A 72089-nucleotide genomic window follows, 5' to 3' on the forward strand; every position below is an offset into this window, starting at 1 on the left:
TGTTCCCAGCAGAATCCATTATACACAAAGTGGAGCTAAATTGTGTCAGAAATAGAAAGATGTTTTGTGGCAGCTATTTCATCAAGATAAACAATAGCAGCAGTGCAAATATTATATTATAAGTATTTTCCGACCCATTTAGAGGAGAATGTTTTTACTCATAAAACTGACATGGAATTTGGTAAATAATAGTCTTTTCACTGTCCAAAAGCTAAGTGGACAACAAGGTCGGTCTCTTATGCCTCAAAACATCAAATCACTTGAGCACCTTGACTAAAAACATGGAAAAGTTTTGTAAAATATCTGTCAACACCCACATGTTCACAGGTTTTGCAAATCCTGCAGTCGACTGAAATCTGCATGTTGAAATCCATGTAGTTCGTTACGCAATTTTTATTGGACTTTGCATAGACTCGTTAGTCCAGCCTAAATGTAACTCCGGAATACCAGCCTAGTTCGGCAAGGGTGGGAGCTGGACTTTTATAGTCAGTTAACTCTCTTGCCTCGGGAAGATGAGGAAAGAGGGAAGAGGAGTTTGATCAATATACATGTAGTTGGAAGGGTTCCTTCCATTGTCAGTATTTAGGTTTGTTGTTACAATATTAGTATTTAAATCTATGAACTAAAAAATTTCAAGGGGGCACAGGTGGCCCAGTCTAAGGTGCCGCGATTCGCTGTGCAGGGTTGCGTCCCTTAGGCACAACAGAAACCTATGACTGTGGGTTCGAATCCTGGTTTGCCCCGATTATGTTTCTAGGTTTGTCAGCACCATACCCGTGCTCGTGGGTTTCACGGAAGTGGTCAACGTCTGAGACCTGCATCACTTTGGGCTTTCCTCCCACATTAAGCTGACACGCCGTGATATGACTGGAATACTATTAAAAGCGGCGTTAAACCCCAAGTCACTCACTCAAAAATGTCATGTTTGGCATAAAGGTTGTGAGTGAAAGTCGTCTTTCATCCTTATTTCGAAACACTTTACATATTTTAAAGGTAATCAGAATGAATGAATGTGATACTGAGGTAAAGCTATCAATAAAAGGGGCACACTATTTTACAATAACATGTACCGTATTGAGCACCCTCCATCCGAATCTAAAATCCGGACGTTAATCTTTGTAGGGGTCATAACTGTGTTGTACAAGTGGCTGCAGTTGTGAGAACTTTCTTTGATCCATATCAGGCCAACATTACAATGTCGGAGATTTCGATAGGTTTGACACTGGTAAGTCTGTTACATTGTTATGGCTGTTATCTGTGAAGGCCATTATCGTGGATAACCTAGCTTCATTCTCGAGATTGTTTGCTTTTGATGGCACATTGATATGATGAATTTGTACACATGAATCATACAGTCCTTCCATGCTAGACTGGCTGAATGAAAGATTTGTTTCGTGCTAGAATCATGAAAGATTTGTATAGTGCTAGAATCATGAACCAACATGATGCATGCAGAAAATTGGAATAAATTATTTTTCAAACCATTAATGTTGCGTTTTTTACTGCAGCTTTTAAATTACCAGCAAGGTGCTGATCAGCGACATGGGATGAACATCCGGGACTGGAGAAGTCTCTTCATGTTCCCAGCAGAATCCATTATACACAAAGTGGAGCTAAATTGTGTCAGAAATAGAAAGATGTTTTGTGGCAGCTATTTCATCAAGATAAACAATAGCAGCAGTGCAAAAATTATATCAAAACTATTTTCCCGACCCATTTAGAAGAGAATGTTTTTACTCATAAAATTGACATGGAATTTGGTAAATAATAGTCTTTTCACTGTCCAAAAGCTAAGTGACAACAAGGTCGGTCTCTGAACATGTTTTATCTGAAATCACAGATTGTATCTATAATTTCCTCTCTGATCCTGTGACAATTTTGGATGAACTTGCTGCTTGTCAACATATGGTCAAAACTCTTGATTCATTCATTTACGTTTGCAAGACTTCATCCATCAGCATGTCGTCATAAAGTTTTCATCCAGTGGTTGTGTTTGTTAAAACAAGCATTTCCTTCCAATTTTCAAGACTAGTTTAAATGATTTGTCAAGCAGGCTCTTGGCATTTTAATACATCCTTTTCATCTGCTGACTGCCTTCTTGGTCCAGAGGTAGAATGTCTGCCCGGAGAGCCGAAGGTCGGGGGTTTGATCCCCGGTCGTGTCATCCCAAAAGATGTTAAAAGATTGTACTTGTTGTTACCCTGCCTGACACTCGGCATTAAGGGGCTAAAACAAGGACTGGTCGGCTCGGAGTCAGTATACTGTGTCTGAGTGGGGCATTGGTATCTCAGTGTGCATCACTCCGACCAGGGAGGCAAGCAAGCAGTGCGCACTTGGGAAAAGATATACGGTAACTCTTTGTCAATAAGCTTAGCTGAAGCTATCAGAAGAAATGAGCAATAGCAATAAACTTGCATCTGCAACTTCAGCCACTATTCTAAAAAAAGAATCTGGTTAAAGTTTGTTCGGTCTTGTAAGTTGAGCTAGTAATTGTCTAAATATAACACTAAAATCTACAGTAAATGATTCTTTTAGCCAGGTTCAGCAGGTTCAGGCTTGTTGATTGAACTTGTCTTTTCTAGAGTATGTAACAGAACAAAATAACACAAATTCAAGTCCAAAGTTTATTCTCTGAAGCTCCAGTCATACTAGGGGTAGCTTAAGTATTTCAACAACAAAACAAAATGACTCAGTCACACATTCTTAAATTACATTTTATCTGACAATTCAAGCTAACAACATGGAGCGTATGATATTCAAAAGCTTCCTGATGACATGTCCTCAAAGGCGATATGTGGTGACCATTCAGTCATAAGATTTATCACGCTCCTCTGCAAGGCTAATGGCATCCCTGATGTGTGCCTGATGTCAAAATATTGCCCTAACATTGACAGAGTTATCTTTTCTTGAGTGGAGGAGTGGAATGGAGGTACACTGCTCCAGACTGGTACAGCTGAAAATAAACAGAATGAAACAGAATGATACAGAATGATACAGAATGATACATACACATACAGATCACTCGGCCTTTCTTCAAGCATGCCTTGCATGAGAACATGGCAGGGTGAGTTGGATTTAACACCGCTTTGAACAGTATTTCAGGAGGCTATTTTGGGTATTTTCACTATGGTGATTGTATTGCATCAGTACTGTACACATTTTCCCCAGGCAAGGGTGTAACTGACCATAAAAGCTCATTTTCCACCCTAAACCAGGCTGGAATTTTGTGGCTCAATCGTAGCGCTGCCAGTGGCTTTTACAAGTTATGACCCTTCTATGTCTCTCCAACTGACTGATCCGATTCCATCACTCTAAACTCTTGCCCTAGCTTAAGAAAATATTGGTGGCACCCAGCCAAGACAATCTGATCATTAGTCAAGATCTATATATAATATGAAACATGTCTTGCCTCACAATGTGCATCAAATCACTTGAGCACATGAAACGATTTGGAAAGTATCTGTCGACGTCCAGTTGACAGTAAACATGCTTTGCAAATCCTTCAGTTGACCGAAAACTGCACATTGAAATCCATGTAGCTTATGAACCGAATGTCTAGTATGTTAAGTGATATTGATTGGACTATGCATGGATTGTTATGACTCCGGAATTCCAGCCTAGTTCAGCAAGGGTGAAAACTGGACTTCTATGGTCATTTAATTCCCTTGCCTCTGGTAGATGTACACTTTTGCAACAGTATTGCGATAGTTGTCAACTACTGCAATAGTACTGTGATGGTATTAAACCAACTTTAAGGCTTGATAAATATATTAATCAAGCTAATAGAAATGAGTAAAGTATTGCAAACAAAGTTACAGTTTGCCATTTTTCTACATGAGGCTACTCAAACCACGGACTTGTATAGGTCCTTGCTCAAACCAAAAGGAAGTAATTCTAATCTGGAGTTGTAATCCTTGATAATCAACACACAGCATGTATGAAATCTAACCGTAAAAATTGAGAGGCATACTTTTGGTTCACATATTATAACTAATTGCTACTATCAAAACTATTGATTTTTTGCATATTATGAACATATTACTGGTGTTTTCAAATTCCTATTGACACAGTACAATCATTGGGCAAACTATTGTATTTCATCAATATTTTGATAGATTGTTACACTCATACTTACTATGAAACCTGTGACAGCCAAGAAGAGAGAGGAAACAGCAATATACATGTTGTATTTGCTGTTTCTCTTGTTGTAGTTCTCTTGCCAGGAGCCTTCAGGAATGGGGTGGTCATTCATTGTAACACGGTTCTCTGTGACAACTTCAAGGTCACTCTTCCAGTGTGCAGGAGCTTGACCCCCCATACAGCGAACTGCCTGCAATCCTGAACAGAAAATAGGAAAAGATTATACAATGTGGATTCATGGCAACAATTAGCTCCCGAACAAAGTTACCGGTAAGCAAGAACCTTCTTAACTGTGGAAGACTTCAAAATAAGTTGAACAAATCAACTGCAGGAATTATAATTTAGCTTCATCCAGCGTTGTCAAGGGTATTTCTCACAACAGAAATGGGTTGGTTGGTTGGTTTGTTGTTTAACGCAGCATTCCGCAATATTCCAGCTATATGACGACAGTCTGTAAATAATCGAGTCTGGACCAGACAATCTAGTGATTAATATCATGAGCATTGATCCACACAATTGGGATCGATGACATCCATCAACCAAGTCAGCGAGCCTGACCACTCGATCCCATTAGTCGCCTTTTACGACAAGCATAGTCGCCTTTTACGGCAAGCATGGGTTGCTGAAGATCTATTCTACCCCGAATCTTCACGGGTCCAACAGAATAGGGAGAGATAAAATACACTAGATACCTGATGGTGGCCTATTACAGGGATAATGCTTATTTGGAGGAGAGGTGAGGTGAAATTGGTTTTAACATCACGTTCAATATATTATTGCACATAAACTGTGATGTACATGCATGTGTGTGTGTGTGTGTGTGAGTACTTGTATGTACTAGTCCAGGCTAATGCCAGTTTTAAAGAACTAGCCCACTGACATAACCTGTCGCATTTAACCGTTAACATTGATACCCTACTCAAACAGAAGACTGACTGCGAGGTGACCAGTTCTTGTATTATTGTTGTATTCCAGTGTAACAACAAGCACCATTTTTTGCAAAGCACCATGCAGGATAACATCAAGTATGACTTGACCAGAGATTGAACTCCCAAACTTCCACTCTGGGCAGACACTCTATATCCACTTGATTACAGAGACAATATCAGTTATATTTTATACTTAGGGCTACAATCAGTTCTACTAGTAGTACAACTGCTTTGTGTAATTGGATGTGCTCTCCCTTGGTACTATTTGTATTTGCTGTTTAACAACGTTCACAGCAATATTCTTGCTATATGACGGCAGGCTGCAAATAATAATAATAAATGCATTTGTATAGCGCAGCATTCACTGTGCATAAGGGCTGTGTGTGCATAACCAGAGAATCCAGTGGTTGACATCAAGAGCATCAATCTACGTAAATGCAGCGTAAGAAATTGGCACTAGTCCTGTAGTCCTTGCCAAACTGCCCAATAGTTAAGGACTAGTAGAATTTTTGTCCCTTTTTAAGGGTTTTGCTATATGTTATCATTATAAGGACTAGTGGTTCAAACCTGTTAGTTTCTACCGCTGCAAATTGGATACAATGACGTACATCAACCAAGCCAGCAAAGGCTGACCACCCAATCCTGTTAGTCGCCTGTTACGGCTACATGGTTACTGAAGACCTCTTCTGAACCTGGGTCCCCTTGATACTATAATACATACTTATAGTAGTTCCCAATTTGAGCCATGTCAAACATTTCAAATGTTGTTCTAGAAATGAACTGGAATGCCCAGCCATAAGGATCGTGAAACTGAGTGGCAGCGTGATTGTAAAGGGGTACCTAACACGGGCAGGGGTAGAAACTAACAGTTTTAGTCCACTAGTCCTTATAATGATAACAGAGAGCAAATCCCTTAAAAATGGCAAATTTCTACTAGTCCTTATGATACCTTAACTATTGGGCAGTTTAGCAAGGACTGTAGGACTAGTGCCAATTTCTAACCCTGACGAGGGTAGATCTATATGGAACTATCAAATTCCGTTCTGAAATGGTTCGATGGTCGGGACAGATAAATTTGTGATACAATAGTTTTCAGTCGACTTTTCTCTTCCTCCTAACATGCCTAATGGTGGTCTCGGTTGGTCTAGATCTACTTATTTCCAAAACACCGGCCATGCAGGCCCAGCTCAGTGAGCTTTATCATTGAAGGAGAGAAAAAGTCGACAACGTTCACAGTACCAAACCTTATCAAAACACATCGGAATTCCCATGAAAGGACGCTTAATATATAAACATACGGGCAACAGAGGATGTGGCAGATCTGGCCACTGGCAATATTCTTGACAGCATTTTGGTTTCAGTACGTGCGTGACCTCCAATAGTCCGTCCTTCTGTCAATGGCTGATGGAAGAACCGCACAAAATGATTTAATTTTAGTATTAAAGTTTATAACCGTTATCACGTACAGACGCAAACGGTTTTAAACAATAACTTAAATATATAAACAGCTTTGACACTCGCATTTAACTCATTTGTATGTGTCGGGGACTATTTTGACTAGGTTCGGTCTAATAACATGAATAAAGAGCAAAAAGAGCATCGACGCTGCAAATCAAGTTAAGCTGGTCCCCGGCTCCCAGTGCGCGTCTTAAACGTACGACATGAAAAGACGGAGCCAGGCTTACAAATACAACCATTTACTGCGGGATGTAGATGTAAAGCGCCCTCTAGATTTCCTGAAAAATAACAAAGTACTAGAAAACATCTTGAATACCCTGCTATTGAAAGATACATTTGACAAGAAGATGGATCGCTTGGAATGGAGCGACGGATCGCTAATTGGCGGAGAGACGCTAGTAGAGCAACAAACAGGAGTTTGTCTCTATGACGGGCATGATAAGGTAGGCTTTCGATTTTTAGGGCGATTTTATGTTTGCTTCAATGTTGTACTCATGAGTAGCCTCGATCAAATATGTCAAGCAGACCAGTAATATCTCATTGTTGATGTTGAGCAAAGTCAGTAGTGTAGTGAATGATTGCTTTGACATTTCTTTGGGTTCTTGAGAGTATATATATCCCGAAGGAACCGGACCGGAAGTTGGCCCCACGGTGCGATGTAAATAAGAGTTATCTATCTTACATTAACTTGCCAAACACTTTACGTCGAATTGTGCAATATCTATTCACTATTTTCTTGCGCAAGCCTGTGACAGTATGGTTACTAGGCTAGTCTATATTATTCTATTTGTCATTTATCCCACAACACTGGTATGAACAGTTGTATCATTCGGCCTCCAAAATGCATGCAAGGTGTAAGTCTATGGAGAGTGTTAAAGGGGTTGGCAGTATGTTGTCAGTGTGTGATAAAACTGTAATAACAGACAATACTAATGAACGATGTGAAGGAGAATTGTTTTGTGATGAAACGATGATCCTTGAAGCTGACGATGGCAGTCGGAATCTAGACGGACATGAGCTGATAGAGGACATGATGACTGCAATCGAGATGAAGGATGAGGCAAAGTTTCAATGTCAGCTACAGCGAATCTCTATGTGCAAGACAAATAAGAAATATTTCAAGCAAGAAAGTGGGTCTTTGATGGCTACAGCTGTTTTGTGTGACTCTGAGAATGCTGTTAAACATTTAATCAGAGCAGGTGCTCAAAGATCTAATTTGAATTCGTATGGAGATACCCACATCCTGATGGCAATTCGACACAACAAGATGTCAGTTTTGAAGACTTTGGCAGAGCTTAAACAAGACATCAATTCCAAGAACAAACTTGGTCATTTTCCCTTGTTTTTGGCAGCAGAGTTAAACCGTGCAGATGTTGTGAAGTTATTAATTAAAGCTGGAGCAAATGTCAACACGAAAATGGGAAGGGTGAAGATGATAAGTGAGGACTATCTAAAACCTCACAGAGTTTCAGCACCAGGTGACTCAGTTGCTCTCTTAATTGTTCGCAGAATGGTGTATGAAAAATCAAGAGCATACAGTGAAACAGATAAAGATATTTATGGAACATGCCGTGAAATGTTATTTGCCATTCTTGATGAAAAAAGCTTCAACTTTGCAAAGTATTCTCACTCAATACTGGATGAAATGATTCTGAAGAAGATAGACGATGAAGATATTTACAAAAGATTACTACGAGATGATTACAAGATAAAACAATCTGATCCTTACCATTACCTGTGTTTTATTAACACAAAAATCTGTGTCCTTCTACTTGAACACTTGAAGAAACATCAACCAAATGTTGATATTTTATGTAAACAGACTGATGGTTCTTTCACGGCTCTGGATGTTGCCTGTGGACAGCTTAATGTGGATGCAGTTGAATGGCTTTTGCTCAACGGCGCAGATCCAAACTCACAGACAATAAATAGTACTTACGGATTCAATTTGATCACGTTCTTAAACATTCGATTCATGTCTGAAGATCGGTACTCCACATTGCTAACACCAATGTACATTGCTGTGTCTCAAAGATGCTTTTCAAATGGTGTTGCAGACAAGTTATGCAAGATCATAAAGTTGTTGATAAGATATGGTGCTGATGTCAATGCAAGAACTTCAAAGGGTGTTACGGTTTTGAACAGTGCTGTGACTGCCATGGCTAGAGAACCAACTCCGTCAGCGGAAGCTTTTTCAGTAATACATCTGCTCTTACAGGCAGGGGCCAATCCAGATTTCTGCTTTGTGCATGAATCTTATCAGGCAAAAGTTAAGATAACATTGGAGTCCTGTACAGAAAAGGCGTCTAAAAGCATTGTCGAGATGATGATGGAGATGTCATTCTCTCTTGGCAGGGAAACAGGATTACCCATCTCTGAAATTGTGCATCGTTTTCGTCATCTTCGGCACATGATTTCAGACGAGATAATCGACCGCTGCTTCTGTCAGCCTCGCATGTTGGTGTCACATTGTCGGAAGGTGATACTGGCCAGATGTAAAGCCTGTCATTTGTTGGAGACTGAAAAAAACTTTTCTTTGTTACCTGTCAAAGTACAGGACTATTTGTCTTTGAAAGATTTGCTAGATTACACAAAATGAAATGTATTAGTATTACTATTAGAACACTCCTGATGTTTGTTCCATGTGTGTGTACACTAGGGGTGAAACAATACAGCAAGATCATGATACAAAGATTACGCTACGATACATATTGTGATATGCATGTTTATGTCAAATCGTGTGAAAACGTCGACTATAAATATTTTTTATTTGTGAACTTAATTACCACACATTTTGCAATTTTTGACTGACAATAAACGCTGGGGGTCACTAAAGAAATAGTCATATATTTTAGCAAGTATATCATCTTGTTTTGATACAGAGTAAATGTATCGTGTATCATATCAGCCCAAAAAATCTCACGGTGCACCACTGTATCGTTTCACCTCTAGTGTACTAGGAAGTTTGACCTGTCTAGAAGAAGAGTTTATGTGTCATAACTTTTGAGAATGCATTGCTCTCAGCATCAATATTATCTTAGTTAGGTCTGTGATGTGAACTGTTATGATCTGAGCAAACAAGACCAGGTAGGATTTTACCAGACTCAGGCTTCGAACTTATGGCTGAAGTCGCAGGAAGTTGATGCTGCAGGAACAAGATGAAACCGAGATTTAGTGGACTAAAATCTGTGATATAGAGTGAGGATCTGTAAATAATGAATCTAGACACAACAACCAGAATTGACAATACGGACGTTATACACCTTGTACCAGTATTGGCAATAAGCTAAATGCCTAATTTATTTACGTTAGGCATATTGATATATTTATGAACCATATTATTTGTGACAATGCTACACACAAAACATGTAGCAAGGTGAGCATGGCCTGTAACTGTGATAAAATGTAAGGCATGAAGTATTTTGTCACTGTATTCTGGTTTGTAACCATGGTAATCAGGTATCTCAACTTCATGACCATATCATTTGCTGAATGAAGGGTTTAGATCTGAATTTGTTTTCAAGTTTTCGTTCTCAGTTTGTTTGTTTATTTATCATCTTCATTAAATTTGTTGTGAATAAAGTTGAAATTTTTTAGTTTGTTCTAAAGTTTGTTTGTTTGATTGTTGTTTAACGCCGCAATATTCCAGCTATATGACGACAGTCTGTAAATAATCAAGTCCGGACCAGACAGTTCAGTGATTGACATCATGAGCATCGATTCATGCAATTGGGATACTATGACATGCATCAACCAAGTTAGCCGGCCTGACCACCCGATCCCGTTAGTCGCATAGTCGCTCCTTTCGGCAAGCATGGGTTGCTGAAAACATATTCTTCACGGGTCGTTTGAGGTTGTGCTTTGATTGAAACAGCGACTGTCCTCTGAGAGCGGAAAGTTGGGGGTTCAATCCCTGGTCGCTTCTTATCGAAAGACATGAAAAGATGCAGCTTGTTGTTACACTCCCTGGCACTTGGGAGTAATGGTATAAAACAATAATAGGTCACATTGGAGTAAACTGCGACATAGTATCTCTGTTGGCGAACACTAAAAAACTGGCAGTTGTCTGTACTCTCACATTTCTTAAATTTGCTCATTATGTTAACCACCGGTTTGTGTGGCTGCAGTGATATGACTAGAAAATTGTTGAACGCTGTGTAGAACAACAGACAAGCAATGCTTAATAGCTCACAGTGAGACACCATGTTTGCAGATGTACCCTCTTGTGAGGCTCGATAATTTCATAACTGGATCTACTGGAAACAGTTATCGTTAATCACTTTTAATTCCATGTTGATTCTACATGCTATAGTGAACATCGGGAGACATCACAATATTGATTGCAAGAATACAAGAAAAAAACAACTTTCCAAATACCCAATTGTTTTGATTGATCAAAAGTATTTTTGTTGGCACATTTCAGTTGCAAAGGACAGAACTGAATATCTTTATGAATATGAGGGGCAATTTGCATACTTGAAGACACATGCCCGGTAAATTTTGATCCCTTAATATGTATGGCTTAAGTGTAGAATAATGAGTGAGTTGGATTTGACAGCGCTTCTAGCAGTATTGCAGTTATATCACGGCATGTCAGCTTGATTCTCTGATGCGTTATATAAATTTTGATCCCTGAATAGTGCTGTCTTGATTCTCGGATGATTTATGTACATTTTGATCCCTTAACTTGATTCTCGAATGCATTTTATATGTCATATGATTTAATCATCTTGTCATTTTCACCCAAACACGGCCCCTATATTGGCAGAGTGTTTACAAGTATAAAAAATCTAGAATTATTTCCCTTGGTCACGTTGTGCAAGAGTGAATAGACATCCACTTTTATCACAGTGTGGGATCCTATCAATAGGCTTTTGAAGCACTTCCACTTTGTCAGGTAAAAATAGATATCAAGTTCATTATTTCCAAGAAATATGTATTGATGACAGCAAGAATGGAAGTGACAGACACTTTGAGGGAGGACGAAGAGGACTGTTTTAAGGGCTTCTTTCATGAAGGCAAATTCTTTACCAGAGAAAGATCATATGATGTTATCCGCTGCTGAGAATGACAGTGTTGGTGTTGCTAAGAGTGTTGTAATGAACTACACTCCGAGTGAGAACAAATTGCTAGAATGGTTGAAAACAGCAATACGGGCAAAAGCAGAATCTGTCTTCCTGTTTCTCTTGGAGACAATCCTTGAATTAGACAGGGAATATTTCCATGAGGAAAGTGCTTCACTGGTGACCATTGCCATCATGTATGACACAAGGAAAATCATAAGACATTTAATGTGTGCAGGATCTCAAAGGAGCAACTTGATTGCTGAAGGGGATTCTGATGTTAATCTGGCTGTTAAGTTCAAAAGGATTGAAATCTTGAAGATGCTCTGTGAAGATGGAGACTTTGTGAATGTTCCAAACAAGCTTGGACATTTTCCATTGTTATTAGCAGCAGCGATGGACCTTCCTGAAGCTGTGCAGATGTTGGTTGAGGCAGGCGCTGATGTAAACCAAAAGTTGCAGGGCGTGGAATTGGTCAATATGTTCCATCATTATCATCACAAAGTTTCTATGGAAGGAGATACGGTTGCTCATTTCATTATCAGGAGAATGGATTTGACAGACCCATCCATGCATAAGACTTCCGGTGAAATGCTTGAGACAATTGTAAATGACAAGTTTTGTAAATCTGCTTGCAATTGCCTTGGTCATTCATTGTTGGATGAACTGATTTTAAGTCGTGTCTCAGACAAGAATGTATTGAACAGATATTTGAATGGTGACTTTTCAGTCAACTTGGCTAATCCTTACCATTATGCCTGTCTCATGAAATCACAGGAACTGAGAGTTTTCCATTTTCTAAACAATAACAACATTGAGGTTGATGGTACATGTGAAGAAACGCCTTTCTCTGTTCTGTTCTTGGCTTGTGGTATCGGTAAATTGGAACTTATGGAGTGGTTAGTGCAACAAGGTGCAAACCTGAGAGTGACGGCTTCTTTTGAGGGCATGACTTAATGGGTTCCAAGTTTATATGGGCCTGTAGTTAGTTTTATACTTACACCATTTAAGATTAAGAACATTTCAATTATACAGACAGCAGTAAGTGCTATATTTAGCTATGACTTTAGGTTAGGGAATATTTTATCTATCCTCGATCTGCTGGTGAAATCTGGTGCTGATGTGAATGACCCAACTGTGGATGGTATACCAGCATTGCCCTTTCTCTTGCAACTTATCCAAGTAGGAGGGTCATATGTCTTTAGTTTCGGGGAGACATTTGAAAAGATGTTACCCGAGTTGCAGTGCCTGGTGCTGTTGCTGCTTCAAGCTGGAGCTAGGGTTGATGACTGTGTCCCAGTGGACAGACTGTGGAGTGATGCATCTTTTTACACTGCTCTTGATTCCTTGAACAACATTACTATGATGCTGATGGAGATGTCAACATCTGTAGCAAGCGTTGACGAGGTTCCACGTAGCTTTGGTGGACCGTCATTCCAGTGTACACCTTCCTTGTCAGCCCGACCTCGTAGTCTTATGGTGCTAAGTCGTAAGGTCATACTTGAGAAATGTCACGGGCGACATTTAGCTGATGTGGGAAAATGTCTTTCTATGCTGCCAATGAAGCTTCAAGACTATGTGTGTTTGAAAGAATTAATGGACATCGATTGGCATGGAAAGTAGTTAACAATGATTAAAGTTGCAGAGACAGACTTGGAAGAATGCACATGGAGTGTTATAAAAGTGCAGGATCAGCAGAAAGAAGTTGGAGGGTTCTTTTATTCTTATTCTTCTTGACATGGAAAAACCAGCATGAATATGAAATGTGCATGGTGTGATATAGATGGAATATTGCTCACTGTGGAACTCAGAAGACATGCACTCAAGCATCCAATTTCTAAATAACATGCCCCTCTAATGAGTGAATGTTAAATTGGGACACTCACTCACCACATCTTATGCTATTGTAATAGACAAGTTTAAATAAGTATGAGTGGGTGAGTTTGATTTTATGCCGCTTTTAGCAATATTCCAGCAATATCACGGCGGGGGACACCAGAAATGGGCTTCACACATTGTACCCATGTCGGGAATCAAACCCGGGTCTTCGGCGTGACGAGCGAACGCTTTAACCACTAGGCTACCGGACCGCCCTAAATAAGTATGAAACTTTGTTGATTCATAAAATTTGAGATGAATAAACATTGTTTTCATAATTATTGTTTGTATTTACTTTGAAATGGATTTGGTCTCAAATAGATCTTTATTGGTTTTTAGATGGTATGTGATGTCATGCATGATTCTACTTGATCCCAAAGTCACTCACAAACATACTTGCTTTGATATCCAAAATATGTTCACAAGATATTTATGTTTTGATTTACCTTCTTTGCTTCCAACTATCAACACTGTTCAAAGCAATGTTAACCCATTCTCACTCACTCCAACATTCAACAGAGTTGACACAAATTATACTTGTATATGCATACCAATATTGGACAAAATGAAGACCAAGAAGTATTTGTGGATGGATGACATCATTTGTAATTATTGATACAAAGTTATAATATATTCATAACATTAAAAATTAGGGACTGTTCCCTTACGTGCCCGTTTTGTGTATCAAAATAACTACGGTACTGAAATGTAAGCATTGTGTTACCTTGGCCCCACACATGTATATTCATGAAAATGATCTTACAAAAACTCCCCACCCAAACAGGGCCTCTTTATAAAGTGTTTAGAGTTACTTCCCTTTACATGTCCTACTTTCAAGATCCATGATGGTGGAACAAGGAAATGTTCACTTCTGATAGTCGTTGACACAAGTCATATGAAGGTTATTTTGTAAGGTTAAATGTGACAGTACTTTTAGATAAGCATGGCATATGATATTTTCCATTATGACATTTATGAAGGGGCCATTTGTGAGGACACGCTGTCCAAATCTATTCACACTGCCTTGGACAGTGATAACCCCAAGTTGTTGGATATTTTGATTGACAGTACGGCGGAAGCTATACCCGAACAGTTGCACTTCGTGTTACTAGAAGCTTGTACAAAAGGTGCATCAAACATTCTCCAGTTCATTCTGAAGGAACTTGGAGTGAACCAGACTCAAGATTTAAAGGAAAATAGAAGCTATATTCTCGGGGCAGCAATTATTAATGGCCATGGTGGAATAGTACAGCTATTATTAGATGCTGGAATTGACAGAACTGGTTTGTCTGGTCATGGTGATAGTGATGTTATACTGGCAATTCGCTATAAGAGACCAGAAATATTGAAACTTCTTCTGGAGGCAGGTGTAGAAAATGTGGACATATCAAACAGTTATGGAGTTTTTCCACTGTACATGGCTATCAAACAAAAACAATTGAGCTGTTTGAAACAGCTCATAGCTGCAGGGGCAAATGTGAATCAGAAGATTGAAAGAGAGAGTGTCAATCAGGATAATCCGGAACCATCGGATAACGATATACAGACGAAGGCAACTGTTGGAGACAGTATGATCCATGTTCTGCTACGGAAGTTAGGATTGAGAGTGTTTTACGAAAAAGTCTCCGAATATTTTATCTTTGATAATATGTTTGAGATATTTGTAAACCTTGATGTTGATTTGTCAGTTGTCAACAATTGTGGACACTCTCTTCTTGATGAGGCTGTAGTCAGTTTGTGTGATACAAAGTTTATGAGAACACTTGTTGATAAAGGATGTCACATACGTTTGGCCAATCCATATCATTATGCCTGTTTAGATGATTCTGTGGAAAGGTTAGAGGTGATTCAAAAACTTGGATTTGATGTCAACACTTTCACCCCAGAGACACCATTTTCACCCCTTTTCATAGCATGTTGGGGTCAGAATATGAAAATTGTTAAATGGTTGTTGGAAAACGGTGCCAAGCCTACTGTGTTTGTTGACTCGAAGATCTTATGTGCTTGGATAACAAGAGTGAACAAGTGTGTTGATGCTTTCTTCGCAGACCAAGATGGCTTCATCACAAATGTGTCCAAAATGACGCCTTTACATTTCATGTTGATGGGATCCCTGAGTGTGTTCATGTCGGCACAACCTGTAGTTGAAATGTTGTGTGCTCACGGTGCTGATGTTAACTCACAGACTTTGACTGGAGAAACGCCCCTGTTATACTTCACACGAGATCTCCTTGGGGAAGATAACTTTCCCATTATTCCAACTTCCTTTGCAGCTTTGGGTCCTGAGGAATCGTTGTTTGTGTCATTAATCCAAGCAGGGGCGAATCCAGAAGTGGGGTCAGGTCGGGGGGTTTATCCACTCACATACTGCATCCCTGAGATGCTGAGCAGGATTGCCCTCATGTTCCTAGAGGTTTCAGTCAACCTTTCTCACTATGTAGGGACGGACACAATTCAGGGGAAAACCTTTTGTTTATCAGACCTATCCTTCCTTCCACTGAACAAAGACTCGTTACAGTCACTTGTTCAGAATCCACGGAAACTCAAAGTGCTGTGTCGAAAAGTCATTCTTCAAGCAAGCAGTGGACGTCTTATAAACAACAAGAACAGCTTGCTGGACCTGCCCAAGGAGGTTCGAAATTATGTGATGTTGAAATATTTGAGGGACCCAGATTGGTATGAGAATCCATACACATTAATGTGAAGCAACTTTAAGTTTGTATTAAGGTACCAACAGCTGGACAGACAAACATTTGGAAATGGGTTAGGACAGGGAAGAAATATGTTTCTTTTTGTCCTATATCATGATATGAAAATACAGTTTTTATTCTATTTGATAAAATGATTTAAACAGACCTTGTTATTGTGTTGAAGGTCCAAGTTTATGTTTGTGTACCTACCAGCATCTGTTGATGAAGATGATAATGACGTGAGGCCATGTTTGGCTCATCTTCCCGAAGCAAGAACGTTAACTGACTTTTAAAGTCCAGTTTCCAGCCTTGCCGAACTAGGCTTTAATTTCTTGGTTCCATTGTAGTGCCACCTGTGGCTATTACGAGTTATGTCCCTTCCATGCCTCTCTTGAGGACCAATCAGATTCCACCTCTCATATCACTTACATTTCCTTCAAACATAATGGCGGCACCCAGTCAATCTGATCGAAAATCAAGATCTATATTATGATATAACTAGCCTTACATTGCGAAGTGCATCAAAATCATGTGAGCACCTTGATTGAAAACATGAAAAGATTTAAAAATATCTTTTGACAACGAGTTAACGATGCACATGCTTTGCAAATCCTGCAATCGACCAAAATCTGCATGACAGTTCACAAACCGGATTTCGATTTCGTTGCATGATTTTGATTGGACAATGCATAGACTCGTTAGTCCATCCGAAATGTAACTCCATAATACCAGGCTAGTTCGGCAAGGGTGGAAACTGGTCTTTTATATTCAGTTAACACCCTTGCCTCGGGAAGATGTGTTTGGCATGAAAATAAGGGAAACCACAGGTCACCCATGAGTAGAAAATAATTTGGTGTGTGAAAAGCTTGCAGTTCTCATTCTTCTGGTTTCCATTGAGAAAGAAATGGCAGATTCTCTTCAAAGACAATTAAATATCAGTATATTTCCTTAGTGATATGGTATTTGACATAAGGTCCTAAGTTTGTTGTTAAATCTCCAATTAAATACCAAGGATAAAATGGTTCCAAACTTAAGAACTGATTAACAATTTGTAGAAGGTTTTCTTCTTTTTTGTTGTTGACATGTTTGACACATGACAAGCATTGGCACAGAGAAATATGCAGGCAGGAGAGCACATGAATAGATTCAGGCACAGAGAAATATGCAGGTAGGAGAGCACATGAATAGATTCAGGCACAGAGAAATATGCAGGCAGGAGAGCACATGAATAGATTCAGGCACAGAGAAATATGCAGGTAGGAGAGCACATGAATAGATTCAGGCACAGAGAAATATGCAGGCAGGAGAGCACATGAATAGATTCAGGCACAGAGAAATATGCAGGCAGGAGAGCACATGAATAGAGAGAAAATGCAGCAATGATTTCATTTCTAAACTACACATCACTATATTGAGGTAATTGACAAATTAAAGCCATGTGACTGGTTAAAAATGATCAGGGATCTGTCAAGGATAATAAAAACTGGGAATTTTTGTTAGTTTAGTTTTGGGATATTTAAAAACATTATGTTTTTTTCTCTTAAATTCAGAGGTATTTTAACATTGTATTTTGAAATTGTGTTCAATGCAATAATATGAAACTAAGCATTAACATGATTAAGACCTCTTCCTATTTATTGGTTCTGTTATCAGTGAAATACAGCTGTCTCTACAGAACCATAAATTAGTTCTTATGAATTGGAAAATTTGTAATTTTCGTTACGAGGATGTTCCCCAACTTAAAACTATCCCTACACCCTATCCCAAAATATTCTGTTGTGGAGAATATTTGAAAAAAAACCAGAACTCTTTGTAGTCTGTATTTATACTGCGTGAGTCGCCCTTGCGTTGCACGAGGATCGCGTTCTCTGTCGCTGTTGCACGTGCACCAAGCTCCGTCATGAGCTGACATTTACAATGCATGGTACACGGCTCTTCATAATTTCGTTGGGTCCTAAACTAGTATTTATCAATCGTTTGCACATTGTCAATACATGCTGACGGTATGGCAAAGGTAAATTTTATGTATTTGATGCTTTTGTGCATATGTTTGGAATCCAAAAGGAGTATGGAGTTGAAAATGCAGTCAAACGATTTTGTAAGGCTAAGGAATACAATATTTTCAATTCTATATCTCCTCGACCAACCATGCCACTCAACATATCACATCTTCTAAACCAAAATATGGGTAGTAAAGAATTTTACAAGACTTTATCAGGACAGGAGTTTGTTAAATTCCATGGCATTGAAAAATGGGAAAGCATACTAAATAAGACATTTAGTGAAACAAATTGGCAAGAACATATATTGATGGCAAAAAGGTGCACTCAAAGTGAGGATATTAGATGGTTTCAGTTTAAGATTATTCACTACATTCTTACAACTAACAAATATTTATATAAAATTGGATATGTTGATTCTCCTATGTGTACTTTCTGTACAAATCAACCTGAAACTATAATCCATATGTTGTATGATTGTGAACATGAAAGAACGATTTGGGAGAGACTGTATATCTGGTTAAAATCTGTTGTGGAAGGAACCATTGATTTAAACAGAGAAAATGTTTTTTTGGATTTCAAGGCAACCACAACAACCCATTGAATATTGTACTTTTAAAAACAAAACAAGTAATATGCAGACAATGTAGGAAAGGATTAAGGCCACATTTTGAACACATACAGCAAGAGATAAAAGGTTATTACAATGCTACAAAGGTAATGTCATTCACAAATTATAACTATGCAAACTTTTTTGAGTTTTTGGTCTTCCTTCCACACTTTGTTTAAAAACTGAACAATGATACAGTACGTGGACTTTACAGGCAAGAATTTATTGTATGGAAAGATGTACATTTTTTGAAAACCATGTACCACAATTGTATTGACATGATATATATATATAAATGATGTACCTGCTGAGATGAATAAATGGGGGAAAATAAAAAATACAAAAATAAATTACATGCTGACGGGAATAATAGGAAATATAGAGCCCTGAACAAGGATATATATATAACCTGGTTTGTTTTTTCTCGTTTATCTGATTGCTATAAATATGAACATTGTTGTAGGTAACCTGTTCTAACACAAAATATATCCATATTATTTCGAGCTTTTAAGCATTATGCAAAATTATGAAATATTTCATAGTTCATTTCACACCATGCTGAGGTTGACAATTACATGTTCTCATATCTAACGATGTGGGTTCAAACCCTGCTGGCGACACATGTTTTCGGAAAAAAATGAAATTATTTTTTATTGTCAATCAATGTAAAAACTAGTTCCATCCATTCCAAGTACAAATTAATTCACATGTTGGTTCAAGATAATGTGTAGTTGACAAACAACTCTCCTTTCCTGAAAAATAATGGAGCGTTAAAACAATAGAATGACGTCACAGATGTGTTTTAAACACTGGTTCAGTTATTTTTGTTGTTTTCTGAACAATATATGTTCGAGCGTTTGCTGGAAATATGAACTGCAAAATTTGTTTTGTAAAATCAATACTTGAAATGACCGCCTGGATGGATGTGCGACATGTGCAACATGTATTTTCTTTCTCGGTGATGTGGTCATTGACTAAATGCAGGTCCGACATAGATTTAGGATTGCTGGCTGATGAAACAATTTCTAACGTAACTCGTTGTACATGTATTTTTTGTATGAAAACCTGATGTACGTTTTCTGAAAACATGGGGTAAGTGGATTTATGTTGAATAAAAATGTTATTTATGAAGTATTGTTATGTTTTCTATTACGTTTTGTTTTGTTTGTTTGTTTGCTTGTTTAATGCCGCACTCAGCAATATTCCAGCTATATGATGGCAGTCTGTAAATAATCAAGTCTGGACCAGACAATCCAGTGGTTGACATCATGAGCATTGATCCACGCAGTTGGGATATGTTGAAATGCATCAACCAAGTCGGCGAGTTGGACCACCCGATCCCTTTAGTCGCCTCTTAGGGAGTATACATGTTATCATGGTTATAGAGGGAAATAATGTTTCAATTCAATTCTCAATTCTTTATTCGCGTTTAGCTTTACAGCTATTCGGTGGTATACATTAAAGTGAAATTGTGCATTCAGGCATGTTAGTTGTTTAGGTACAATATTCAAAAGGAGAAAGTACTTTAATTGAATTTTCAATAATTCTTGTCTTATATTTTATTAGATGCTCTGAAAAGATATCATGGTTACAAAGCTCTTTAACAATTTTGACACTTAAAAGCTGGACATGTTGAAAAAATGATGGGTTATTCAGTTGTATGGCTAAATATACATTTTTCTCAACTTTTGCATAAAGAGGACATTTTAATATTTAAATATTTAATATTTTAAAATGGAATTCAGCCTCAAAATCTCTGTAACCATGGTAACAGGATGAACATATTCTTTCCTTTTCATTAACATTGTGATCCAACTACCCATGTTCTGTCTATATCAGCAACAAAACATTTTAAGAGTTAACTCAGTAACGTTAAATATACAACTCAAAATAAGTTAAGGAACACACGTTTCTTTCATATTACTATAGTTCATCGGTCATGGTGTGAAAAGAATATGAAAGAATCTGGTGTTCTTTAACTTCTTTCGTGTAGTATACAGTTACAGAGACAACATTTCTGAAAGCATCCCCTTTCGGAATCCTGGTTAGAATATGTCAACAGCAATCTGTGCTGGTTCAGTGGATTGGGTGGTCAGGCCTGGTTGATTGTGTGACTTCGTGCCCCGACGGCATGGAACTTTGTTCATTCTGTGCTGGTGTGTCTTGTCGGCCATGATATAGTTGTAGTGAGTGAGTGGGGTTTAGGGCCACTGTGAACAGTATTCCAGTTATATCACGGCATAGACCACCTCCGTGCACATGGTCTAGAGGTAGAGCATCCGCCGGGGGGCAGAAGGTCCGGGGTCCGATCCCCGGCCGCATCATACTAAAATACGTTAAAACTTGTTGTCTTGCGCTCAGCATTAAGGGGCTAAAACAAGGACTGGTCGGTTTGGAGTCAGTAAACTGTGTCTGAGTGAGGTATTCATGTGAAACTGTGACATGGTATCTCAGTGTGCTAGCACTATAAATCGGCATCAGTCCGGACTAGTACAAGCAGCCACACACACACGTGCATGCAAGTCGCTATATAAGTGCAATAATCTTGGACGCGAGGATAACCCAATTTCACCTCACCTATATCACTGCAAAGGGCTTGATATGTGAGGAAAACCTAAAGTGATCTGGGTCTTAGACGCAGCGTTAGAAATTGGCACTAGTCCTATAGTCCTTGCCAAACTGCTCAATAGTTAAGGTATCCTAAGGACTAGAAGAAATTTGCCATTTTTAAGGGTTTTGCGATATGTTATCATTATAAGGACAAGTAGACAAAAACAGTTGAATGTAGTTTCTATTACTGAGACGCTCACCAGTTTGATGAAACCGACAAGGATGGATATGGTGCTGACAAATCCAGAAACATACTAGGGTGAACTGGGATTCAAACCTACAATCATAGTTTTTTGGCATGCCCAAGGGACGCAACTCTGCTGGAGAAGTAGGTAGACCCAGAGTTTTCCCACCCCACTCTCACTCATGGATATCTGAGGTACAGCGTATCATTTCACGTTTCAGACATCTTTTGAATATGGTGTGCTCTCGCTGACAACCCATAGACTTCTGTGGAGGGACCACAGGAATAGGGTGAGTAGTCAGTATTTATGTTAGATAATTAAATGCCCTGGCAGGCAAATTGTGGAAAAACATTTTTTAAATATAGGTAGGTAATGAGGTAAGCACTATGTATTTGTCAGAGCTCCAGATAAGCTTTTGGTGTTGTGGGTATTTTACCCATGCATTTTAAAATCATTGGGTATCAGTAATTCTATCTGGGTATTCAAATTTCTGTTACCCACTAGTTTTTACACATGTGGGTATTTAAGTTAAATATTTAAAAACACTATTCATCTAGTCCCTGCAAACTGGTGTCGTGTGGGTTCGAGAGCTTTATAGGACTCAAAAATACCACGATACTTCCACAAGAAAGTGTGATGGCAAATGATCATGATGTAACTGTCATCGTGGAGTTTGGCAAGGTTGACGGAATGCCCGTTTATAATTTCAAAATATGTTGCTGATTTGCTAATCGAAATACGCAGGGCTACTTCACAATATTTTGATGATACGCACAAGTTTTATTTTTGTAGTGTATCTGTAATGTTCGTTGCGCATTTGATACGCTTGGATTTTATTTTACTGCATATTTCTGCATTTCTGATGCGTATTTTACGCAGATACGCAGCTTATCTGGAGCTCTGTTTGTTAAGGACCCGCAAGCTTGTTGTGTTATAAGCACCCTAAATGCAGGGAGGCAAATTGCAGTAGTCCCATATCAGTTTGCTGATATAAACGTATCCTGCTGGCTATCGAAGTTCAGGTTATTTCACATCACTGTATTATAAGTCAATTCACTCAACTTGCCAAAGGTAGTGCCATTTGGTCACATAAACAAGTTTTGCCCTATTGTCAGTTTAAATGACAATTAAGTTGTGCCAAAGTCATGTACCCAAATATATGGCGATAGATCATTTCAACATGCTGGCCCAGTGCTATGGAACAATCTACCACAAGAAATCTGAAAAACAGAAAAACTGACAAACTTTAAAAAGTCCCTCAAAACCTGTCTCTTCAAGAATGCCTTTGATTGGATCATCATGGTCTAAGTGCATTTGAGCAGTTGTTAATTGGAAAATGCGTGTTACAAATTCTTCATGTAATTTAATTTAATTAAATAGTTTTCAGGGAAAATGATAGGGATAAGAATTTTACAATAACAATGAAGAATGTTTGATTCTGTTTGGTCTAAATGATGTATCTAATTCTATCTGACACCTCAAAATCAACATGCCTTTTCACACAAAAGTTTCATGTATGAAAACATCTATCTCTCGACAGCCTAAAATACCGTATTCGACACAATAAGCGCCCAGGGCGCTCTCAAAATTAGAAATAGGGGGCTCTTATTAGAATGTTATGTTGGTGAAAAAAAACAGAGTTGAAAGATAAATTTCGTGGTTTCTGCTGACAGCCTGAAATGTTTATGTACGACAGATATATTTTTCCAGAATTAAATGCCCATAATTAAAGGTGCATATTACACACGAGTGCGTATTATACGCAAATAAATAAGTCTTGTGTACATTGATCAATCGGAAGGGGTGGTAATTGGGATTGTTCAGTAGTCAATATCTTAGCAAATGTTGTGGTGGGCGCTTATTATAGCGGGGGGCTTATAACGTCGAATACGGTAGCTTAGTTATCGAATCTAAACACAGTAGGTTTGTCACTTATATTGATTCAGTCTGGTTTGATGAATTAATCTAATAGGCATGCAAGGCTTAATGTACCATCAAAGGTGTCAGATGTAGGCCTAAGGTAGATATATGACTCATTGATTCTGTTGTAGAACTGTGTGGTTGTATTGCCTCTGGCTCTAGTGGTGTATCTGGAGGAGCAGGCATCAGGCTTTGCTAAAAGGTACGTTCACAGTTATCGTTAATAACCAGTTTTGGTTCTTAATGCTATCAAAAGGATTGTATCGTCTTCCCTTAACTGACTGTAAAAGTCCAGTTTCCACTCTTGTCGAACTAGGCTGGAATTGCTGGGTTCGATCGTAGCGCGACAGTGACTATTACAAGCTATCCATTCTGTGTCCCTCCAATTCACCAATCAGATTCCACCACACACATCACATGCATTTGCTTCAAACAAAATGGTTTCACTCAGTAAAGACGATCTGATCGATAATCATGATCCATATTGTAATAAAATGGGTCTTACTTCGCCAAGTGCATCAAATCTCGTGAGCACCTTGATTAAAAACATAAATTCTTTTTTGAAAATATCTGTTTGTGCTAAACTGACGGTACATGGGTACACATGCTTTGCTAATCCAACAGTCGACTGAAATCTGCATGACATGTTGAATTCGTTACGTGATTTTGATTGAACTATGCACAGACTGGTTAGTCCAGCTAAAGTATAACTCCATGATTCCAGCCTTGTTCGGCAAGGGTGGAAACTGGACTCTTGAGAATCAGTTAACTTCCTTGACTTGGGAAGATGGGTTTGTATCATAAATAATGTGTACTTACACAATGACACATTATCATTTATTGTGGTATGGATGAATTTATGTAACAATTGCTGTTATCAATCTGTTAATATCTTGCTTTATGACACTTGACTGATCCTGAACTGGACTTGATTTTATTGGGCTAACCTGTTGACAGTTTGTCTGTTTGTGTGGTAACATATTGGAACAAGTGCTGAGAAAGTTGTTTTCCCTGCTCATGAATGCATCCAATAATATTTCCCCTGATGTCCATGTGTGTATCCATGAGTGTCCCTAACTGTTTCAGTGCGAAGATCATTGTCCATCTGAGCCAGACCCCGCCCAACAAGCCTTCAGGACCCACCTCCCACAGTCCCCACAGCTTCATCAGGTTGTCCTTCAGGGAGGCTGGCCAGAAGGAGGTCAGTGTCCACCTGCAGTCTGTCTGTCAGGCTTTGTTTCTTGTTTAATGCCGCACTCAGCAATATTCCAGCCATATGACGGCGGCGTTTGTTGTTTAACGCTGTACTCAGCAATATTCTAGCTATATGAAGGCGGTGTTTGTAGTTTAATGCCGCACTCAGAAACATTCCAGCTATATGACGGCGATCTGTAAATAATCGAGTCTTGAACACACAATCTAGTGATTGATATCATGAGCATTGATCCACACAATTGGGATACGTCAGCAAGCCTGACCACCCGATCCCGTTAGCTGCCTCTTACGACAAGGATGGTGCCTCAAACGGCAAACATGAGTCACTGAAGACCTATTCTAACCCGAATTTCAACGGGTTTATATACGATTCTAATCTAACTGTAAAAAGTAAACCTCTAAAAAGTAATTATTTTGTTCAAAATAATGAATGTTTGTAAAGTTATTATTTTCGTAAATTCAGAGGTATTTTATGAAGTTTGACATTGGCATTCGATGCAATAATGTGAAATTAGGCATTAAAGGATCTTCCTCTATGTTGTCCTGTTGTCAGTGACATTGGTTATAACTATAACAGCATGAATTGGGGAAATGTTTAATTACTGTTTGGGAATTTTTGCTGACATTTGCTGCAGATTTGGGACCAAATATCGGTCTCAAACCAGGCCTAGATAAACCACTGTCTGTACACTTCACAAATATTACTGTATCACATTATGGATGTAGAATACATAACTTGCACAGGTTCGTCAATGGAGAACCAAGTATCTCTGCCTTGCACCATGTTGCACGAGACACATTGTTGTTTATCCTAATGCTATATCAGTGGTGGCATTTACCATGTTTACCTGGAACCTGATTTTCAGTATGGGCGGCAGGCATGTGAAAAATGTGTGGCCTAATCAGCAAACGACAACACCAAGACTGTAGACTTGGAATTTCAGAAAAATATATGTAATGGTTGCACTTCATTTGAATAATATCATATGTGATCTTCACAAACTTAACTTTAACTGCTTGACATGATGCCCTGGTAAGTCTGGGAAGGTCATGGAAAGTTGGCAGGCTAATAGTGTGTGAACCCTGTATGGACTGAGATACTTAATATATATTTGTGGATTATTTTTCTAGTTCTTCCGACGTTTCCAAGTTGAGTTAGAACAGAAGAGATGGGAACAGAAGGTTCAACCAGCAGCAGCAGCCCTTCCATCGGTGAGATTATAGTTGTACTGGTATAAGTAAGCTACAAGACGCTGTACACTAAATGTAGCCCTTCCATCGGTGAGATTATAGTTGTACTGGTATAAGTAAGCTACAAGACACTGTACACTAAATATAGCCCTTCCATCGGTGAGATTATAGTTGTACTGGTATAAGTAAGCTACAAGACGCTGTACAATAAATATAGCCCTTCCATCGGTGAGATTATAGTTGTACTGGTATAAGTAGGCTACAAGACGCTGTACACTAAATATAGCCCTTCCATCGGTGAGATTATAGTTGTACTGGTATAAGTAAGCTACAAGACACTGTACACTAAATGTAGCCCTTCCATCGGTGAGATTATAGTTGTACTGGTATAAGTAAGCTACAAGACGCTGTACACTAAATGTAGCCCTTCCATCGATGAGATTATAGTTGTACTGGTATAAGTAAGCTACAAGACGCTGTACACTAAATGTAGCCCTTCCATCGGTGAGATTATAGTTGTACTGGTATAAGTAAGCTACAAGACGCTGTACACTAAATGTAGCCCTTCCATCGGTGAGATTATAGTTGTACTGGTATAAGTAAGCTACAAAACGCTGTACACTAAATGTAGCCCTTCCATCGGTGAGATTATAGTCGTATTGGTATAAGTAAGCTACAAGACGCTGTACACTAAATATAGCCCTTCCATCGGTGAGATTATAGTTGTACTGGTATAAGTAAGCTACAAGACGCTGTACACTAAATGTAGCCCTTCCATCGGTGAGATTATAGTTGTACTGGTATAAGTAAGCTACAAGACGCTGTACACTATATATAGCCCTTCCATCGCTGAGATTATAGTTGTACTGGTTAAGTAAGCTACAAGACGCTGTACACTAAATATAGCCCTTCCATCGGTGAGATTATAGTTGTATTGGTATAAGTAAGCTACAAGACGCTGTACACTAAATATAGCCCTTCCATCGTTGAGATTATAGTTGTACTGGTATAAGTAAGCTACAAGACGCTGTACACTAAATATAGCCCTTCCATCGGTGAGATTATAGTTGTACTGGTATAAGTAAGCTACAAGACGCTGTACACTAAATGTAGCCCTTCCATCGGTGAGATTATAGTTGTACTGGTATAAGTAAGCTACAAGACGCTGTACACTAAATATAGCTTTGTTTGTTTGTTGTTTAACACTGTCCAGCTTTATAAAGAACATCTGTAAATAATCAAGTCTGAACCAGAAAATCCAGTGACTGTAAATCCTGTGCATCGACCTATGCAATTGGGATATGATGACATGCATCAACCTAGTAAGCATGTCTGTCCTCTTGATCTTGGACGCGACGTTAAACCCCATTTCACCTCACCTGTCCTCTCGATGTGTAGATCGATGCTCATGATGTCAATCACTGGATTGTCTGATCCATACTCAATTATTTACAGACTATAATCTTATAGCTTGAATATTTGTGTGTGTAACGTTAAACAACACACAAACATTTGATTCTGGTTTCCATTGGATGGATTTCGAAACAAAGACATTGGTTATGGCCCTATGTTTGATTGTCGTAGTTTGCCACATTTCTGTTGATGTTCCTGACTACCATGTTACAACAGGGCGGTCGGGTAGCCTAGTGGTTCAAGGGTTCGCTCGTCACGCTGAAGACCCGGGTTCGATACCTGACATGGGTACAATGTGTGAAGCCCATTTCTGGTGTCCCTCGCCGTGATATTGCTGGAATATTGCTAAAAGCGGCGTAAAATCAAACTCACTCACTCACTCACCATGTTACAACTGTTTGACAGCATTGTTATGAGTTTCTACACCCATATGGGGGGGCACAGGTGACCCAGTCATCTAAGGTGCCGCTGTGCAGAGGTGCGTCCCTTGGGCATGCCAGAAACCTATGATTGTTGGTTCGAATCCCGGTTCGCCCCGATTATGTTTCTAGGTTTGTCAGCACCATACACGTGCTTGTGGGTTTCACCGTGGTGGTCGTCTGAGACCTGCATCTCTTCAGGCTTTCCTCCCACATTAAGCTGACAGGTCGTGATATAACTGAAATACTGTTAAAAGTGTTAAACCCAACTCACTCACTCACTCACTCACTCACTCACTCCCTTACTCACCCACCCAAACCCACCCACCCACCCACTCACTCACTCACTCACCCAAACCCACCCACCCACTCGCTCGCTCGCTTGCTCATGGAATGTTGTTCACAAAATCAATCACACACATATGTGCACGCACATCCACGCACAAGCACGCACAAGCAAGCACAAGCAAGCACAAGCAAGCACAAGCAAGCACAAGCAAACACAAACACAGGTTCTACAATGACTGCCATGTTGTTTCAGCTGCCTCGTCATCGTCCTGGCATCGTTGGAATAGAGAGATCCATACAGAAGAAACACCATGAAACAAACAAGAACATTTCAGTGGCATTTGAGGATCTCAGTAAACTCATTGAGAAGGTTTGTATTCACCATGTTCTCATGTTATTTTGTCACAGACTAGACTCAAAATACCGTGAAGACATCGTCATAGCTCAGTGAGTCATCATTTAAGGTGTGGTTTGGTAATGTCAGGGATTTGGTTGTGATGGGTGGGACATTCTCTTTGCCTGGGTCAGTTCCTCATTCTTGTGTTCGCTGGATCGAAGTGGTGTTTCATAACTTATTCATAATGTACTGTCAATGTGTGCACTACGAGTAAGTCAATGTAAGTCACCATTGAAGGGCAGTGTCTTACACCTTACCCATCTTCCCAAGTCAAGGGAACTAGGCTGGATTAGGGAGTTATATGTTGGCTGGACTAATGAGTCCATACAGTGCAATCAATATCACGTAACGAAATCAACATCCGGTTTGTAAACATCTTCCCGGGGCAAGTGAGTTATCTGACTATAAAAGTCCAGTTTCCACCCTTGGACTTGGCTGGTATTTTGGAGTTACATTTTGGCTGGACTAATGAGTCTATGCATAGTCCAATCAAAATCGCGCACCGAAATCAAAATCTGGTTCGTAAAGTGTCATGCAAATTTTGGTCAACTGCAGGATTTGCAAAACATGTGTACCGCAAACTTGTTGTCAACAGACATTTTCTAAATCTCTCATGTTTTTAATCAAGGTGCTCACATGATTTGATGCACTTCGCGATGTAAGACTAGTTTTATCACAATATAGATCTTGATTATTGATCAGATCATCTTGACTGGGCGCCGTGGTTTTGTTTGAAGCAAATGCAAGTGATACGAGAGGTGGAATCTGATTGGTCAATAGGCGAGGCATAGAAGGGACATAACCAATAGCCACTGGTGGCGCTACGATTGAGCCCAGGAATTCCAGCCTAGTTCGGCAGTTAACTCTCTTGCTTCGGGAAGATGGTTTGTAAACTGCTATGCAGATTTCGGTCGATTGCAGGATTTGCAAAGTATGTGTACAGTCAACTTAGCATCAACGGATATTTTCCTTTTTTTTTTCATGTTTGTCATCAAGGTGCTCACCTGATTTGATGCACTTCACGAAAGATAGTTTTTATTTACAACATAAATCTTTATAATCAGTCAGATCCTCTTGGCTGATACCATTTTATTTTAAACAAATGCAAGTTATGTGGGAGGTGGAATATCTGATTGGTCAATAGGAGGGACATAGAAGGGACATGACTGGTCGCGCTACGATTGAGCCCAGAAATTCCAGCCTAGTTCAGCAAGGGTAGAAACTGGACTTTTACAGTTGGTTAACTCCCTTCCCTCGGGAAGATACACCCTACCGATTCTACTGTAAAAAAATATATATATTTTTTGCAGTTTTATATTTACAGTAAACTTGGGTTATCACAAATTCAAAGGGACCACTAATTTCAGTTTGTAATATTTTTAGTTTGTTATGAGCATATATACAGCTTATATACAACAAATGGTCGGAACTAAAAATAAGTTCGTTATATCGGTCAGTTCGTTATAAATGCGTTCGTTATAAACGTAGTTTACTGTATTTCATTTCGACAACCAACCATGTGTTTAGAAAAAATAATCCATGAACCTTGTAGTTTCAAAACAGTCTAAAATATCAATGCTGTCATGTTTGAAGGCAGTATGTAAATAGTGTTTATAAACATGCTTTTACATTGATGTGCTATCCCCCTTTACATGGATGCTATATTTTTCCAGGCAAAAGAGATGGTGAACTTGTCAAGAACAATAGCCACAAAGATCAAGGACAAACAAGGGAACATAACTGAAGATGAAGTAAGTTCTATTATTTTGAGGACTTCTTTAATTGGAGGAAACACATATTTAAGCTTTTGCATTTTCTGAAAGGAATAACCATGATGTGATTTCAGTGTAGGCCTATCTTTGAATCAGCTTAATGCACTTACATAGTAACATCCCTTTGTGATGCCAGGATTTGCCATGAGTTCCAGTCACAGATTTTACCCGGTTATGACCCTTGAATGGACGCAGAAAAAATATATACTGAGTCTTGAGGGACTCACAATAATATTCATTGTCCCTACATCGATCAAGAGCAGTTATGGGTGTCTGTTATTTCATTCATCAATCACGACCGCTGTCCACATGATCACTGATTTAAGGCTCTAAAGTAATTATCTAGAATTACAGTACAGAACACCATTTCATTACTTTACAGGACCCTCATATTGTCTGCAAGGAGAATTAACATTAATTATTGGGGGCCCCATGTTGTAAATCAAGATAACAGGTCAGGAAGGGAATATTGAATTTTCAACATTATTGCGTATTTCAGACGGTGAAGTTCAAGTCCTACCTGCTAAGCATGGGCATCCCCAACCCAGTGACGAGGGAAACACATGGGACGGGGGACAAGTACTACGTGGAGCTGGCTAAACAACTAGTCTCGGTACTGGAGAAACCCGTGGAGGTAACCTAGCATCCCACTGACTTGCTCTGGTTTACACTTTAATAGTTGTCATTCTGTGTGATGTGGGGATGGAGTTAATGGTGTTACTGGAACAGATTTTAGTGGAAAGAACTGAAACACAATGAAACCTGATATGATCATTTGAACACAAGGTAGAAATGTCATTCATCCCGTGTTGTAGCTGTGGTTCACTGTATAAACTTGAGTGTCCATGTGAGAGATAAAACACATCAGAGGGTTTTTATGAGATTTAAGACCCGAATCCAAGAGATAAAATCAAGGGGCATGAGTCCTGAGGTCTTATCCCTAGGATGAGGGTTGTAAATCTCATAAAAACCCAAGGTAAGTGTTTTATCTTACTAATAAACCGAAAAAAGAAATTTAAAAACAACATTCATCAACATTTTTATGTTTCAAATATACTTTCCATGAACCTTTGGAAACGTGAGTGAAATATCTGTTGTTGGCATAAGGGTACTTGAAAGAGACATTTTTAAAAGCATTGTAATTAATCAGCACATCTGCATCCGAGTGATACACTCACTGGGCTGCAGATACAAAGGTTGCATGTTTGATCCGCAGGAATAGAAAGAAAAGATTTGTCATTTGATTTTACATTTCATTATATTGTGTTCAAATACAAATTACACTTGTAGCGAGAAACATTCATATGTTACAATATAAACGGAAGTTGTATTAATAAAATCACAGAGATATTATATAAAATCCCCAAGATATTATAACATCCCTATTTAACCCAACTGATTTAACACGACTGGAGTACAAGAGGATGACGTCACTTGATGTATATTAGTGCAGTTGTCTCCCTTAATGGGCTCTGACAGATGTCTGATTGTGAACTTGTTATCATTGGATGTCTTAATAACTAGAGAGACCTTATGCTTTTTGATTTCTTTGTTTACATCTTTTAGCCTGTTATTCATTTTTCATCTGTAGAGACTACAGAATTGTTGAAAACAGTTGAATATCTAGCATCAAGCAATAAGCAGGCCCTAATGAATGGAGAGCTCCATCCATCTCCTGCAAGAAATTTCATTTTGAACATGAATAATGTCTCTTTTGCCTCTAGATCATGAATGAAAAGTTGAAAATGATGTAAGCAACTGCATTGCAGTTAATGAAAGTACCAGTGACTAGTGATTCATTTAATCTCTTTTGAAAATGCATTATATTTGTAAATCATGAATGTGCATCGTGACACTTTTATTATCATTTAGAATAGAACTGAGAATCTGATGAGATTTTATGCAAAGAGTCCTGGTGATGGATGATCATCATTGTTCTATTTTTGAATGGCTGTTTGCAGGAGGCTGGCGGAATGATGACCCTGACTGATGTGTACTGTCGCGTGAACAGAGCCCGAGGAATGGAGGTGGGTTCAGGATTCAGGGCAAAACAAGTCCCCAGTACCTCATGCTTGTCTTTCTGTGGGTTAAAGGGCAGATATGGTCCACAGTACCCCATGCTTATCTCCCTGTAGGGTTGAGGGCAGAAAAGGTCCCCAGTACCCCATGCTTGTCTCTCTGTAGGGTTGAGGGCAGAATAGGTCCCCAGTGACTCATGCTTGTCTCCCTGTATGGTGGAGGAGAGAATAGGTCCCCAGTGCCTCATGCTTGTCTCCCTGTAGGGTAGAGGGCAGAATAGGTTTCCAGTACCTCATGCTTGTCTCCCTGTAGGGTAGAGGACAGAATAGGTCCCTAGTACCTCATGCTTGTCTCCCTGTATGGTAGAGGAGAGAATAGGTCCCCAGTGCCTCATGCTTGTCTCCCTGTATGGTAGAGGAGAGAATAGGTCCCCAGTGCCTCATGCTTGTCTCCCAGTAGGGTAGAGGGCAGAATAGGTCCCCAGTGCCTCATGCTTATCTCCCTGTAGGGTTGAGGGCAGAAAAGGTCCCCAGTACCCCATGCTTGTCTCCCAGTAGGGTAGAGGGCAGAATAGGTCCCTAGTACCTCATGCTTGTCTCCCTGTATGGTAGAGGAGAGAATAGGTCCCCAGTACCTCATGCTTGTCTCCCTGTAGGGTAGAGGACAGAAAAGGTCCCCAGTACCCCATGCTTGTCTCCCTGTAAGGTAGAGGGCAGAATAGGTCCCCAGTGACTCATGCTTGTCTCCCTGTATGGTGGAGGAGAGAATAGGTCCCCAGTGCCTCATGCTTGTCTCCCTGTATGGTAGAGGAGAGAAAAGGTCCCCAGTACCTCATGCTTGTCTCCCTGTAAGGTAGAGGGCAGAATAGGTCCCCAGTACCCCATGCTTATCTCCCTGTAGGGTAGAGGACAGAATAGGTTTCCAGTACCTCATGCTTGTCTCCCTGTAGGGTAGAGGACAGAATAGGTCCCCAGTACCCCATGCTTATCTCCCTGTAGGGTAGAGGACAGAATAGGTTTCCAGTACCTCATGCTTGTCTCCCTGTAGGGTTGAGGGCAGAATAGGTCCCCAGTACCTCATGCTTGTCTCCCTGTAGGGTAGAGGACAGAATAGGTCCCCAGTACCCCATGCTTATCTCCCTGTAGGATAGAGGACAGAATAGGTTTCCAGTACCTCATGCTTGTCTCCCTGTGGGGTAGAGGACAGAATAGGTCCCCAGTACCTCATGCTTGTCTCCCTGTAGGGTTGAGGGCAGAATAGGTCCCCAGTACCTCATGCTTGTCTCCCTGTGGGGTAGAGGACAGAATAGGTCCCCAGTACCTCATGCTTGTCTCCCTGTAGGGTTGAGGGCAGAATAGGTCCCAAGTTCCTCATGCTTGTCTCCATGTGGGGATGAGGACAGATTAGGTCCCCAGTGCCTCATGCTTGTCATCAGAACCAACTAAAATGGGCATCAGCTGGTCCCACTGTACCTTGGCTTAGTGTTGTTCTTATCTAGATGCTGATTTGAAGGCCCCGAGCACTTTGTTGCTTGTTGCCCAAGGGGATTACGGGTGAAGGTGTTGTGTGTTTAAGTGAAGGTGTTGTGTGTGTTTCAGTGTGTGTGTTGTGTGTATATGGTGTGTGTGTGTGTTGTGTGTGTTCCAGTGAAGGTGTTGTGTGTGTGTGTTGTGTGTGTTCCAGTGAAGGTGTTGTGTGTGTTTCAGTGAAGGTGTTGTGTGTGTGTGTGTTCCAGTGTAGGTGTTGTGTGTGTTTCAGTGAAGGTGTTGTGTGTGTTCTTCTGTAGGTGTTGTGTGTGTTTCAGTGAAGGTATTGTGTGTAGGTGTTGTGTGTGTTCCACCGTAGGTGTTGTGTGTGTTTCAGTGAAGGTGTTGTGTGTGTGTGTGTTGTGTGTGTTCCAGTGAAGGTGTTGTGTGTGTTTCAGTGAAGGTGTTGTGTGTGTTCTACTGTAGGTGTTGTGTGTGTTTCAGTGAAGGTGTTGTGTGTGTTCTACTGTAGGTGTTGTGTGTGTTCCAGTGAAGGTGTTGTGTGTTTCAGTGAAGGTGTTGTGTGTGTTCCAGTGAAGGTGTTGTGTTTGTTCCAGTGTAGGTGTTGTGTGTGTTTCAGTGTAGGTGTTGTGTGTTTCAGTGAAGGTGTTGTGTGTTTCAGTGAAGGTGTTGTGTGTGTTCCAGTGAAGGTGTTGTGTGTGTTTCAGTGAGGGTGTTGTGTGTGTTTCAGTGTAGGTGTTGTGTGTTTCAGTGAAGGTGTTGTGTGTGTTCCAGTGAAGGTGTTGTGTGTGTTTCAGTGAAGGTGTTGTGTGTGTTCCAGTGAAGGTGTTGTGTGTGTTTCAGTAAGGTGTTGTGTGTGATTCAGTGAAGGTGTTGTGTGTTTCAGTGAAGGTGTTGTGTGAGTTCCAGTGAAGGTGTTGTGTGTGTTCTACTGTAGGTGTTGTGTGTGTTTCAGTGAAGGTGTTGTGTGTGTTTCAGTGTAGGTGTTGTGTGTTTCAGTGAAGGTGTTGTGTGTGTTCCAGTGAAGGTGTTGTGTTTGTTCCAGTGTAGGTGTTGTGTGTGTTTCAGTTTAGGTGTTGTGTGTTTCAGTGAAGGTGTTGTGTGTGTTTCAGTGAAGGTGTTGTGTGTTTTCTACTGTAGGTGTTGTGTGTGTTTCAGTAAGGTGTTGTGTGTGTTTCAGTGTAGGTGTTGTGAAGGTGTTGTGTGTGTTTCAGTGAAGGTGTTGTGTGTGTTTCAGTGTAGGTGTTGTGTGTTTCAGTGAAGGTGTTGTGTGTGTTCCAGTGAAGGTGTTGTGTGTGTTCTACTGTAGGTGTTGTGTGTAGGTGTTGTGTGTGTTTCAGTGAAGGTGTTGTGTGTGTTTCAGTGTAGATGTTGTGTGTTTCAGTGAAGGTGTTGTGTGTGTTCCAGTGAAGGTGTTGTGTGTTTTCTACTGTAGGTGTTGTGTGTAGGTGTTGTGTGTGTTCCAGTGTAGGTGTTGTGTGTGTTCCAGTGTAGGTGTTGTGTGTGTTTCAGTGAAGGTGTTGTGTGTGTTTCAGTGAAGGTGTTGTTTGTGTTTCAGCTGCTGTCTCCGGAGGACCTACTGCATGCATGTGAACTGATGGAGCTGCTGAAGCTGCCTATCAGGTAGGTCCTCACAGGGGAGCTAGACTCTGGTGAACTGGAAGTTCTGGAACAGTTCACTCTTCTCTTCCTGCCCTTGACCACCACCTCCTTGACCTCTCTGTGGTCTAGTGGATAGCAGATCTTCCTGGAGAGCAGAAGGTTTCGGGGTTCGGTCCCCAGCCACGTCTTACCAAATAACGTTAAAAGATGGTACTTGTTACCCTGCTGGCGCTCAGGATTATCATGACAGGCTTAATTTAATTAATTTGTTGGTTGTGAAAATAAATCTTGTTGGAAAATGTGTGATGTTCATACTGCATGTTACGTCTTGCAACTAATATAGTATGCTAGATTTAAAAAAATATATTGACCATCTAAGGCTAAAAATGCAACTAAAAAACTTTGAAAATGACAGTTGAAAGCCTTGAAAAGGCTTTGAAGTTAAGTGTTCCATATCTGTATTAACCTTGGAGGTATCAAAGATCTGGGAACAGACACCACAGAGAGCTAGCCTGGTTATTTATGCCCTTATTTGAAATTCTGATTGGAACGATTATATCCAAATTGCCGTTGAAGCCGGAAAGACCAGCCATATGAGGGAACTGTGAGAAGTGTTATGTTGTGAGAAGTGTTTACACCAGTTTTTCGTGTCTTCCCAACAGGCTGCGGACGTTTGACAGTGGAGTCATGGTGTTGCAGTCCAAAAGTCAGAATGAAGAGGAGGTTATCACAAAGACAAGTTCTTTGGTGAGTATTGTTCAGAAATAACATTGCTTGAGAACATTAAACCTTCATCACTTTGGGTTTCCCTCCAAACATGCTGTGTTGGGACTGAAGTACTGTTCAAAGCGGCGTCAAATCAAACTCTCTGGTTTAAAGATATGTCAAGCATGAACAGACAGCTGGGACAGGGAGCTAGAATGCAACATGCTTAATGGAGAAAACAAAAGTATGACATGGGACGTGCTGTCCGAGCACATGAAAAACGAGGCAAATCGTACTCACTTGAGTTTAGGACAGATTGGCATATGTCATTGCGATAGGACGTACATTCAACAGATTTGTTTTATAGCTCATCAAGGTAGGACGTAGGTAGAACACAATCATTTAGATAGGTGGTCTCAATCGGATGCACAATTGCTAGCTACAATAGGGCTAGACTATTGATACCACCTGATAGGCTTGATAGCAGAAAATAGACTTACAAACTCATATTTACTCCATCTTGTTACATTTACATTTCTTTATTATTCATGTTTTTGTGCCCGCTAGTACGCAATATGGTGACATGTTTCATGGGCTTGTGGAGTCTACCCCCGTAGGTCCCCAGCTTGTTGTAAGAAGTGTTGGAATGGTGGTAAGGTTTCAGTGACTTGATTGTTTGTGTGTCATCGTACCCTAATGGCGTTGATCGCTGCTCATAATATCAATCACTGGCCTGGCCCAGACTCTATTACTTACAGGTCGCTGTCATAGAGCTGAAATGTAGCTGAGTGTGGTGGTAAACAACAACAGTTATCTCTAAATTATTCTAGCACATCTGTCTGGTAATATTCATCCTGTTTATGAATATAATGGGATGCCATACACATCGATCGTCCTGTGAAGTGAAGTGAAGTGAAGACTGACAACTGTCAATTTAACAGCTATAAGTATACTTGGCAGCAGGATAGCTCTATGCAATAGAGGACTAGTGACAGTATGTATCTGGGATAAAGGTTCAGTATCGCCAGTCGAAGCCAAGCATATTTGTTATGTGGCAGTACCTGTATTTTCCAATAATGTACAAGCACACACCTAAATATCATGGTTTTCATGAAATACACCTGCAACACTCAATTAATTTTCCAATCTGAGTGGGGGAGGTCGGGTAGCCTGGTGGTTAAAGCGTTCGCTCATCATGCTGAAGACCCGGGTTCGATTCCCGACATGGGTACAATGAGTGAAGCCCATTTCGGGTGTCCCCTGCTGTAATATTGCTGGAATATTGCTAAAAGCTGCGTCAAACCATACTCACTGACTCACTCATTCCAATCTGAGTGATTATAAGGAATGTCCAAATAATCGAACGAAAAAAATCAATCAAAATTCAGCCCGTTTATTCACCCAAAGCTATGTACAATATGCACAAACTACTGTTCCATCACACATTTGACACGTGCAGGTTGCACAATGAAATACAAACAATGCTTACAAACATTCAGGTATTGTACAATATAATATTACCCTGTTATGGCAACATTATATGTCTATAATTCTGAATAATGCCCTGTTATGGCACTATTATGTAAGTTGTACTATGTGTGAGAGTGTCCCACGACACGTCTTACACTGTCCAAGCTGAAATGTCTCACTAACTATCAGAAACTCCCATGTCCCAATCATTAACAAGGTCTTCATGTAAAATGTGTGCTTTCCGCGAAGTCCATTCAAACATCAAAATTTTTATAGAAACATTAAAAAATAGAGAAGTTTTGTGCTGCTATAAGATGACAAGATGATCATGAGTTGATGTACCAAAGTGATTCAATCATGAGCTGAACCTTGAACCTGTAACTAATGATGTCCTAGTCTGTTGTCATGGTTGCTATTGCGGTCTCCAGGTTGAAGAGAAGGGGTTCCTGACGGCAGAGGATCTAGCCAAGGTGGTGGGAGTCTCCGTAATATTAGCTAAAGAAAGGTGAGATTCCTTACTTTCCCAAATTTGTGATTTGTTTTGTCTGATAATTATTTGTTATCATGATTATGTCTCCTGCATCTTCACACATTGGGGGAGAAACTAAGAAAATCAATGAGATCTGGACTCAATTTAAAAATGAAAAGTAACATTCTAAAGTGAGGGTTTGAATAATGTTTCAGTAGCCAAACTGTAGGTAACAAATCCCTGGCATTCTGTCATGGAGTAGTGCCGAGCACTCTGCCCCTTGTCACCGAATACACTAGTAGTGAGGTTCAGGTGGACACAATGAATGCTGACCAATGCTAACCAGTGTGATGAGCATGACATTTGAATTGTGTCTACCTGGTTCTCATAGTTGGTATGTGAAAGATGAAGCTCATCTTCATCGGCATCATGCCAGTCCTCCTGAGAAATTAAACAAATCTTTTTATATTCATCCGTTTGCTGCTTGAATTATTTTGAACATATATAATTTCGGCTTGAAAAATAATCCTGTTTCGTTAAAATATTCTGAGTTGCATTTTATTAAAACGATATCTGAAGTAGGGGTGTAACCTTGAATATCACAATTGTGATGCCAAGAGTTTGAGTACAGGTGCTTTTGGAAATTTGGAAATTTTCAATCTTAATGACCAGTTTTGAACTCTTGATGTCAAGTTTCTTATCACTAAAGGTGAACTCCTGTACCTTTTTTTTGTATTTTTTGCCTTCTTCTGCCCACCTACTCCTGAAAATGACCATGGCAATGAGAAAATGATATGGAGGACCTTAAATGCTTCTTTTCATCATTTAGGGGCACGGGTGGCCCAGTCGTCTAAGACGCCGCGATTTGCTGTGCAGAGTTGCGTCCCTTGGGCACGCCAGAAACCTATGATTGTGGGTTCGAATCCCGGTTCTCCCCAATTATGTTTTTAGGTTTGTCAGCACCATACCCGTGCTCGTGGGTTTCACCGAAGTGGTAAACGTCTGGGACCTGCATCACTTCGGGCTTTCCTCCCACATTAAGCAGACACGCCGTGATATAACTGGAATACTGTTAAAAGCGGCGTTAAACCCAACTCACTCACTCACTCACTCACTCTTTTCATCATTCAAAGTATTCAACTATTTTCAGTCATTGTACTGAATCATGTGTTTTCACTTTACATTATTTTTTTTCAGATTATTACTTACAGAGAAGGTTGGAGGAATATGTCGAGACGAAACTGTAGAAGGACTTAAGTTTTTTCCTAATTTATTCCTCACACAGCCTGTGTGACAGTATGCAAGGTCCTGGTGATGTAAATATTCTTTATGGTGTTAGTATTTGTAAAGTATTTGATATGATGTTGTGACTTCAAATACATGACTAAGGTGGTCAAGTTGCTTCAACTGAGTTAATACAGTAAACTACGTTTATAGCGAACACGCTTATAACCAAATGACCGATATAGCGAACTTATATTTTAGTCCCAGCCATTTGTTGTATATATGCTGTATATATGCTTATAATGAACTACTGTTATTGCGAACTAAAATTAGTGGTCCCTTTTAGTTTGAGTTTGTTATAACCTTAGTTACTGTACATCACTTGTCACTGCAGGAGTCGGCCTCGAGGTGGCGTTTCTTCCCAGATATAGTCTGGTCTATAGATTACCCCCCCTGCTGACCCCCCCAGGTAGCAGTAAATGGACTTGTTCCCTGGAATTGAACAGTAATGGTCAAGGGTGGAGTATGATGTTGGATAATTGTTCTGATTGCCACAGTATAGTGATAAATTCAAGGCCTAAATGTATCATGTATTCACCATCTGTCGTGCCCAGTTATTTCAGCTGCTAGTAGGACTCAAGTCCTCTGTATGATGATTATGGGTAGGAAAGAAACTTTTTAATGGAAGGAGTTGAACAGTTGTTGACATGTCTATGTTGATCGGGTTTCTGTAAACATTTGCTCAAGGAGGTGAACATTTTGTTTTCAGCTTTTTCGGTGTTATCAAGTATTTCCTGCCAAGAAATTCCATTACAACTGATAGTATCAGCTAATAGTTTTCATTGCTGAAATTTCCACTTGTCAAATACTCAATAACATGTGTATTGACATCGAAATTAGGGAAAGTTTTCACAATGTGGTCAAGCACACTCTTTCAACATGTTCTAATGCTCTGGTGTCATTTTTAAGATGTTGCCATATGCTTCTATGACAACTGAATAATCTGGTTTGCAGAAAGCAGAGAAAATATCAGCTTTAGCAAAGATAGTCTTTGAGATATTAATCAAACTATATATCTGGAATTTCTGGGCTCGATCATTGCGCCACCAGTGGCTATTATGAGTTATGTCCCATCTTTGTCCCTCCTATTGACCAATTAGATTCCACCTCTGATATCACTTGCATTTGCTTCAAGCAAAATAGCGGCGCCCAGTCAAGATGAACTGATCGATAATCAAGATCTGTATTGTAATAAAATGGGTCTTAATTTGCAAAGTGCATCATATCACGTGACACCTTGATCAAAAACATGAAGTGATTCGGAAAATATCTGTTTACACTAAGTTGATGTCATTTTGCGATTTTGATTGGACTATGCATAGACTTCTTAGTCCAGCCAAAATATAGTTCCATAATTCCAGCCTCTTCGGCAAGGGTGGAAACTGGACATTTAATGTATGTTAATTCCCTTGCCTCAGGAAGATGTGTAAGGAGTGGTAGTTTCTTCAACCAATAATCTATTGATGAGACAACTGGCAGCCTTGTATTCGGCCAGTGTAGATGGATACTTGTGCAGCTGTTGGGTTGTTTGTCTGATCCAGTCTTTCAGCTTGCTGACTAAGACCATGAGTGAGTGAGTGAGTTGTGTTTAACGCTGCTTTGAACAGTATTTTAGTCATATCATGGCATGTCACCTTAATGTGAGCGGAATCCGGAAGTAATGCAGGTGTCAGTCAGTCATTTACCAATTTGATGAAACCCACAAGCACAGCATGGCGCTGGCAAACCTAGAAACATAATTTGGATAAACTGGGATTCGAACCCACAATCATAGGTTTTTGGCGTGCCCAAGGGACACAACTCTGCACAGCGAATTGCGGGACCTTAGAGGACTGGGCAACCTTTTGGACCATGGTGACATAAGCTTGCTCCTTATCAATAACAAATACACTAAATTGTGCAATAATAAAGTGAAAATGTGTAACAATTTCTTGTTTTGTGTGTTCAGTGCCGTTTTGGTAAGATCATTTTAATGACTGCCTCTGTGGTCCAGTGGATAGAGCATCTACCAGAGGAGCAGGAGTCACGTCATACCAAAAGAGGTTAAAAGATAGTATTTATTGTTACCTAGCCTGGTGCTGGGAATTAAGGGGCTAAAACCAAGGACTCGTCTGCCCAGGTCAGTATGCTGTGTCTGAGTGGGATATCCATGTTAAACTGCAGCAAGGTATCTCTGTAGGCTAGCAATATAAAACCACACACATGTCGCTTTTCACCTGAAATCACCTCTTAAAAGTTTTTATTATTTATCGGCAAACTACTTATGTCACGTGATAGCAATCAATCCAGTGCATTGAGTCTTTGTCTTTGTTAACAAATACTCAGCATACTCGAAACGCCAATCAGGGTGTTCTGTGGTAAAGTGGTTCTCCTCGCCAGATGTTATTTATAACCTCATTAAGACACTGGCCTGGTTGCTGCACACTGACTAGCCAATACTATCGACAATAGTAAGGGAAATGTAAGGCGTCAATAATCCAATTTGCCCGAATGTTTGCCAAATCAAAAGTGTACTCTCTCGACTTGGGTACAAGTACCGTCAAACGAAGGTGTAGCAGTGAAACCTGGGCGTGACTGGCCTATACAAACGACACCAACATTTCATTACCCGGTAATTGCAATACGCCATCGATCCAAAACTGCTTCTGTTATCAATGGAGAATTCAGTACAATAATGGTAATGCGAATTTCAATGTCTGTCGCTAAAACTGGCTCTATGCATCAATAAAGCAAGGTGTCCTGTGAAGGGCTTGGCCCTAACAGCTTACCATAGGCGGTAAAGATTGAGGTGGGCTAGGCAACCCCAGGGACGGGCTGTGCGTCACTGGCGTCTGCATCATGTTTAGAGCCATTGGCATCAATGCTATTTTTTGTCAGTATTTGTCAGCATTTTTGTCCATTTACCTACGGCCGAACATTTAGGAGCGTATGAAAGAAATTGAGGCCAGCGGCCTGGAAACGCTCCTGGCTTCTGATTGGTCGAGAGGGTCACGTGACCTCTGATGACGTCACTTCCGGTGCACATGCGCGCAGGGCTTGGTGGGTCATGCGTTCGCATCCGAGATGGCGTCACATCCGTTTCCGGTGGCGTGCGCATCCAAGATGGCGCCACATCCGTTTCCGGTGGCCTGCGCATCGAAGATGGCGCCACATCCGTTTCCGGTGGCGTATGCATCCAAGATGGCGTCACTTCCGTTTCCGGTGGCGCGCACATCCAAGATGGCGTCGCATCCGTGTCCGGTGGCGCGCGCATCCAAGATGGCGTCGCATCCCTTTCCGGTGGCGTGCGCACCTCTAAGGGCGTCGCATTCGTTTCCGGGGAGGTAGGGGAAAAAACCCAGAGAAGCGGTCGTAAAAGGTGAACAAGATCGACATTGTTGTTCTTTTGTTGTTCTAAAAATAGACGTGTTGGAGGGAGGTAGGGTGGTGGTGAAGGGAGGGAGGAGGAGGAGGTTGGTTCATTGTTTGGGTTTGAGGGTCGTCAAAGCAAAGGATGAAAGCATTCTTTCGGGAGAGATGGGTGGCCCTGAAAAGGGCCGTTTTGAGGAAGATCACTTCTTCACATACACGTACAGTCGTACACGCAGTGGTGCACAGGCACGGGTGGCTTGACACCTGTCTCCTGACAGGACACTTACTTGTGTGCGTTAAACGCCTCACGTAGGTGTCCTTCAGGACAGTGTTGCAATAGATGCACTGGAAAGTGCCATCCCGTGCCCTTGTGCCAAGGGCATATACTGGCAGGCACCCTTGGCACCTGCCGCATTGCCATGGAGGTAGCGAAATGCCCTCTTTGGCAGCCGGTCATGCTACGTCATTCGTGTACCTCTGATTCACATTCTCCTCGCAGAGATATCGAGTTGTAGCTTCTTCTTGTGTTTCACCAGACCGTTTAGCTTGATGTTGTCACAGTGTGGGGACCACTTGTGGTGTTCACGTGCAACAGCGGCAAAGAACGCATTCCTCGTGGATCACGCAAGGTCGACTCACGCAGTATAAATCAGACAACAAAGAGTTCTGGTTTATTTTTCAAATATTTTCAACTACAGAATATTTTGTCAAAGTGTAAAAGTAGGGATGAGTTTTAAGTAGGGGAATATCCTCGTAACTCTCCATTCCTTAAAAATAATGGGCCTCTGCTCCATTATATTTAAGGAATGGAGAGTCACTCGGACATTCCCCTCTACGTAAAGTACAGATTCTAGTTCTTTATTGGGTTGAGTCTCTGCCGGGATTCGATCCCAGGGTGTGGCACCTAATCACCAGCACACAAAGTCAGTGATCCAACCCACTCAGCCACGTACTTTGTGTACCCTCTGACAAATGTAAATCAGCACGGCTCCCATGGCCCAAAGCTATGAACGCAAAATGTCATTTAAGAAAGTGGTTAAACGTAACACGTTATATTTAGGTAACCCCTTGTCATTAAAGTACAGATTCAAGTACTTTTTTATAGTGTAAGTTTACAAGATTTAACCTGTAATAAATACATAAAAATATCTCCAAACACAGTCTGGTAGTGTTGGCAGTGCAGAAGAGTGTTATGTAAGATATACACGACAACATGTTAACGATGTTGATCTGTTGAGCTAGTAGATCAGGAGTTTATAGGAGCTGGTTCTTCATGAGTTTATATGAGCTGGTAGTTCAGGAGTTTATAGGATCTGGTAGATCAGGAGTTTATAGGAGCTGGTAGATCAGGAGTTTATAGGAGCTGGTAGATCAGGAGTTTATAGGAGCTGGTAGTTCAGGAGTTTCTAGGAGTTGGTAGATCAGGAGTTTATAGGAGCTGGTAGTTCAGGAGTTTCTAGGAGCTGGTAGATCAGGAGTTTATAGGAGCTGGTAGTTCAGGAATTTATAGGAGCTGATAGATCAGGAGTTTATAGGAGCTGGTAGTTCAGGAGTTTATAGGATCTTGGAGATCAGGAGTTTATAGGAGCTGGTAGGTTAGGAGTTAATAGGAGCTGGTAGATCAGGAGTTTATAGGAGCTGGTTGATCAGGAGTTTATAGGAGCTGGTAGTTCAGGAGTTTATAGGAGCTGGTAGTTCAGGAGTTTATAGGAGCTGGTAGTTCAGGAGTTTATAGGATCTGGTAGATCAGGAGTTTATAGGAGCTGGTAGATCAGGAGTTTATAGGAGCTGGTAGATCAGGAGTTTATAGGAGCTGGTAGATCAGGAGTGTATAGGAGCTGGTTGATCAGGAGTTGATAGGAGCTGGTAGTTCAGGAGTTTATAGGAGCTGGTAGTTCAGGAGTTAATAGGAGCTCGTAGATCAGGAATTTATAGGAGCTGGTAGTTCAGGAGTTTATAGGAGCTGGTAGATCAGGAGTTTATAGGATCTGGTAGATCAGGAGTTTTTTAGGAGCTGGTAGTTCAGGAGTTTGTAGGAGCTGGTAGTTCAGGAGTTTATAGGAGCTGGTAGATCAGGAGTTTATAGGATCTGGGAGATCAGGAGTTTATAGGAGCTGGTAGATCAGGGGTCACGGGAGCTGGTAGATCAGGAGTTTATAGGAGCTCGTAGATCAGGAGTTTATAGGAGCTCGTAGATCAGGGGTCACGGGAGCTGGAAGATCAAGAGGTTACGGGAGCTGGAAGATCAGGAGTTTATAGGAGCTGGTAGTTCAGGAGTTAATAGGAGCTGGTAGATCAGGGGTAACTGGAGGTGGAAGATCAGGGGTCACGGGAGCTGGAAGATCAGGGGTTTATAGGAGCTCGTAGATCAGGGGTCACTGGAGCTGGAAGATCATGGGTCACGTGTGCTGGAAGATCAGGGGTCACAGGAGCTAATAAATAAGGAGCAGCGGAAGATAGTAGAGCAAAGGCTAAAACTGAACATTTATGGATTGCGACTTATTATTGGTAACGACGTCTGAGGGATGCTTCAAGCCCAAACAGCTGAATGCAGAGTCTGTACGTCAGCAATACTAACAAACACATTTTAGAGGCATACAATATTTAATTCGAAAAACAACCCTAATCAGTTCCCGTATATACGGGGAAAAATGTTTTAGCAAACACGGCCTTCCAAAGAAAACCAGCAGAGCTATGGTATATGCACACACTTAAGATATAAATAGCCAAGCAAATTACAATCAAGACAAATTATAACGTCTTTAGTGAAACCTAAGGGCACGGGTATGGTGCTGACAAACCTAGAAACATAATCAGGGCGAACCGGGATTCGAACCTACAATCATGGGTTTCTGGCGTGCCCAAGGGACGCAACTCTGCACAGCGAATCGCGGCGCCTTGGACGACTGGGCCACCCGTGTCCCCATGTAAACGTTTAAATCTCTTACCTATAAATGTTGGTTCAGGAACAGATGCACACCAAAACACAACCATAGAGACACACACTTGCACACTAAACGCATATATACATATATCACTCTCCGCAAAACGCACAGACGCCACTCCACACCCATCTTTCTCATCCCTCATCCTTCACACACGGATCCCAGGAAATGATTGATGAGGGAATCCACTGCTAACGAGTTAGGATGCTGGTCGTCGTTGTCTGTGGCCACTGTCAAATCTATATTATTTAAGAAAAGCACATTGTTCTCCAGCCCTTTAAATGCGTCCCGCTGGATCGTATCGTATACAAACATCCAACAGTCGTCCAAAAACCCTATCTTGCCCCTACCCTTGAAAGCATGAGTTCCTCGAATAGCCACTTTAACCCCTGGGGCACGAACAACTAACGATTTGACAGATCGTGCAATTCTTTTCATATGAGTTCTAAAAACCTCTGGAGGGAAGGGGTTAAAATGAAGGTATATATGAATGAGAAATATATCCCGAGAATTATTTGGAAGATCATCCAGATAGGCATGCGTTGCTCTGTTATAAGCCAATTTGTTGAACGTATACCCATGATAAAATGGGTACTCATGTGGCACCAACAATAGCGTGATGTTCCGCAGCGTGTCCATTGTTACTGCCGGTTTGTGCCATTTAGAATGGTGCCATGCCTCTGTAACAAGTGTCAAGCCTAAACGTTCAGTTAAAATCTTGAACCAACCTCTTGAAGAGGAATCTCCATGGATCCAAATTCTCCGGTTTTTCAGACATTCCTTGTTCGAATCAAGTGGAATCGTGTTTTTACAAGTTAGAGACTTCCAGGAATTCTTGTAGAAGAAGCCAATAGGTGTTGATGCCTCCCAGCTTTTCCTCAAGGGTGTTTTGTTACAGGGGACACTTGGCAAAGGAACTGTGTCTTGATCTGCAAACAGAGAACATTGGCGTATGAACTACATAGTTTTCACTTTCAAGATACGCGAGTTAATAAAAATACATGCAAACTTTACTGACATAATGAATACACCATTCTTGGCGTGATAAAGTCCTCATGCGTAGCGTACATTCTACTGGCGACACAATACCGATGACGTCACAATGTAGCTTCTTCACACTGTTGGCAATAACTATAACATTTATTAGCAGAGTGCGTTTCCATACCGTAAGTATCATATGTTAGGAATATAAATTGTATAATGCAAGCCATTGACGAGCATCATATACATATTGAACCGCAAAAAAACCGTCACCATGGATAGATATATTAGAAACCTTATTTGTCCAAACACTGTAAACATTCTTTTAGAACATATTAAAAAGATGACACTTAGCAAAACTGATCATCAAGGTTGAAATTAAAGTGTCAAATGTTCTTAAAGTGAAACACAACACTAGTCTCCGAGAAAATGGCATCACAAGTCAGTATCTCGTGTGTCCGCCATGTGCCGTGCAACGTCGATACATGGAATGGATGAGGCGGTTGATGAAGGCCATAGGCACTTGAGCCCACACTCTGAGGAACGCCTGACGCAGTTCAGCTGCAGTTGTCAGCCTTGGTCGGACGTCATTCAGCCGTCTTTGAATTTTGTCCAACAGGTGCTCAATGGGATTTAAATCGGGACTGAGAGCAGGCCATGGCATGGTTCTGATGTCATTCTGCTGGAGGAAGTCACTTATTGCTCTCGCAGTCTGGGCACGGGCGTTATGATGCTGAAACTCGTTGTTGCAGCGACGTGCCAAATGAGATATGGCGTGTGGTCTCAAGACTTGTACCGAGCTACTGTGACACCATTGCTTCTCCTTTGACCAGTCTTCTGGAAGACCACAGGGCCGACCCTCTGTGCAAGACCAATTCCACCCCACACCATGATGATCGGACCACCCCACGAGTCTCTCTCAATAACACAAACATCCGAAAAACGTTTCCCACGGCGTCGCCAGACTCTATCTTTGCCATCTGCTGTTGAGATACAGTAACGGCTCTCGTCTGAGAAGAGGACTCTTCTCCACTGCTGGTGGCGCCAATGCTGGTGCTGTGTTGCCCACTGAAGGCGGTCCCGGCGATGACGTGGTGTCAGAATGGGTCCTCCGTAAGGCCTATGATAGTGGCAGTGTCTGCTCGTCAGTCGTCAACGCACGGTGTCCGCATTAATGTGTCGCTGGTGTGTCCCCATGGTCTGTCGAGCAGTTTCCACAGCAGTAACAAAGCGATGTTGAAGATGCTGTCGCACAATCTGACGATCGGGTGGTGACTCTTGGTCTTCCACTATGTGGTCGGTCATCTGTCGTGTTGGTGGTCCGCTACCGTTGCTGGAGCCTATATGTGGTCCTTACGTGGACTTAAAATAAAATTGGCTACTTTCCAGGCGGTTTGCCCAGCTTGCAATCGTCCAAGGGCTGGGAGTCGCTGGGATTTCTTGTCAATCTTGGCATGTGGTAGCAATTCATTAACGAATGAATGTTATCAGATCTGGGTGGATTTTTATAGGGCAAGAAATGGGGGAGCGCATGGGCACGGGTTACCATGGCCGTTGCCGTGATGCGTTTGGGCGATCAGTTTTATTGTCGTCTGCTTTGTTTTTTTATCATCAAATTTCATTTTTTCCGGACAAGTTGATGTTAAATTTTAGAAACTTTGACAAAAATTACCCAGATATTTAAATGACAACTTTTCATGCAATGTTACTTGGGGTGACGTTTCTTTTGCGGTCCAGTATATTTCCTATTCCAAATATATGAGATTTACTGTACGGCAACAGGAGGGTAATAATCTCCATCATAATGGCATTCTTAAAATAGATGATCTTTACGATGTTTTTTCACCCAAGGGAAGCAGCTATAGAAAGAAGGTATGAGTACAATGCCCAGTTTATCATATAGTGCCAAATGAATTTATTTGTCTGCAGAAACACGACGACCCTAATTCAGCATATTGGGAACGTAGAACGTTTCTCAAATCCCGATGCCAGATGATGATGATGATGATGATGATGATGATGATGATTATTTTATTATTATTATTTACAGATTAAATAATAAATGCAGCCAAGAGGGTTTGGGTGATCCTGTCACAGTCAGGCTGGTTAGGCTCATCATCAGCTCAGGGCCCCTGCCCCCTCTACACGCAGCCCAGACAGTGAATGGGACTTCTCCAAGGAAGCGCTGCCAAGTGAACCCCACCCAGATCTTTTCGGACAATGTGAAGACTCCCCAAGACTGCTGCCTTCTGCATTACCCAGATTGTCAGAAGGGCTGTATTCCTGGTAGCAAACCCGGGTACTCTCCCAATGTCAGTCAACAGATTGGGAGGTACCAAACCTAAGGCACCGAGAACAATGGAGAGTCGGACAACTTAGTACTTGGGAAGCATGCGTGACATTTCGAAAGCGCGATCCGCATATTTGCCATGTTTTTCCTCAATCTTGTCAAGCACATAAGTGTCAATGGGGACAGAAAATTCAATGATATAAATGATTTATCAAAACGGACAAGATCAGGTTTGTTGGCCTGGATACATCTGAGGCTGTAAATGGGCCTATTCCAAAGAATTTTGTATTGATCATTTCCATGACGCCCTTACATATTAACGTCGTACCATGGCGGAGATGGTAATAAAATGATCGAGCTACACCATCATGTCGTTTGAGATACTGTGTTTGTGCCAAAGCTGGGCATCCACTGACAATGTGTTGGACAGTCTCATTAAATTCATTACATAATCTACATTTGATATTCGCATTCTGATGCAAAATCACACATTGACGGTTTCGGGTGGAAAGTGACTGGTCCTGAGCAGCAAAGAGAAAGCCTTCAGTTTCACTTTTCAGACCAGACGACTTCATCCAAGCGAAGGACTGTGCGGGATTGCTGATCGTCTCAACACACTGCACATAAACTCGATGCAGTGGTCGTTCAGAAAGCCTTTAAAACTGAGTCTGGGCCGACTTGATATGCATTTCGCTTGGTTGACACTCATTTCTGTACCGTCCAGCAGTACAGAACCATCAACAAAATCAACACCGACATTGAGATTATGTCCCACAACCTTGGCTCGTTTTACAAAAATGTGGAATGTCTTGTTTTCATCATGAGTCTTGACATGTTTCATAAGAGGATCATCAGACAAATAAATGTGTGCAAAAGTGGACAAAACAATTCTAGCATGAAGAGCCTAAACGTTAATCAAACCACGTCCTCCCATAATGATTGGTAAATATAAGCGATTGAGGGAAGAGCGAGGGTGGTGGGATCTATTGTCTGACATTATTCTTCGTGTGAGGGTGTCAATACCCTGAATTTCCACCAAAAGAATACGAAACGACGGACACAGCATAATTATTTGTGGTTATGACTTTATTGCGAGCGTTCAGCTCTGAACTCTGAACTGGAGTTTGTCCCTAATCTGCATCCCTAAGTACGTATAGGTCTGACCTATGGTCAATAACTCCTTCTCCTAGTAAACTCCATCTTCTACCTTGCCACGTTTCAAATGAAGAATGTTGCATTTGTCGAGTCCAAAGGACGTGCCGATATCATTAGAAAAGGACTCAACAAGCAGAATCTGCTTTTTGAATGTAGATCCTCCATTGGCAATAAGTTCAAGGTCATCCATGTAAAGAAGGTGAGTAAGGGGTGATGGGTATCTGTGCTTAGGAGGTCCCGGGTGATAACCTTCCTCTTTGCTGAGCAAAAAGCTTAAAGGATTTAGTGACAAACAGAAAAGCAAAGGGCTAAAAGAATCGACCTGAAATATTCCTCTTCTCATAGAAATGGGTTCCGAAGTCACCACCTGCCGCTGCAAATACATCTAAAGTTGAGTTGACCAGCAATTCATTAAAGACCTGCGTAAAACAAGTAGTCGCTCGGGGAAGTCAATACATTCCAGTGACCTCAAAATCCAGTGGTGAGGTACAGAAGCAGAAGCTTATCTGTAATCTATCCAAGACACTGAGAGGTTACGGTGGTAAGTTTTAGCCTCTTCAAGGATCATTTTCTGAACTAGTAGTTGATCCTTACAACCCCAACATCCCTTTCTGGCTCCTTTCTGCTCCATGTAAATAATGTCATTGGATGCGCAGTATGGTGACACAATATCTGTAAGTATTATTGGTCCGTATTATTATTATTATTATTATTATTATTTACAGATTAAAATTTAAAAAATGCAGCAAAGAGGGTTTGGGTGATCCTGGCACAGGCTGGTTAGCTCAGGGCCCTACCGGGACTTCAATGAAATAAGCCTTTGGTTCAGATGACGATGTAATCAATGCAATCAGTTTGTGTCGTCATGAACAAGGGATGACGACATATCGTATTTTGCTCAACAATAAAGCAATGCGAGGTTATGGCTTATATTGACCACTCAGAACCGAGTATAACTAAAATATCCAAATGTCGGGTAAAATTATTGGCTTTTCACTTGATCGACTCTTTTAGTCAACTGCAACCATTGCCTTTTTCTGTTTGAAATGAATATGAAACAGATACTTAATTGTGAACCATATGAACCTCTCCTACAACAGTGAGTGAGTTGAGTTTTAACGCTGCTTTGAACAGTATTCCAGTTATATCACGGCGTGTCAGCTTGATGTTGGAGGAAAGCCCGAAGTGATGCAGGTCTCAGACGTCCACCAAAATATAACAGAATTATGGCGAATCTACAGACGACTGTGTCTCTCGTGTACCCGTAGGGGAAAGAAATTACGCATGACTTATTCAGTGCTTGATTGTGTCCCACTGGTTTGACTTGCCCAGTCTTCATTATTACTAGACACATTTCACATGACACAGCTGTAATATTGTGTGATAATTTGTCCATCCTTCATAACTTGTGACATACCTGACGTCACTTTAATCGCAACAGATGTGGGGAGCTTTTGATGTAGCAGGTGTCTGAAAAATAATATGTGTGGGTTATATTTGTTTTAAAAACATTTAATGTAAATAATATATATTGATGTTGATTACGAGGTAGATCTGACAGTATTTGAAGATAATGAAGAAAAACCATATGTATATTTGTGGGATATAAAAGTATATATTCTTTGTACAGATTTATTGAATTGTTAGGCTAATAAGAGATATAAACGTTGCCATAACCATCATCTCGAAATAAACATGTCGAGATAACCAGTATGTTATAAAAAATATAATATCGAGATAACTAGTATGTTGACGTAAACATCATATCGAGATAACCACATGTCAAGTAAACATCATATCGAGATAACCAGTATGTTGAAATATATATAATATCGAGGTAACCATTATCAAAACATCATATCGAGATTTAGGGTTTCGAAAAAAAAAAAATATCGAGATACCCATTATGTTGACATAAACATCATATAGAGATAACCAGTACGTTGAAATGTATATAATAACGAGAAAACCATTATGTTGACATAAACATCATATCGAGATAAACAGTATGTTGAAATAAATATATCAAGATAACCATTATGCACATCATATCGAGTATGTTGAAATATATATAATATCGAGGTAACCATTATCAAAACATCATATCGAGTTTTAGGGTTTTCGAAATAAAAATAATATTGAGATAACCATTATGTTGACATAAACATCCTATCGAGATAACCAGTACGTTGAAATAATCAGCATTAGGAGATAATTATTATGTGGAAAATAATCACCATGACGAGATACTCAGGGTTTTTACATATAACCAGTATTACGCAATAATCATGATAACAAGACAATCAGTGGGTGAGTGAGTTGGGTTTAACGCCACTTTTAAAAGTTTTAATGTGGGAGGAAAGCCCGAAGTGGTGCAGATCTCAGACATTTACCAAAATATAACATAGGTTTCTGGCGTGCCCAAGGGACGCAACTTTGCACAGCGAATCGCGGCGCCTTAGACGACTGGGCCACCCGTGCCCCCAGACAATCAGTATGTTGAACTTATCATAATAGAGAAAATTTACAGATAACTAGCATGTCGACATTGCAGTTTGAGAAATGGACCGTTAATAATAATATCTGAATTAAACAATATGAATAAGGAAATTGATAAATAGCTGTACCTTTCGAAGAATTTTGCCTCGTGTGGAGTAAATGGAGATGGCTGTTTATCCGGCTCACGTAACCCCGTGAAGTCGTGACACAACAGCTTCCGGTGTGATGGTTTCCCACAATACCACGGGAGTCCGTAATTCTCGGCTGTCAAGTTACAGACGTTCTCAAAGCCCCGGATGTTTGGTATAGGTAGGCACAACGTTTCCTCCTGGACGCCATCGCTCTCGAACATCGCTGATAAGTTTCTTAGTGTGTAGTAATCGTGATATACCCGATAGAAGATATCCACGTTTTCTTTCCGACTAGCTATGGCGGCTTCGATTTTTGGACTTCCGGTCCAGAGAGCCTTGAGAGTTCCTGTATAGGTACCGTCCTTGTTGTCAGTGACAACGCCTGCTGCGCGCGCATCTTTTAACGTTTCACTCATCCATAGTCTCACGTTATCACCTCCCTTGTTTTTCCTCCGCTTGTACGCGTCGAAAAGTTGGATTTCAACAGAAATGGTGTCCCCGAGTCTGAAGTCCGTTTTAGATGAAGCGAGTTGAATGTTTGAATTAGGAGCATATGAACAGGTCTTTGGGTCCATCTGTGCTATGGCACTCGCAAAGGGGTTGTTCTTCACTGACTTCAACCCAAGTGTTGTTTTCCTATCCAGAGACGTTGGACCCAGCCAATCCGCTGAACGCCGAACTCCGTTCTTGAAATCAGATATTGAAAGAAAGGTACTCGGTCTGCGAACAAAGCAGAGTGAACTGTATACTTATTATTTATTTCTAATTATTAGAATGTATGTCGTGTGACTTCGTAAGCCAATAGACTATTGAGGTGATATTTTGTTCACATTTATTTAGGTATCACATCTATTCACATGTGACACATCCATAAACTATTTATTCTTCTCTTTCGCAATGATCATTTACAACGAATTACTACGACGACTAACTTCGTGCGCGTGCATTCATGAACAACTTAAAATTTCGTCAAGATAATAAACAAAACTATAAAAATAGAGTCTCAATTACTCTTGATGAGCACATTTCGACATTTCCTGGTTGCAATAGGGCACATGGTTGAATTGGACATTGTACAACGTGCCGGTTAGAATACTAGAATTATTTTACGTTTAATGACAATTATTTTTATATAAACTTTTACTGATTTCATACTTAAAAGGACAGTGTATTAAAGTATTTCACTGGTGTAACAATAGTCACGTTTTTTTCATTATTTGTTTGTTATTTAACGCCGTACTCAGGACTATTCCAGCTGTATGATTTCGGTCTGTAAAGAAGGCATTGCCTAAAAGTCGGGCCGGGCCGGGCCAAGACGGGCCAAAGTGTTATTGGCTAATTACTTCATTCTCGTCGATCATACCTACATATTATTGATGCAACATACACACATGACATTACTGAACAATCACCAACCAAAAATGTGCAACATAATTAGGTATTTCGGAGTAAATCGCTTGAAAACCAGAAAGTGGAGCTGTGTGTAAGCGTCGCTGGACTAGGTAACATGTAAAAGAGCAATCGTTAAACGAAATAAGATTTGAAACGTATCAAATACTTCTAGCTATCGAGATACAAATGTTCATCTGTCGGCATAGCGTTTATATTTATAGGATAGTACTATATCTATGTAAATACCACTTAATAATGTCACTGTTCATCGTGTATAAAGCAGACAGGTTGGTTAAAATAGACCTCTTCTCCCCATATTCTCAACAGTCTCACAAGTGTTCGGTCCGACTTCGCCCAGGCTGTCAAAATCAACTTAAACCTCACAGATGTAACATGAAATGGATTCACACCTATATATTAGTATTATATCTACCTGAATATCTCTTTATAGTGTCTCAGATCGCTGTTTTTAAAGAAAACAAGGTGCTCAACGTGAAGCCCTTTTCCCTCTACATTCTCAACATAGTCTCTATCAGAAGTGTTTGGCTTGTGCTCGGTTCGACTTGACCCGGGCTGTCAAAATCAACTTTAACCTCACAGATGTATCATCAAATGTATTTACATCTATAGATCAGTGTTATATCTACCTATATACCACTTTATAATACCATAGTGTATCACATTTAAAGAAAACTGAACCGTTAAAGTCAAACACTTTTACTGTGTTTTCTTAAGAAAATCTCTGTCAGAAGTGTTGGGTCCGACTTGGCCCGAGCTATCAAAATCAAATTAAACCTCACAGATGTAACATGAAATGGGTTCACATCTATTAATTAGTATTTTATCTACCTATATACCACTTTATAGTGTCTCAGATCGCGGTATTTAAAGAAAACAAGGTGCTCAAAGTGAAGCCATTTTTCCTCTACATTCTCAATATAGTCTCTTATCAGAAGTGTTTGGCTTGTGTTGGCTGGCCCGGGCTGTCAAAACAACTTTAAACACACAGATGTATCATCAAATGAGTTTACATCTGTAGCTTAGTATTTTATCTACCTATATACCACTTTATAATGTCACAGTACATCGTATTTAAAGAAAACAAGGTGCTCAAAGTCAAGCCCTTCCCCCTCTACATTCTAAACATAGTCTCTATCAAAACTGTTTGGCTTGTGTTGGGTCCGACTTGGCCCGGGCTGGCAAAATCAACTTTAACCTCACAGATGTATCATCAATGTAGAGGGAAAAGGGCTTCACTTTGAGCACCAAGTTTTCTTTACATATCGCGATCTGAGACACTATCAAGTGGTATATAGGTAGATATTATATTATTTTCTCTTGGAACATCTATAAGATGTACAGCTACATGTATTTACCCAAAGAGAGAATCTACGTTTTTACTTCATTAAATAAACATTCACTCATTGAACATCTCCAACAGTTTTGTCCATGTTGAGATCCACTGAAATGGTTAGTTCACTTGTTACATTTATATAGAACAGAACGATATTTGTGATTAAATATGATTGTGGATACATTTACCTTGGCTATATTTAAAAATTCAACAATAGCTTGAGTGTGCTTTGTTTGGAAGCATAAAATCAACTATTGTTTGTAAACACCATTTGTGTGTGTTAATATATATGTTTTTTTAAAGGAAGAGGTGTTTGAATAAATAATTATTTGTGTTCACAAATCTATATGTATTTTTATGGTGAGGCGGTCGTGATCGGAGAATAGGTTCGAGAGTTTGGTACACACATTCGTGGTCAATATCTCTCATGTTGTGGATGATAGGGATTTTGTCATGTTTTGAAGAAATGTCATCAATGTCATGCTTTTGATGGTACACAAAACGTAAGCTTTACCTCGAACATGCTAGTTCCGGTCACAAAATATATGCTTTACCTTTTACTGATTTTTGTATTAATAACATTACAACGTTTCTCAAGGTTACAAACTCCAAGGATTCATTAAAGTGCATTTTAAGCACCTACAATTGATCGCAAAACTCCTAACGATTTTTACTAAAATAGATACCAAAAGTTTTGCTGAACCCGAGATTTGAATGACTGACAAATACGTACTTTCTTGTGTTCTCATACATAAAACAGCAGTGAAAACATGGTCTAACATTGCTTAATGTGGAATGTGTCTAGGATTGTAAATTGTCCATATTATTCCAAATTGTATGCATACATATCTGTCATGTCTTTATTTGGTTTTGTGTCTCTACCCGCTAACATATGTGGCAAGATACACCTTCCATGATAGTGGACGATGTGGACACTGACGTAAATTTCTACAACATGTCCAAACATTCCCAAACAGACAGAATCATATGCTTTCTGAAAGTCAATCCAGCACATCGTTGTTGTCGTTGTCGTTTTTGTCGTCTACGTCATCATTATCCTTCAAGGATAGTGGACGGAATGGACACTGGAATATTTCGAATATTTGGAAATGTGTGCATTTTAATTAATATAAACACAATTTTAAGCGTCAGGAAACGGGATGTTTCTTGTCATGAATGGCGAGTATAACAACTTGGGAAGCTAGCTTGACATTTCGTTAGTACTGTCCTCATACTGCCTTTGCCTTGTTTCTCCTATAACACATTAATTTCAAAAGAAACAGATAAATCGGTCATACAGTGGTTCATTGGATTTATCTAAAAAGGACCATATCAGGTTTGTTCGCTTGGATACGTCTGACTCTGTATGTTGGCGTATTCCAAAGAATTTTATATGTAATTATCATTTCCCACGACGCCCTCTGCATATTCGGGGTCGTACCATTGATGGTCTCGGAGTCAAAACCACACATTACGGTAACAAGAGGATCGAACCATGCCAGAGATACTGTGTTTGTGTCAAGCTGGACATCAACTTTGACACAAAATCACACATTGACGTTTTCGAGTTGCAAGTGACCGGTTCTGGGTCGATTTGAGATGGCACTTCGCTTGATTGACACTCATTTCTGTAACGTCCAGCACCATCAACAAAATAAACATTAACATTGATATTCAGTACTGCATCAATAGGTCGTTTAGGAAAATCCATTGAATGACTTGTTTTCAGTTTTGACATGCTTCACAAGAGGATCTTCAGATAAATAAATATGTGCAATTTTGCACGATTAAATTCAATCATGAAAGACCTTCTTGTTAATCACACCATAGACGTTGAAATATGGTGATCATCCTCATCATAAACAACTATCATCATCATTATCATTATAATGTTTATGTTCCCGTCACAGTACATCGTATTTAAAGAAAACAAGGTATAGATATAAACACATTTGATGATACATCTGTGAGTTTAAACTTGATTTTGACAGCCCGGGCCAAGTCGGACCCAACACAAGCCAAACACTTCAGATAGAGACTACGTTGAGAATGTAGATGGGAAAGGGCTTCACTTTGAGCATCTTGTTTTCTTTAAATACAGCGAACTGAGACACTTTAAAGTGGTATATAGGTAGATATTATACTCGCTTATAGATGTGAATACATTTGAATATACATCTGTGAGGTTTAAGTTGATTTTGACAGCCCGGGCCAAGTCGGACCAAACACTTCTGACAGAGATTTTCTTAAAAAAATACGGTAAAAGTGTTTGACTTTAACGGACCAGTTTTCTTTACATACGATGTACTTAGATACTATAAAGTGGTATATAGGTAGATATTAAACTCGTTTTAAGATGTGAATACATTTGAATATACATCTGTGAGGTTTAAGTTGATTTTGACAGCCCGGGCCAAGTCGGACCCAACACTTCTGACAGAGATTTTCTTAAGAAAATAGAGTAAACGTGTTTGACTTGAACGGACCAGTTTTGACAGCCGGGACCAAGTCGGACCCAACACTTCTAACAGAGATTTTCTTAAGAAAATAGAGTAAAAGTGTTTGACTTTAACGGACCAGTTTTGACAGCCCGGGCCAAGTCGGACCCAACACTTCTAACAGAGATTTTCTTAAGAAAATACAGTAAAAGTGTTTGACTTTAACGGACCAGTTTTGACAGCCGGGACCAAGTCGGACCCAACACATGCCACACACTTCTGATGGAGACCATGTTGAGAATGTAGAGGGAAGAGGGCTTCACTTTGAGCACCTTGTTTTCTTTAAATACAGCGAACTGAGACACTATAAAGTGGTTTATAGGTAGGTATAATGGTAGTCCATAGATGTAAACACATTTGATGAAACATTTGTGTGTTTAAAATTGGTTTTGACAGCCCGGGCCAAACCGGACCCAACACTTCTGACAGAGATTATACAGTAAAAGAAAATACAGTGAAAGTGTTTGACTTTTACTTACTTACTTACTTACTTACTTACTTACTTACTTACTTACTTACTTACTTACTTACGTACTTAACTTACTTACTTACTTACTTACTTACTTACTTACTATTAAATGTGTTTCCGAAAGGGGCGAAAGTGGTGTGTGCAACCCAAGAGGGGGGCTTTAGGGGTTGCTTATATAAAATTTGGGAATTTTGAGATTTGGAATAGATGCCGATGGGGCTGGGGAGGAGAACTAAGGGAGCTGGGTCTTTAACGGACCAGTTTTCTTTAATTACGATGTACTGTGACATTATAAAGTGGTATATAGGTAGATATAATACTAGTCTATGGATGTAAACACATTTGATGATGCATCTGTCTGTTTAAAGTTGATTGTGACATCCCGGGCCATGTCGGACCCAACACAAGCCTTTTGACTATGTTGAGAATGTAGAGGGAAAGGCGCTTCACTTTGAGCACCTTGTTTTCTTTAAATACGATGTATTATGACTTTATAAAGTGGTTTACAAGTAGATACAATAATAATCTATAGATGTAAACACATTGGATGATACATTTGTGTGTTTAAAGTTGATTTTGACAGCCCGGCCCAAGTCGGACCCAACACAGACAAAACACTTCCGATAGAGACTATGTTGAGAATGTAGAGGGAAAAGGGCTACCTTGTTTTCTTTAACTACCGCAATATAAGATAATAAAGTGGTATAAAAATTGATATAATACTAGTCTTTGGATATAAAGAATGTTTAGTAACTTTAAGGGTGCTAGGACAGTTATTAACACGTGTCGTGTCAGCCCTATGACATTCGCGAATATCCTCTTCCAGAAAACATCCTGTGTTGGTTTAACATGAATTAGTAAAGGTTAATTAGGGATGCCCCACACGTTAATTAATGAAAGAAGAGTAGTCAAAACACTATCGTTTCCTGCCCAGGACATCACACCCCTACACGCTAAGGTCGGTGAGAAACATTCTCATCAAAGAAAACACAGTCAAGACACTGACTTTTCTACGAGGACTCATGGTATGGACATGCATAAGACTGTAAAAGAACTTTGTAAATCTGCCAGTAGAGCACTATCTGCATTGTACACTAAATTTAGAAGTTGTGGTGGGATGTCCTATGAAGTGTATACCAAGTTGTACAATACCCTTATCAATCCTGTTTTGTTCTATGGAGCTGGTATATGGGGGATTAACAAATACAGGGAGGTGCAAGTCATCCAAAACAAAGCTTGTAGATTCTTTCTAGGAACTGGTCAAAATGCTTCTAACTTGGCGATTCGCAGCGATATGGGATGGTCATCAAGTGATGTGGATCAAAAGATAGAATTATTTAGACAATTCTTCAGATGTGAATCAATGCCAGATAGCAGAATTCCAAATATTATTCATAAGTGGGCAATGTATCAAAGTAAATCTCTTGATAAAAGAACTGAAATGCTGATACGAGACTTAAATGTGGATGGGATTATCAGTGACAGTGACAATAACAAGAAAAAAGTGAACTTACTGAAGGATATCTTGAAAGAGAAAGATAGTGAATCATGGTGTAAACAAGTGTGGGATGATGAGAACAAACCAAATGGTAACAAGCTAAGGACTTTCAGACTTTTCAAATTTGATGTGAATGTGAGCCACTATGTGAAATGTGTGAAGCGAAGGGATTATCGAAGTGTTTTATCTAAGTTTAGGTGTGGTAACCTCCCTCTATTAGTCGAAACAGGCCGCTATTCCAAGCCACCTATTCCTTTAAATGATAGAATATGTAAATTTTGTGCAGAAAAAAATAATTATGTTATTGAGGATGAATCACACTTTTTAATAGATTGTTTTGTATACAGTGACCTGAGATATCAACTACTACACAAGGCAGCTGAATTAAACCAATTATTTTAATAGCATTCAGCAATTATCTTATTTGATGCAAGAAGTGATTTTACAGCCGCTTTTAGCAAACACATTATACAGCATGTATAGAAGGAGAGTGCATCTCTTCTAGTCTAAACATTGTATATAATATTTTTATTTTGTGTTTTATATTTAATAATGTTATATGTTTTAAATGCTTTTAGAGTGTCTCGTAAACCCTAGAGGCTGGATATTGTACTTTTAATGGCAACTTGCTTTGGTTTAAAATGTGTTTTATGTACAATATGTGACACTTAAATAAACATTTCTTCTTCTTCTGTAGTCATAATTATCAGTTTATTACATTGTTGAAGATGCACTTTGATTCAAACTCAATGAAATGAGAAAAACTATACGTTTGTGGACATTTGAGATCTGCCTAGATATGCACGTTTCGTTTTATTATTCTGCAATCCATTTTGAGTATTACCCGCTGGCCCGGCCCGGCCCGACTTTTCTTGGCCCGACTTTTAGGCAATCCCTGTAAAGAATCAATTCTGGGTCAGACAACCCAGTGATTGACATCATGATATACACAATTGGGATACGATAACATGCATCAACCAAGGCAGTGAGCCTGACCATCCGATCCCGTTAATCACGACAAGCATTGGTTACTGAAGATCAATTCTACCCCGGATCTTAAACAACAAACAAACAAACAAAAAAACCAACAGCCTTGTGTAGTCCGAGTTTGTATGACCTGTAACACTGATTGGTCATTTGGTCACAAAAGAGCAGTCATGATGAGTTAGCAACATGTTCGTTTTCAGCTATTCGTTTTTTGATCCACTTAAATTAGCCAAAACAATCGTGAAATCTGCTGATGGTTGGGTTTTGGTTATTAAAAACTACTGAAGACCTGAACATATGTTACACAACCTGATCTCATATACATGTACATGCATACATTTGAAGATGTGTCAGACTATTTATGGTGGTTCCGTCATTGAATAACGAATCCGTAGCTGTTGCATGTGAAAGTACAGTTTGCTCCGCCAAATATAGTGTTCTGTATAATAGGTGACGTTATAACTGACGTCATGTTTTTGTATATACGCTCCGTATAACACTCAATTACACTTTCAAACCAAATATATCATTTAACAATTTAACAAATATTTGAGCACATATCCCCACTTCGTTGTCTTTTTTTCAATTTAAATAAAGCAATACCCCCACCCACCCACACAGCTATTTAACGATAGTCCCTAGATAATGTTCAAATGTATAAAAGAAATATATATAAAAAAAATTCGTATTTTCCCCCCACCACCAAATCTCTGCTAAGTCTCTCAGTGACTAAACTGACAGTGTCAAACAATAGGAGAATCAAATGTGATATTTAAATACAGAACCGACCTAGACACAGTGGAATATTGCTCCATCCGTGACTATACCACGATACATGTACGAATAATAAACTGTACAAATCTTACCTGTTGATAAACGATAAGACAAGCAGACAGAAACATAGCACTCCGAATACCGTAACAAAAATGAAGATAAGTTTCGTCTTCATTGTTTTGATTGACTTGGTGAGTCTGTGTCCAAGGTAAAGGTTGAGGTCCTATTTAGAAAAATCCACAGACCGTCATCTGCCGCCACGGAAGTCGAAATCGTGAAAGCCTGCTTCCCGACTGCTGTCTGCGCGATGAATACAACCATTTAAATAGTGTAATGTTATCAGGAAGGACATACAGACAATTTGAACATCTGCGTTCACAAATGTGAATGTGCCATCACTTGCACATGAATTGTACAATCCGTTACCGTTAGCTTTCTCCCTATGCACACAAACAAAAGAGGTGTTCCAGATTATCGACTGAAACCACATCCCGCCTCTTTGACGGATCAATTTGACGATCATAATGATTAAACACTCCACTTGGTGATTCATATTTTCATTTCCTGAGACTTTACATGTTGTTTTGTTTCCTAACCAGCATTGAAAGACAATTCCGATAATCACCGTAATTTATTACATAAACATGTCTAGGTTCGTGTTCAAAAGGTGACATTTCTGTGATAACACAATAGACTTTTTATTAATGTTGCTGGCGTCTGTATTGTGACAATGTGTGCTTACGGGAGTAGTTGATCGGTGACGACGATCATTGCGTTACAGTTGAGATTGGAAATAGTAAGCTTGTCTCCCTGTGGGGTAGAGGACAGAATAAGTCCCTAGTTCCTCATGCTTGTCTCCCTGTAGGGTAGAGGACAGAATAGATCCTTAGTTCCTCATGCTTGTCTCCCTGTAGGGTAGAGGACAGAATAGGTTTCCAGTTCCTCATGCTTGTCTCCCTGTAGGGTAGAGGACAGAATAGATCCTTAGTTCCTCATGCTTGTCTCCCTGTAGGGTAGAGGACAGAATAGGTTTCCAGTTCCTCATGCTTGTCTCCCTGTAGGGTAGAGGACAGAATAGGTCCCCAGTACCTCATGCTTGTCTCCATGTAGGGTAGAGGGCAGAATAGGTTTCCAGTACCTCATGCTTGTCTCCCTGTAGGGTAGAGGACAGAATAGGTCCCCAGTACCTCATGCTTGTCTCCCTGTAGGGAAGAGGACAGAATAGGTTTCCAGTAGCTCATGCTTGTCTCCCTGTAGGGTAGAGGACAGAATAGGTCCCCAGTACCTCATGCTTGTCTCCCTGTAGGGTAGGGGACAGAATAGGTTTCCAGTACCTCATGCTTGTTTCCCTGTAGGGTAGGTGTTGTGTGTGTTCCAGTGAAGGTGTTGTGTGTGTTCCAGTGAAGGTGTTGTGTGTGTGTTCCAGTGAAGGTGTTGTGTGTGTTCCAGTGAAGGTGTTGTGTGTGTTCCAGTGAAGGTGTTGTGTGTGTTCCAGTGAAGGTGTTGAGTGTGTGTGTTGTGTGTGTTCCAGTGAAGGTGTTGTGTATGTTCCAGTGAAGATGTTGTGTGTGTTCCAGTGAAGGTGTTGAGTGTGTGTGTTGTGTGTGTTCCATTGAAGGTGTTGTGTGTGTTCCAGTGAAGGTGTTGTGTTTGTTCCAGTGAAGGTGTTGTGTATGTTCCAGTGAAGGTGTTGTGTGTGTTCCAGTGAAGGTGTTGTGTGTGTTCCAGTGAAGGTGTTGTGTGTGTCCCAGTGAAGGTGTTGAGTGTGTGTGTTGTGTGTGTTCCAGTGAAGGTGTTGTGTATGTTCCAGTGAAGATGTTGTGTGTGTTCCAGTGAAGGTGTTGAGTGTGTGTGTTGTGTGTGTTCCATTGAAGGTGTTGTGTGTGTTCCATTGAAGGTGTTGTGTGTGTTCCAGTGAAGGTGTTGTGTATGTTCATGTGAAGATGTTGTGTGTGTTCCAGTGAAGGTGTTGAGTGTGTGTGTTGTGTGTGTTCCAGTGAAGGTGTTGTGTGTGTTCCAGTGAAGGTGTTGTGCACCCAGTAGGACACCCAGTTGTCAGACACCCAGTTGTAGGACACACTGTTGTAGGACACCCAGTTGTCAGACACCCAGTTGTAGGACACCCAGTTGTCAGACAGTGTAATATGTTTTAACTGTTGGCCCACCTTCCCCCGTCATATATGGTGATCAAAACAAGTGGGCCCACAGTTGTAGGGGACTACAGGAAAACTTCATTAGGTTGACATAGTACTGATAATCAATTTCTAACTGTTGGCAGACGTTTTGCCGTCATACTAATTGCAACGGGAGGGACCACATTTATAAATCGCGAAGCTCCATTTACTGATAACCATTTTCTAAAATGTGGGCCCACATTGTTCCCGTCATATGTGTTGATCGAATCAAGTGATGCATGTCATCGTATCCCAATTGTGTGGATCGATGCACATGGTATTTTTCAGTGGATTGTCAGGTCCAGACTCGATTATTTACAGACGTCATATAGCTGGAATATTGCTGAGTGCGGAGGTAACCAACAAATATATAAACAACCTAACCTGTAGTTTACAAAGCATATATGTTAATTCAACAGCCTACTATCAAATGACAAGCTGTTAGATTGCCATCTGCTGCTAGTGTATTTTATGGAGTGCGGCGTTAAACAACAAACCAACACAAATCTTTGGATTGACTAAGTCATTTAGTGGGCGCACATTTGTAATTATTTTGTATGGATGTGTAGCAATAAATATTATTCTCATTTTGTTCTCATTCTCATTCTCATTCTCATTCTCACCTCCGCGATAGGTATACAAAGTCTATGAAGTTTGAATAACGCCATTAGAGCTTATCACTCTCGTTCCAAAACAGAGATGTGCAATTATAGACTCAAGAAACTTACTCCAAATCATATGTGAGAGGCAATACCACTCAATCCACGTTTTCTAGTTTAACACACCAATCTAATCATAAATGTCGGTGGCGATACAAAGCTGAAAATTATGTCAACACTTGAATCGAACTCGGACATGATACAAGCCTGCGACCTCATACTTTTCCGGGAACTTGGTCCATAAAAGGAATAACTCATGAATATTAATGATCCCACGGCCTAGTTTTTGTAAGCAGTGGTGAGAAAGTTATAATATTTTGATGCTCGAATTATCTGTTAACTTCCGGAATAGCTTGGACAGATGCCAAGCGTTATAAAAACATGTGGAATATTCTGTGATGTTCAAGTGACAAGTCTGATCTAGCACTGTCTAGAAACGTGGAATATTCTGTGATGTTCAAATGACAAGTCTGATCTAGCACTGTCTAGAAACGTGGAATATTCTGTGATGTTCAAGTGACAAGTCTGATCTAGCACTGTCTAGAAATGTGGAATATTCTGTGATGTTCAAGTGACAAGTCTGATCTAGCACTGTCTAGAAACGTGGAATATTCTGTGATGTTCAAGTGACAAGTCTGATCTAGCACTGTCTAGAAACGTGGAATATTCTGTGATGTTCAAGTGACACGTCTGATCTAGCACTGTCTAGAAACGTGGAATATTCTGTGATGTTCAAGTGACACGTCTGGTCTAGCACCTTGTTGAAACATGTGGAATATTCTGTGATGTTCAAGTGACACGTCGGGTCTAGCACTGTGTTGAAACATGTGGAATATTCTGTGATGTTCAAGTGACACGTCTTGTCTTGCACTGTGCAGAAATTGCCGGAAGCTAGTTGTACTGTTAAAGTTGAGCGGGCGCGTCCCTGTCTCATCTCACATTCATCTGAAATTTCATCAAGACCAGCTTTCGTGTGAAGATCACTTTCCACTCTGGTGTTCAGCCTAGGCTTATCGCGGAAGAATGGCCACTGTTGCGGCGAGGTGATTATTATTCTTGTCATGGTCATATCCACTGCTCTCACATTTAAAACTGCCATTGGATATTGTACAACCACTCTGTTGTGTACTACTATTTAATTGCTGAGCGGTAAGTTGAATTGATTTGTACACCTAGTTAATTGTGTAATAAAATTGTACATGGCATGCCATTTGTTGGTTTAACAGTAAATTCTTTCACGTATATTTGTGATATATATCATATTGTTGCAATTGGGAATCGACTCGTAACAACAGCTGCAGAGGGGGAATCGATTGTTGATGGAGAGACTGCTGCTGAACCAAGCATACGAAGCGTAAACAAAGCAAGACCGTCTCACCAAGGACAGCAAGCACACTTGTGCATGAAAAACTAGGCATAACCTACGTCAAAATCGATATTGAAACGGGGTGTTCCCACTTTGCCGGCAGGTATTGTCTAGGGTAATTAAGGTAATCTCCCGGGATAATCCACAAACATGAATCTCATCAAGGGTGACACAATGTATACTGCCAATCAACCTTAGTCGATCACCTCGGTCTAATGAATCCAGCTGTTGTTTATTGAAATGAGAATATGATGCACGACACGAAGGGACAGTATTTCACAAATTTATGCACTCTCGAAAATGAACGTGAAATCCGAGGTCCAACGTTTGAAATGTTCGCATCATTTAGCCGCCAAATGTTCATTCATTACGGAGGTCATAAAATAATAGAGCATTCAAGTGACTATGAACATATATGACAGGTGTAAATATGGTTTTCAAGTAATATCTAAAGTGTGAAATAATCATTAGTGCTGTTCATAGATTTCACTGCCCTTGAAATCGTGTACAAGGTTATACTGACAAATACTGACAAAAATAGCAATGATGCCAATGGTTGTAAACATGATCCTGACCCCAATGACGCACAGCCCGTCCCTGGGGTTGCCTAGCCCACCTCAATCTTTACCGCCTATGGTAAGCTGTTAGGGCCACGCCCTTCACAGGACACCTTGCTTTATTGATGCATAGGGCCGGTTTTAGCGACAGACATTGAAATTCGCATTACCATTATTGTACTGAATTCTCTATTGATAACAGAAGAAGTTTTGGATCGATTGCGTAATGCAATTAATGAAATGTTGGTGTCGTTTGTATAGGCCAGTCACGCCAAGGTTTCACTACACCTTCGTTTGACAGTACTTGTACCCAAGTCGAGAGAGTACACTTTTGATTTGGCAAACATTCGGGCAAATTGGATTATTGACGCCTTACATTTCCCTTACTATTGTCGATAGTATTGGCTCGTCAGTGTGCAGCAACCAGGCCAGTGTCTTAATGAGGTAATAAATAACATCTGGCGAGGAGAACCACTTTACCACAGAACACCCTGATTGGCGTTTCGAGTATGCTGAGTATTTATTAACAAAGACTTAATCAATGCACTGGATTGATTGCCTTCAAGTGACATAAGTAGTTTGCCGATAAATAATAAAAAACTTTTAAGAGGTGATTTCAGGTGAAAAGCGACATGTGTGTGGTTTTATATTGCTAGCCTACAGAGATACCTTGCTGCAGTTTAACATGTATATCCCACTCAGACACAGCATACTGACCTGGGCAGACGAGTCCTTGGTTTTAGCCCCTTAATTCCCAGCATGAGGCTAGGTAACAATAAATACCATCTTTTAACCTCTTTTGGTATGACGTGACTCCTGCTCAAAAGTCATGCTCATCACACTGGTTAGCATTGGTCGGTATTCATTGTGTCCACCTGAACCTCACTACCAGTGTATTGGGTGACAAGGGCTGAGTGCTCGGCACTACCTACTCCGTGACAGAATGCCAGGGATTTGTTACCTACAGTTTGGCTACTGAAACTTTATTCAAACCCTCACTTTAGAGGGTTACTTTTCGTTTTCAAATTGAGCCCAGATGTCATTGATTTTCTTAGTTTCTCAACCAATGTGTAAAGATGCAGGAGACATAATCATGATAAGAAATAATTATCAGACAAAACAAATCACAAATTTGGGAAAGTCAGGAATCTCACCTTTCTTTAGCTAATATCACTTTAGAGGGTTACTTTTCGTTTTTTTAAATTGAGCCCAGATCTCATTGATCTTCTTAGTTTCTGAACCAATGTGTAAAGATGCAGGAGACATAATCATGATAACAAATAATTATCAGACAAAACAAATCACAAATTTGGGAAAGTCAGGAATCTTACCTTTCTTTAGCTAATATTACGGAGACTCCCACCACCTTAGCAAAATCCTCAGCCGTCAGGAACCCCTTCTCTTCAACCTGGAGACCACAATAGCAACCATGACAACAGACTAGGACATCATTAGTTACAGGTTCAAGGTTCAGCTCATGATTGAATCACTTCGGTACATCAACTCATGATCATCTTGTCATCGTATAGCAGCACAAAACTTCTCTATTTTTTAATGTATAAAATTATTGATGTTTGAATGGACTTCGCGGAAAGCACACATTTTTCATGAAGACCTTGTTAATGATTGGGACATGGGAGTTTCTGATAGTAAGTGAGACATTTCAGTTTGGACAGTGTAAGACGTGTCGCGGGACACTCTCACACATGAGTACAACTTACATTATAGTGCCATAACAGGGCATTATTCAGAATTATAGACATATAATGTTGCCATAACAGGGTAATATTATATTGTACAATACCTGAATGTTTGTAAGCATTGTTTGTATTTCATTGTGCAACCTGCACGTGTCAAATGTGTGATGGAACAGTAGTTTATGCATATTGTACAAAGCTTTGGGTGAATAAACGGGCTGAACACGTCCCATTTTAATTCTGGAAACCCAAAAGTCCAGAAACTCTACGCTCTTTGCCCAGTCTGGGTTAAAGGTATTTACAAAATTAAACATGCCGTTTTCATGGGAACATACCAAGGAAGAAAAAATGAAAAATAAATTGTTTAAAAACTCAATATTTAGACTATATCATGACACAAAATTTCACTCATTTTAACTTAATTCAACGATTTTATAGCGATATTGAAATATTTCGCCCATGGGCGAGAAAAAGGTTTGGCCTATGGGCGAGAATATGTTCCTTTACTTAAAACTCATGATTTTGTTTCGCAAATGCATTAAATGTATTTATTGAAGTATCATGACACAAAATTTTAACTCATTTTAACCTTATTCAACGATTTTATAGCGATATTGAAATATTTCGCCCATGGGCGAGAAAAAGGTTTGGCCCATGGGCGAGAATATGTTCCTTTACTTAAAACTCATGTTTTTGTTTCGCAAATACATTTAATGTATTTATTCAAGTATCATGACACAAAATTAAACTCATTTTAACTTAATTCAACGATTTTATAGCGATATTGAAATATTTCGCCCATGGGCGAGAAAAAGGTTTGGCCCATGGGCAGGCCCATGGGCGAGAATATGTTCCTTTACTTAAAACTCATGATTTTGTTTCGCAAATACATTTAATGTATTCATTCAAGTATCATGACACAAAATTAAACTCATTTTAACTTAATTCAACGATTTTATAGCGATATTGAAATATTTCGCCCATGGGCGAGAAAAAGGTTTGGCCCATGGGCGAGAACATGTTTCTTTACTCAAAACTCATGTTTTTGTTTCGCAAATACATTAAATGTATTTATTCAAGTATCATGACACAAAATTTAACTAATTTTTACTTAATTCAACTATTTTACGGCGTTATTAAAATATTTCGCCCATGTTTTCGTCAGTCCCTTTCAAGCATCAACTAACTGTTTGCAAAGTATATTGTATCATGTGAAATATACTTTATATTATATCATTACATTACTATTTAAAAAGGGCTTTTGGTTGGATGTTTCCTTTAGTTCTACAAATTTCACCTGTTTTACATATTGTAGCGATCTTTAATGAACCCGGCCTTACCTCTCAAAACGTTTTGACAGTTTATCATACGAATTCATGTGCGTGTACTCAAATTCATTGGAGTTATTTTCCACAACATTAAATTTTAGTTAGTTTCTATTTCATTTCCCATTTTATGTCCCGTTGATACATCACACTGGGCAATTACGTGACACTAGGTATGCAATATACAGGTACGCGTGCGCGTATTTTAATGAAAAAAACTATTCGTCTTTTATTGCATAACGTTTGGCTGAATATCTTACATTCTTACGAAATCTCGAAATAATTATTTAATTACATGCGGTTTCGAACTGACCAGTAGGAATTATGTTTCAATGCGATTGAGGAAAACGTGAGTGAATATTGTGACACTAAAGCAACTTTTAACTGCATTGTCACTTTTGGTATGAAAATGGTAACAGTTCAGAAAAAAACAACAGCCTTCTTATGATAATTCTCATTAGTACGTTGTATCTAATTACAGTGTCGGCCTTATTTACAGGTGATTCTACAATACCTGCTCTCGGTCAATTACGATCTACCACACCACGCGTGAATAAACAGTTATGCAGGAGTTGCTGTGGGCAAATACCTAGCCTGAAAATGTTTATTTTTTTTAGGATACATGTTTTACAAATGTTCGTTGATATGTGGATATATTAAGCACAAAGACAAAAAAATGTTTATGAAAGATGAATTAGTGCCTTGATATATTCATCGAGATGTGTATCATCATTTAATGGGAAATTCAATAAACGTATGTTTGGAGGAGATATCAAAGGAGCCGCTCAATATACACAGTGTCGTCCGGTGAACTACCACCCCACCCTGTCCATTAGAGTTATGTAATCGGTACACAAATATATTTGATGCGGTGTCAGTGCGGAAGGAGTTTGAATTACGTCCGCCACTTGCCACAGAAATCCTCAAAGTATAGAAACAATAAACAAGGTCAATCCGTACTAATTACCTAGTGACGCACGCAACAACGACTGTCAATAGGGAAAATGGTGAAAACAAATTGAAATAGATTTTAATAAAACATTATTGTACTAAATAACTCGCAAAAGCGGTGCCTTAAATTGTTTGACCGTGTTATGTGTGTTGTAAACTGACGAATAGCAAGTAATTGTCATGCTGTACGCATGGTTCCATATACAAATTCAGTTATACAACCGGTATGAAACTGATAACTTAGATACCAAGTACAACCTGCATTCACACACGGAAGCAATATACTTGTGTGTATGCCCTCTCCTCTAAAAAATGTATCACTAAAGTATTTGCATTGTAATAAATATAGTAATGATAAAACTTGGTAATTTGGTAGGTCTCCGACAGATATGATTTTCAGTTTTTTTACACCTTTGATTGATACGGATTACGTACCTGTAGTCTAGTCACTGTATCTAATGTATCTGCTTGTTAGAAATTTCAAATGTCTTGTTATAGCACTGTTCCTAAAATACGGCAGTTTCTTTTATCGGGTATAAATAGTTGATTCGTCTTGTCACGCAGTCATTTTTACTTGATCGAATGATTTCCACAAAAAATTACGGCAGAGAGTTTTGTATTTTATTATATTTTTAGAAGATTTTAGAAGATGCTTACATCACTGTATCTCGGAACGTTAAACTGATAACATTCAAACATGTAATTAGTACACAGTTAATTGTTACATATAATTTCCTGCATATTCCTTTTTGAACAAAAGCCTACATGTATACTGATATCGATGTCCTCTGTTAAAAGGGTATTAGTGCAGTCAGCCATGGTAAATGGAGAGACAATAATAAGGTGATTAATTATAGTCTGTTGCAGAATATGCGGTATAAGTGTAGTCATGGATACATATACACATTACACATATACAGATGAAATACACGATATGATGCAGTGCAAGAACAAATTAAGATACGGTTTCTATTAAAAATATTTATACGATTTGGGATTTAATTAGCATGTTTAAATTTTCAGGCCAACACGGCTTAGATACAGCATCGGCATACTCAACTGGAGTTGTTTTCTGCCGGTCGTAAGTTCATTGTTTGACTGAGCACACTCGTGTCGGGGTTGCGATATTTTCTTCTCTTTTGTGGCAGCCTGCCACCGGTCTGAATTTTGAGAAAGGTCTCAGCATGGGACTGTTAATTACTTCTTAATGATGTCTACAAGCTTACAAACTTGTAGATGTTGGGTGCGGTTAGGACCAAACTTTTTCAGCTCAGAGTGTTAGTGGTCCTGGAACCCATAGTGTCAAACAGGTTCTGCACAAAACGTCCATCAGATTCTACTGTTCAGCAACATTGTCACTGAATTTCAGAACTCTGGCATGATATAATAATCAAGGATTTCGAAGGTGAACGAGGGGAAAGGCAGACGCACGTGGATTTACCCTCAGGTTAGTATTGTCTGGAGTTCACATTTTGGGGCATTTCATATACTAATTGAACAGAGTTCACCTGCACATGTCCACTTTAGTGATACAGACTGTAACCAAAAATGCAATGAGCCGTAGCTCTTAATCCCTTATAACAACGGTAACAACAACCAGGGTGAGGACACAGTAAGGTTAAACCGTGTCCAACAGACAATCTGTGGTGGCTTTTTAAGCGCATAGTTATGTTTTTACATATTGAAATAAAAGGAATTTAAAAAATTATATTTAACAAACCTACACATTACCAAATACAAAACTTTATAACCCTTTCTAGACTTCGTTCCAATTAACCTGGATCATTCAACTCGCTCGCGAAGGTCGTATGCGACTTTTAAG

At 39.9% G+C, this 72089-nt stretch overlaps 3 protein-coding genes across 3 annotated transcripts; 1 reads left to right on the forward strand and 2 right to left on the reverse strand.

The window, feature by feature from the left end:
- Positions 1-2610: 2610 nt before the first annotated feature.
- On the reverse strand, positions 2611-6520 carry LOC124111250. Its single transcript, XM_046470900.2, has 3 exons — positions 6368-6520; positions 4136-4338; positions 2611-2953 (listed from the first exon to the last, which is right to left on the reverse strand). The coding sequence occupies exons 1-3, from the start codon at positions 6417-6419 to the stop codon at positions 2897-2899; spliced, it is 312 nt and encodes a 103-aa protein (XP_046326856.1). The 5' UTR covers positions 6420-6520; the 3' UTR covers positions 2611-2896.
- Positions 6521-6759: 239 nt separating this feature from the next.
- Positions 6760-39499, forward strand: LOC124111249 (vacuolar protein-sorting-associated protein 36-like). The gene is made up of 13 exons (XM_046470899.2): positions 6760-6970; positions 21784-21852; positions 23615-23685; positions 24570-24684; positions 25830-25910; positions 28263-28379; positions 30080-30157; positions 30678-30812; positions 32140-32205; positions 35243-35307; positions 35949-36033; positions 37890-37966; positions 39128-39499. Exons 1-13 carry the CDS (start codon positions 6875-6877, stop codon positions 39222-39224), a joined length of 1152 nt encoding a protein of 383 aa, XP_046326855.2. The 5' UTR covers positions 6760-6874; the 3' UTR covers positions 39225-39499.
- Positions 39500-45179: 5680 nt separating this feature from the next.
- Positions 45180-53283, reverse strand: LOC124111232 (NXPE family member 3-like). The gene is made up of 3 exons (XM_046470873.2): positions 52564-53283; positions 51354-51406; positions 45180-46439 (listed from the first exon to the last, which is right to left on the reverse strand). Exons 1-3 carry the CDS (start codon positions 53139-53141, stop codon positions 45652-45654), a joined length of 1419 nt encoding a protein of 472 aa, XP_046326829.2. The 5' UTR covers positions 53142-53283; the 3' UTR covers positions 45180-45651.
- Between the last annotated feature and the right edge of the window lie 18806 nt (positions 53284-72089).

The sequence above is a fragment of the Haliotis rufescens genome, unplaced genomic scaffold (genome assembly GCF_023055435.1).
Source record: "Haliotis rufescens isolate VD_foot unplaced genomic scaffold, xgHalRufe1.0.p SCAF_7, whole genome shotgun sequence".
In the NCBI taxonomy this organism is placed as follows: Eukaryota; Metazoa; Mollusca; class Gastropoda; order Lepetellida; family Haliotidae; genus Haliotis; species Haliotis rufescens.

Coding starts and splice junctions, on each gene's coding strand:
- LOC124111250 (XM_046470900.2), bottom strand. CDS start 6,419: ATGCTGTCAAGAATATTGCCAGTGGCCAGATCTGCCACATCCTCTGTT. Junction 4,339..6,367: donor TGCCACATCCTCTGTTGCCC/GTATGTTTATAT, acceptor TTTTCTGTTCAG/GATTGCAGGCAGTTCGCTGT. Junction 2,954..4,135: donor TGGCTGTCACAGGTTTCATA/GTAAGTATGAGT, acceptor GTTTATTTTCAG/CTGTACCAGTCTGGAGCAGT.
- LOC124111249 (XM_046470899.2), top strand. CDS start 6,875: ATGGATCGCTTGGAATGGAGCGACGGATCGCTAATTGGCGGAGAGACG. Junction 25,911..28,262: donor CAGCAGCAGCCCTTCCATCG/GTGAGATTATAG, acceptor ATGTTGTTTCAG/CTGCCTCGTCATCGTCCTGG. Junction 30,158..30,677: donor GGAACATAACTGAAGATGAA/GTAAGTTCTATT, acceptor TGCGTATTTCAG/ACGGTGAAGTTCAAGTCCTA.
- LOC124111232 (XM_046470873.2), bottom strand. CDS start 53,141: ATGGACCCAAAGACCTGTTCATATGCTCCTAATTCAAACATTCAACTC. Junction 51,407..52,563: donor GAGGCAAAATTCTTCGAAAG/GTACAGCTATTT, acceptor ATTATTTTTCAG/ACACCTGCTACATCAAAAGC. Junction 46,440..51,353: donor TGCGATTAAAGTGACGTCAG/GTATGTCACAAG, acceptor CTCTGTTTGCAG/ATCAAGACACAGTTCCTTTG.